General features: G+C 34.4%; 8 protein-coding genes, 1 non-coding gene and 1 pseudogene across 12 annotated transcripts; 5 read left to right on the top strand and 5 right to left on the bottom strand.

The window, feature by feature from the left end:
- Window positions 1–12,942: 12,942 nt before the first annotated feature.
- On the bottom strand, window positions 12,943–16,970 carry LOC142543537 (uncharacterized). Of its 4 annotated transcripts, none has more exons than XM_075650857.1 (6): window positions 16,702–16,970; window positions 16,450–16,544; window positions 15,362–15,458; window positions 14,260–15,172; window positions 13,408–14,045; window positions 12,943–13,329 (listed from the first exon to the last, which is right to left on the bottom strand). In XM_075650857.1, exons 3-6 carry the CDS (start codon window positions 15,424–15,426, stop codon window positions 13,221–13,223), a joined length of 1,725 nt encoding a protein of 574 aa, XP_075506972.1. In that variant the 5' UTR covers window positions 15,427–15,458; window positions 16,450–16,544; window positions 16,702–16,970; the 3' UTR covers window positions 12,943–13,220. The 4 variants fall into 4 exon arrangements, with proteins under 4 accessions (XP_075506972.1, XP_075506971.1, XP_075506970.1 ...); XM_075650856.1 differs by having other exon boundaries at window positions 16,450–16,504; XM_075650855.1 differs by lacking the exon at window positions 16,450–16,544.
- Window positions 16,971–23,973: 7,003 nt separating this feature from the next.
- LOC142542068 (uncharacterized) lies at window positions 23,974–24,902 on the top strand. The gene is made up of 3 exons (XM_075648513.1): window positions 23,974–24,157; window positions 24,200–24,276; window positions 24,372–24,902. Exons 1-3 carry the CDS (start codon window positions 23,974–23,976, stop codon window positions 24,900–24,902), a joined length of 792 nt encoding a protein of 263 aa, XP_075504628.1.
- Window positions 24,903–25,658: 756 nt separating this feature from the next.
- LOC142542067 (uncharacterized) lies at window positions 25,659–26,272 on the top strand. The gene is made up of 2 exons (XM_075648512.1): window positions 25,659–26,156; window positions 26,219–26,272. The coding sequence occupies exons 1-2, from the start codon at window positions 25,659–25,661 to the stop codon at window positions 26,270–26,272; spliced, it is 552 nt and encodes a 183-aa protein (XP_075504627.1).
- Window positions 26,273–29,835: 3,563 nt separating this feature from the next.
- TRNAV-UAC (transfer RNA valine (anticodon UAC)) lies at window positions 29,836–29,908 on the bottom strand. Its single transcript has one exon. It is a non-coding gene; the product is annotated as a tRNA-Val (tRNA).
- A 55-nt stretch (window positions 29,909–29,963) lies between these two features.
- On the top strand, window positions 29,964–32,968 carry LOC142543536 (uncharacterized). The gene is made up of 7 exons (XM_075650854.1): window positions 29,964–30,086; window positions 30,160–30,305; window positions 31,171–31,250; window positions 31,379–31,520; window positions 31,600–31,749; window positions 31,981–32,182; window positions 32,753–32,968. Exons 1-7 carry the CDS (start codon window positions 30,020–30,022, stop codon window positions 32,848–32,850), a joined length of 885 nt encoding a protein of 294 aa, XP_075506969.1. The 5' UTR covers window positions 29,964–30,019; the 3' UTR covers window positions 32,851–32,968.
- A 4,502-nt stretch (window positions 32,969–37,470) lies between these two features.
- Window positions 37,471–40,587, top strand: LOC142543535 (ACT domain-containing protein ACR4-like). The gene is made up of 8 exons (XM_075650853.1): window positions 37,471–37,701; window positions 38,294–38,367; window positions 38,470–38,515; window positions 38,599–38,713; window positions 38,808–38,875; window positions 38,961–39,557; window positions 39,663–39,767; window positions 40,048–40,587. Exons 2-8 carry the CDS (start codon window positions 38,321–38,323, stop codon window positions 40,387–40,389), a joined length of 1,320 nt encoding a protein of 439 aa, XP_075506968.1. The 5' UTR covers window positions 37,471–37,701; window positions 38,294–38,320; the 3' UTR covers window positions 40,390–40,587.
- Window positions 40,588–43,222: 2,635 nt separating this feature from the next.
- On the top strand, window positions 43,223–45,426 carry LOC142542066 (uncharacterized). The gene is made up of 2 exons (XM_075648511.1): window positions 43,223–44,048; window positions 44,831–45,426. Exons 1-2 carry the CDS (start codon window positions 43,223–43,225, stop codon window positions 45,424–45,426), a joined length of 1,422 nt encoding a protein of 473 aa, XP_075504626.1.
- Window positions 45,427–49,768: 4,342 nt separating this feature from the next.
- Window positions 49,769–52,215, bottom strand: LOC142542065 (uncharacterized; annotated as a pseudogene).
- A 2,651-nt stretch (window positions 52,216–54,866) lies between these two features.
- Window positions 54,867–66,115, bottom strand: LOC142543534 (agamous-like MADS-box protein AP1). The gene is made up of 8 exons (XM_075650852.1): window positions 65,719–66,115; window positions 62,439–62,520; window positions 62,235–62,299; window positions 62,030–62,129; window positions 61,727–61,768; window positions 61,400–61,441; window positions 60,894–61,018; window positions 54,867–55,188 (listed from the first exon to the last, which is right to left on the bottom strand). The coding sequence occupies exons 1-8, from the start codon at window positions 65,901–65,903 to the stop codon at window positions 55,089–55,091; spliced, it is 741 nt and encodes a 246-aa protein (XP_075506967.1). The 5' UTR covers window positions 65,904–66,115; the 3' UTR covers window positions 54,867–55,088.
- A 2,842-nt stretch (window positions 66,116–68,957) lies between these two features.
- LOC142541722 (uncharacterized) lies at window positions 68,958–69,948 on the bottom strand. The gene is made up of 2 exons (XM_075648185.1): window positions 69,643–69,948; window positions 68,958–69,557 (listed from the first exon to the last, which is right to left on the bottom strand). Exons 1-2 carry the CDS (start codon window positions 69,901–69,903, stop codon window positions 69,063–69,065), a joined length of 756 nt encoding a protein of 251 aa, XP_075504300.1. The 5' UTR covers window positions 69,904–69,948; the 3' UTR covers window positions 68,958–69,062.
- Window positions 69,949–71,104: the final 1,156 nt, after the last annotated feature.

Genomic DNA, 71,104 nt, shown 5'->3' with positions numbered 1-71,104 from the left:
GATGTCATCCACATATATTTGACACACAAGAATATCATGTTTCGATTTTTGAATAAAAAGGGTTTTATCAACCTCACCTCGTTTGAAGCCTAAGTCAAGCAGATATTCAGTAAGCCTACCATACCATGCTCGTGGAGCTTGTTTAAGTCCATAAAGTGCCTTCTTCAACTTGTAGACATGGTTCGGGTGGTTTGGATCTTCGAACCCTTTAGGTTGGCTTACATAAGTTTCTTCATTCAAAATGCCGTTCAAAAAGGCACTTTTCACATCCATTTGATATAGTTTTATGTCCATGTGACAAACGATAGCAAGTAAAAGTCGGACTGACTCAATCCGGGCAACAAGGGCAAATATCTCATCAAAATCAATTCCTTCAATTTGAGTATACCCTTGAGCAACTAACCTAGCTTTATTTCTCAAAACAATCCCAGATTCACCAGTTTTGTTTTTAAAAATCCATTTGGTTCCAATAACATTCACATTATCAGGTCTGGGAACCAAATCCCACACATCATTCCTAACAAATTGTTCAAGTTCCTCATGCATCGCATCAACCCAAAATTCATCTTTTAAGGCTTCATTTATATTTTTGGGTTCAATGAGCGAAACAAAACAAGAATGGCTTACTTGAGAGTATACGGAAGTCATGCATACTAGACCCATCATTTTCCGATAATCTACCTTCTCCTTTCTTCTAGTTTGCATTCCTCCAAATGCTTCTCCAATGATATGAGATGATGGATGATTTTTCTGAATCTTACTGGGAATATCAATCCCTTCATTGGTTACAACATCATCATTTTCAGTATATTCTTCTGGTTCATCATTTGATTCTGCCAGTGCAGGTGTTGTCTCAGGTGTTACAACTGTTTTTCCCGTTAGATATGCAAGATCGTCAAAAACAACGTTAATAGATTCCATAGTCGTTCTTGTTCTGAGATTATACACGCGATATGCACGACTATTGGATGAATAACCAAGAAATAAACACTTGTCACTTTTAGAGTCAAACTTTGCAAGATGGTCTCGGTCATTCAAAACATAACATACATACCCAAAAACATGAAAGTACTTCAGGTTTGGCCTCTTTCCCATGATGATTTCATAGGATGTCATAGTAGAACCACTCCTTAAGTACACACGGTTTGAAATATGACATGCTGTGTTTAAGGCCTCGGCCCAAAATTGTTTTGAAATATTCTTTGAACTCAACATGACCCTAGCCATTTCTTGCAGTGTCCTATTCTTCCTTTCGGCTATTCCATTTTGTTGAGGAGTCTTAGGGGCCGAAAATTCATGAGTTATCCCTCTCTTTTCACAGAATGATATAAAGTGTGAGTTTTCAAATTCTTTACCATGATCGGTCCTTATCTTACCAACCCTCAAGTCATGTAGATTAGTAATCTTAGCATGTAATTTCTTAAAAACAGCAAATGTGTCGGATTTTTCTCTAAGAAAACTTACCCATGTAAAGCGAGAGAAATCATCCACACAAACACATGAATACTTCTTACCTCCAAGGCTTTCCACTTCCATTGGACCCATAAGATCCATGTGCGAGAGTTCAAGACACCGTGTTGTCCCAAAGTGTTGTAACACTTGATGGGGAACACGTGTTTGCTTACTCTTTTGACATGCACCACAAACATAAGGAATTCCAGAGGATAAATTAGGCATACCTCTCACAGCATCGTACTTACCAAGGTTCTTTAATGTCTTGAAGTTTGCATGACCCAATTTTTGATGCCACAAGTTTAGTTCACTTACTTTTGAATGATTGCACACAGGGTCCTCTCCAAGTTGATAACAATTGTCAGCCGACCTTGTACCTGTCAAAATACATGTATCAGTATTATCAAAAACTGCACAATTGTCTTTATCAAACTTAACATGTAAACCATCATCACAAAGTTGACTTATGCTTATTAAGTTTGAGTTAAGTCCTTCGACATAAAGCACATTGTGTAGACTAGGCAGTTCATCAACATTCAAGGTCCCTTTGCCAGCTATTCTTCCTTTAGCACCTCCACCATATGTCACATGCACATTCCTTAGTTCAACATAGTCAGTCAAATAGTCTTTAGAACCTGTCATGTGGCGTGAACAGCCACTGTCAAAGTACCATATTCCTGCAATGTTAGTTTTTAACGAAGTATAAATAACAGAACATTGAATATTAGCCTTTGGCACCCAAACCCTTTTTACCGATGGTTTTCTATTGGCAGTGTTACGCCGGATGTTGTACAACACCTGTGGCAACACCTGTTCAGATTCCCATCTTTTGTAGTCATCTCTCAGTTTAAAATAGTAGGGTTTGATATGACCAGGTCTAAAGCAATAGTGGCAGATAAAGTGGCGTTTTCTGGACTTGGACTTCTTTGTAGATATTTGCCTCTTTGATGAAACACCTTTTTCAGTGTATGTAGCATTCGAGATTTCAGCACTTCCTTTGACAAAGACAGTTGGTTTTCTTTCAGTGTTGGAAGACTCTCCTATTTCAAATTGGTGATTCGTATAACCAAGTCCAGCTTTGTCATTCTTTCCAATCATCAAGAGTGAATCAAGTTTGGATGAACTTGAATTAAGCTTCGCAAGAATTTGAGTTGCTTCTCCAAGCTCTTCCTTGACTTTGCATAATTCCAGATCTTTCTTACTTAAGATTACTTCAAGTCGTGATACTTGTGACTTCAGCTCAGTGTTCTCTTTGGAGAGAATTGCATTCACTTTATTTCTTTTGATCCAGTCTTCATACAATTCTTCATACATTGTCTGCACACTTTCCAGAGTGACTTCATCATCATCTAATTCTTGGTTTTCAGACTGACTTGATTCACCAAGGGTTGTAGAATTAAGACACACTGAATTTGAAGAGATGTTGCGACCAGGTATTGCAACACCTGTGGCAACACCCAAAGGATTGATTTGCATTGAACGCTTCTCCTTGATCACAGCAGACAACGATGTGTGATTTTCAGATTCATTTGATCCTTGATCATCATCAGACTCTTCATCACTCAAAGTGATAGCCATGTCTTTGTTTCTCCGAAGTCGATTGGCACACTCATTGGCATAGTGTCCAAATCCAGGACACTCTATGCATTGTACTGAGTCCAAATTTCTGACATTTAATTGGATTTGCAATTCAGTTTTTGGTCGAAATTGTCCTTTCATAGGAGTAAAATTTTGAGCTTTTGCAGAAGTGGTGATATTGGGCAACACAGATTTTTGTCCAATTTTCTTCTTCTCTCTCATTTTCTTCAAGTAATCACCGAATTTTTTTGTAATTAGAGAGATAGAATCTTCACCTAAATCAGATTCATTCACTTCTTTAGATATTTGAAGGATTTCATCATAAGAGTCAGTTGAAACTTCAAAGGCGATTGTCTTCCCTTTATCCTTCTTTTGTAAATCAAGATTCATCTCAAAAGTTCTGAGGGAACTCATTAATTCATCCAGGTTGATTGTTGAAGTTTCTTTAGATTCTTCAATTGCACAAACTTTGACATTAAATTTCTCAGGTAGAGATCTTAAAACTTTGTTCACCAATCTTTCATTGGACATGGGATCTCCAAGACTGTGAGCTTCATTAGAAAGTTGTCTCAACCGGCTATCATACTCAAGAATAGACTCATTGTCCTCCATTCTCAGGCTTTCAAATTTTGATGCCACCATCCTTAGCCTAGTTTTACGCACACTCTCGGATCCTTCACAATGTTTCTGAAGTATATCCCAAGCTTCTTTGGCACAAACACAATTGGTGATTAAATTAAACATCCTTGTGTCAACAGACGAGAATATAGCATTGAGAGCCTTGGAATTAAAATTTGACGTTTGCACTTCATCGATTGTCCATGTACTTTCAGGTTTGAGCCGAGTGTCTCCATCAGCATCCTCAATCTTTGGTGGACTCCAACCATCAAGTACACGCTGTCAAGCTCTTTCTTCAATTGATTTAATAAAAACCCTCATCTTTACTTTCCAAAATGCATAGTTTGATCCATCCAATACGGGAGGTCTAAAAACAGTGTTTTTTGATGCTTCCATGATCCTTTTCCACCTGGAAAACAAAACAAAACAGGATCTCACTTAGTAGCGTCTAGTGGAAGCTCTGATACCACTTGTCAGTTTCGTTTCCACAGGGTGAATGAGATGAGGGTGAGTGTTGTGTGTATTAGAATATAAGTGTTGTGCGTAGGTGTTGTAACACCCACGACAACATGCAGCGGAAATTATAGTTTAACACATTAACACACAACTGGAATGACAATAATACGAGATACGAGAGATAAATTATGCACAAGTATAAAATACTTGTGCGGTGCCTCAGGGCAAAATAATTCACTAGAAAAACTTGTAAGTTTACAAAAATCAATACTAGTGAAAGAATAAAATAACTCCCTTATTAAGGCGAGTAACAAATTGCATCCTAAACCTCTAACAAATCGTATAACCAAAATACATAGGATGCATCAACTGAGAAGTGAAAAAGTCTTCAAAAATCAGCGCACTAATCAAGACAGTGATTAGGTGTTGTCTTCAGATGTTGTCAGCACTTCACAGCAACACTTTATCAACGACGCGAGATTGCTTCAATCAGAAAATATTTTCTTCGTATAAATGCATCTCTGTCTCTCCGAAAGTTATATGCTCTATATCGTCCTCCTCTCTGCGTTTCTTCTCCTTTGAGTCCTATTTAACATAGAAAAACCAACTTCATTCGGAAACAAACTCTTTTTAAAACAAGGATAATATCTTAAAGATATTGTGATATCATATCTTAAAGATATTATGAGTCATATCAAATATAGTCTTATATCACATATTGAATTTATACGAGATCATATCATCAATTTCGAGATTATCCACATGTCTAGAAAGGCAAAATATTAAAGATAAAAAAGGAAAATATATCAAGGAATAAAATTCCTTTCAAGTCTAATGTTTTGTACTCGTCCCATGTTTATGAGATATTTCTGTGCAACAATTCCAAGGGAAATATTTCTGTGCAACAATTCCAGTAACATTCCATTCTAATTCAACATGTTTAAAAAACAATCACACCAATAAAACCAACACGTAACAATCAATTGTGAGATTTTTTTTCCCTTGGTTAAGCTGAGTTGAATAATAAATTATTGAGATGATGCATGTATAATTTGACATGATAGGATAAAGTGACCATTATGGACACCTCAGATCTTGTGGAACACCAACATGATAAACGACACAGAGATGGCAGATTTGTCTTGCTATATATATCAGACTAACAACAGTCAGTTAGCTCGGTTATTAGTTAGTTATAGTTGGTTAGATAGTTAGTCAAAATTACTCAATTACTTACGCATGTATAAATATAGATGATGTACAGACTATCATTTTTTTCACCAATTCAATAATGAACGGAACTCTTCTTCCATTCAATACATGCTCGCCTCTGTAATATGGTATCAGAGCTTATCCGCACAATCCTTACACACGCCAATGGTGAGCAGATAATCAGGAAGAAGATTGAGATTCTCTCGTCGAGCTGGTGAGTTTTCTTTCTGTGCAAAACTCACAAATCGGTGCATTTCATTCTCCAATTTGTAATTGAAAGTTCTTAGCATCGACATCTGGATCTATGACAAACACAAATTCCACGGCGTGGAATATGCAAATGGGGCGATCTGCCGCTGATGACCAATCGAGCCCCTACTTTCTCCATCATTCTGATAATCCAGGGCAGCTCCTGGTTTCACAGCAACTCACTGGTGAAAATTTTCTGTCATGGAGTCGGGCAATGAAAATTGCACTCTCCGTTAAGAACAAGTTGGGGTTTATTGATGGATCTATTCACAAACCATCAGAAAGTGATCTCACCTTGACAAGTGCGTGGACTCGAAACAACAACATAGTCATTTCTTGGCTACTGAATTCTGTATCCAAGGAGATATCAGCGAGCATCTTGTTCGCGGAATCAGCAGAAGATATATGGAAGGATTTGCAAGATCGTTTTCAACAAAGTAATGCTCCAAGAATATTTCAACTACGTAGAGAATTGATCAATTTGCGCCAAGATCAAGATCCGATTGGTATCTACTTCACTAAGCTTAAGGCCATTTGGGAAGAATTGAATCAATTCCGTCCGGTTTGCAGTTGTGGTAAGTGCATTTGTAATGGGGTCAAGAACAGTGACAATTATGTTCAGATGGATTACGCCATGACTTTTCTCATGGGTCTCAATGACTCGTTTACCAATATTAGGAGTCAAGTGCTTCTGCTTGATCCTCTTCCGTCTATCAACAAAATTTTTGCTTTAGTCATACAAGAGGAGAGACAAAGGGCTATTGGGAAGCAATCTAATTTCAATACACCCACAAATGACTTGGCACTTGCGCTCCAAGGGGAGCACCATCAATCCCAGCATAATAGCAGAGCAAGAATTAAATTCCAGAAAGGCAGACCATATTGTACTTCTTGCAATGCTCCTGGACACACTGTCGATACATGTTACAAGATTCATGGCTATCCTCCAGGATACAAAACCAGAGGAAGATTTGTGAACAGAAATTCATCTGCTCCAGTGAATCAAGTATCAGGACATAGTGTTTCATCTGGCCTCCGAGATTCTCTTACTGATTCTTCTTCCAATATCTTACAGAAGTTTGATAAAAATCATATGGAACAACTGATGACCATGTTTGTTCAACACCTCTCAGATGTTGACAAGAAAACTGGTTGTTGACAAGAAAATTGGTCGGCAAGATGGTTCGAATGATCACTTTAATTCAGGTACTTGCTTATCAATATCTATTCCTAATTTGTTGCATTCACCTTCATGTTGGATCCTGGATTCGGGGGCATCTCGACATATTTGCTCGAATGTGAATTCTTTCACTTACCTTACATCAGTGGACAATTCACGTGTCATCCTGCCAAATCATGAATACATTGACGTCAAATTATGTGGTGAAGTTAGATTGGGATCCTTGGTTCTATCTGATGTTCTTTACATACCCGAGTTCAAATTTAACCTACTGTCCGTCAGCTCCTTTATCGCCAACACAGATGTTATGATCAACTTTTACCATGATTCATTTTTCATTCAGGAAATGACAACCAAGAAGACGATTGGCAAGGGTAATCGGATAGAAGGTCTGTATGTTCTGAAAGTCGAGAATCTGGAAAGCTACAACTCTTGCTCAAAGATCCATGTCAATCAAGTCACTTCACAAACTTGGCACTGTCGTCTGGGACACCCTTCAATGAAGATAGTACAGAATTTGAAAAACCATTTACAATACAAGGATACTGATATACCCAATATACCATATTCTATTTGTCCACTAGCAAAACAAAGAAAATTACCTTTTGTTTCTCATCACAATATGTCTTCAAAGCCTTTTGATCTTGTTCACTGTGACATTTGGGGGCCATATCATGCTCCTACATATAATAATCAACGATATTTCTTGACTCTAGTCGACGATTGCACAAGGTTTACATGGGTTTTTCTTTTGCAACACAAATCTGAAGAACTAAGTATAGTGTCTAGATTCTTTCAAATGGTTGAAACTCAATTCACCATAACAGTAAAGGCCTTCCGCACTGATAATGTTAAAGAGCTTGCGTTCACCGAGTTGTTACAGACCAAAGGAATCATACATCAGTTTTCATGTGTGCAAACCCCTCAACAGAATTCGGTAGTAGAAAGGAAACACCAACATTTGCTTAATGTTGCTCGTTCTTTGCTTTTTCAGTCCCATATGCCTATTCGTTTCTGGAGTTAATGTATTCTGACAGCAACTTACTTGATAAATCGTGTACCTTCCCCTTGGACACACAACCAATCTCCCTATGAGCTGTTGTATCAGAAAAATGTGGACTATTCACACTTTCGTGTATTTGGTTGCCTTGCATTTGCTTCCACTTTATCAGCTCATCGCGACAAGTTTCTTCCAAGAGCTCGTGCCTGTGTTTTTTTAGGATATCCTCCAAACATGAAAGCATACAAGTTATTGGACATTAAGAGCAAGGAAACATTTATATCACGGGATGTTATTTTCCATGAATCCATATTTTCTTTTCTTTCTATATCTCCAGAGGAAGAGATCATTGATCCATTTCCTGACTTGGTCCTTCCTACATCAGCACCCATTGACCCTACTGAATGCTTGGACAGCAATGTGCCATTAGCTGTTCCACACCAGGCATCAAGCTCAAATGCTTCTTCAGTTGCTGGTGCACACAATAATGTTCCAGAGATACCAAGTGCTCCAGAGATACCAGCTCATGTTGCTCCCACTCGCACTTCTTCAAGGGCGATCAAACAGCCATCATACTTAAGGCATTATCATTGTCAGATGTTGCAGCATAAACCAGACCCCTCACATTCAGCCCTGTATCCTTTGGAGGCATACGTATCATATCACTCACTTTCTCCATCATACAAACAATTTGTGCTTAATATTTCCACGCAAGTGGAACCTCAATTCTTTCATCAAGCCGTGAAGTCAAATGACTGGCAGGTTGCAATGCGTGAGGAACTCGATGCAATGGAAGCCAACAAGACTTGGTCTGTGGTTCCAATTCCTTCAAACAAACAAGCCATTGGCTGCCGTTGGGTATACAAGATCAAACATAAATCTGATGGCTCGATAGACAGGTATAAGGCTTGGTTAGTTGCGAAAGGGTACAATCAATGCGAAGGTGTTGATTTCTTTGAGACTTTCTCCCCAATTGCCAAGCTAGCCACTGTCAAAGTTTTGCTTGCACTTGCTGCTAGCCAAAATTGGCATCTTGCACAATTGGACATCAATAATGCATTTCTGAATGGAGATCTACTCGAAGATGTGTACATGGATCTTCCACTTGGATACACTCCCACAAAACAAATTGATCAAGTCACTCCCAAACTTGTGTGCAAATTACACAAATCTATATATGGCCTACGTCAAGCCTCTCGACAGTGGTACACAAAATTCTCCAATGCAGTATAGCTGATCATACCTTATTCACCAAAGGATCAGGATCTTCTTTCGTCGTCTTACTGGTATATGTAGACGACATCATCATTGCCGGACCTTCCCCTAGTTTCATTCATGACGTAAAATCTGTTCTCCAATCCAAATTCAAACTTAAGGATTTGGGCCCTTTAAAATATTTCCTCGGTCTTGAAATAGCAAGAACGACACAGGGCATATGCTTATCACAACGCAATTACACATTACACCTACTCGAAGACACTGGATTTCTTGCTTGCAAACCTGTGCACGTGCCTATGGAGCCCAGGGTTCAACTCAATCTCCACGATGGTGAATTACTTGAAGATGTCACTCAATATAGACGCCTCATTGGACGTCTATTATACATTACCTTGTCTAGACCAGACATCACATTTGCAGTCCACAAATTGAGTCAATTTGTGTCCCAACCTCGTACCTCACACCTGAAGGCTGTGCATCATATCATGAGATATCTCAAGTCCAATCCAGGCCAAGGAATCTTCTTCTCAGCCACCTCTCCCATACACTTGAGAGCGTTTTCAGATGCTGATTGGGCAGCTTGTGCTGACACCCGAAAGTCAGTAACAGGTTTTTGTGTTTTCTTGGGCGACGCCTTGATTTCATGGAAAACCAAAAAACAAGTGACCATTTCCAGATCATCTACAGAGGCTGAATACAGAGCACTTGCCACTACAACAAGCGAAGTCATATGGCTTACTCAGCTACTCAAAGACTTGCACATCACCATTCCAGCCCCTGCCACTATATTTTGTGACAACCAATCAACCATCCATCTGGCATACAATCCTATCTTTCATGAACGCACAAAACACATTGAGATAGATTGTCATTTTATTCGTGAGAAAATCAAGGAAGGAACAATTAAACTTCTGCCAATTCGAACTTAGTTGCAGCTTGCTGATATGTTCACAAAACCTCTTCCACGTGCAGCCCTATCTCATATGGTTTCCAAGATGTCTGTCAAAAACATCTACAGTCCATCTTGACAGAGGGATATCAGACTAACAACAATCAGTTAGCTCGGTTATTAGTTAGTTATAGTTGGTTAGATAGTTAGTCAAAATTACTCAATTACTTACGCATGTATAAATATAGATGATGTACAGACTATCATTTTTTTCACCAATTCAATAATGAAGAACGGAACTCTTCTTCCATTCAATACATGCTCGCCTCTGTAATAATATATATACAGTTTTTGATTTGGATCCTCTGCTATGGCTGAAAACATAGTATTTGGTACTGTCCACTTTTTACGCGAGATCATCATCGTTTACTCTAACAATTTTTCAATTTTATTTGACACTGTCATCAGGTGCTGTGTTTTCAGCCACAACAGAAATTCAAATCCATACATTCTTAGGGATTTGCCATCCTTGCCTAACTTCTTCCAAGATACATACATACATATATAATTGGTCAAAAGTGCAAATTTACGGCATGTTTTTTTTTTTTTATTACACACGTTCTGTTCTTTTCGTGCTATCATATGATTTCACAATAGGGAACGAACGAAAAGCAACAAAATTCAGGCTCTTGCCCGATAAGTACTGTCGGCCACATTCTAAAGCTAATTAAAAGGCGGACAAAATTCCTCATTTCATGCCCTATTAATCATACAATATTTAACTATATCTGCCACAAAATTGGTTACATAGAGTTGTATATGTATAGCAGAACAAAATACCCATGTTTTATGGGACAAATGGAACTTGCTTGTTATGAATGGGCCGTCGTTTTCTAACCCAAGGATAATCCATCGTAAAATATTCTGATTCCTTGGACCCTTCTCTCCATTCACCTTTCTCTTTTGCATGCATCGCATTTTCTTGTCTCTCGCGTGGAGTGAGATTGTTACCTGAATAAATGTCACGCAAGATACAATTTTACAAGAATCTAAAAAATGAAATGAATCATGTATTAAACATTATGCCAAAATTAATAAGGTGATATAGACTTCAAGTACATCGACTGAGGTATGAATCCAAAATTTTCGGAAAAAATGTGACTAAACGCGGGATTTTTTGCATTTACCTTCGCTATACTTAATGATCGAGAGCAAAAATGATAGGATGCTAGGTAAGTGTCAAAAACATTAAACATAGAGGAGATGGATGCAAAAAACCCGACTAAACGCATCTCAGGCTTTCTAAGAAGGTTATGGTTGATGGGAAATGAGGTGCCAATGAAACCATATCTGATGTGCACGAAGGGATACATATGAACAATAAACCCTAACCCTCCATTTCTAACGACTAAGGATTTTACGCCAAATGATATCCAACGAGGCCGGGAAATGGTAAAATTGATGAAAAAATAAGAAGATTTTTTCCTTACCCAAAGAAGCTTCAGTCTTCAAGTTCTTGTTGTTTGGGACAACATTTTTGTCAGCAAATCCTTTAACCAGTACCGCCTCTTCACTGAGTTTTAGTTTTCTTGGCAGTGAAGAAGCTGTACTGTACTCGGCACCATTTTGGCAAAGAACTTTGTGCAGATGTACTTCATCGGAGGCGCAGTGCACAAGCATGAAACAAAATACAGCCAAAAGGCTTAACAATTCCATAGTTCCCTATGATAAAAGGTTTTCTTAGACGAAAGCTTTTATAAAGCAATGGAAGCTAGCTAGCTTACAATCTTATATATATATATATAAAGAAGAAAGAAATGGAAGTAGTGGTATCTTTAGTAAGAAATGCAAGAGAACATACACAAAACACAAAATTCAGAGTCCCAAAATCAGTACACAAAAAACCCTTATTTTTATACTACACTTTTTAGGAACCATCAAAACTTTGAATTGACTTTGTGTGCCCAATCGGGAACTGGTGCTTATTTGTATCTTTATATTATATTATAATGGTAAACTTTATATTTTCGAGAAAATTTTGGTTAGGGTATGTTTAGTTGGGTTTATTAGATTTTGATGAGATTATATAGATAAATAATATTATATTTTTTAAAAATATATGAGTAGGATGTTGAATAGTATTGAATCAATAATTTTTTTAGCCGTCTGATTGCTTAAATTTGAGATAAAAATGATAAAATTATATTAATATCCTTTTCAATAATTATTAAAAATAAATAAATAAATAAAGATATCAAAGATAATATTTAAATTTTGTATTAAAGTATTTTAATAAATTTATCCATTTTGTATTAAATTATTTTAATAAATTTAGGATAAATAATAAGATAAATAATCGATACCTAAAATTGCAACTAAACATTTGATGGTATTGACGTCCAAGCAACCAAAAGTAACCTACGAAATTTACTATTCGGAAAGTCTTCGTTGTAAGCTAAGGGGAATTATGTTCGTATGTTGTTTCTAGTCAAAGGATGCAAGTCTAAGTTCACATGAGAATTTGTTTTCCAAACATAAATAATATAATAATATTGCATCAAATGGCGTATATAATAAAAAAATTTGCATGTGGGATAGTGATATTCCATTGAAATCTACAAGTAGCTACATTTGTCAATCAAGCTGAGATAGGAAAAGTAGGGCTGGTAGGACAGTTGATAGCTGTACTCGCTGTTCAATTCAAATATAAATACCAAGTTTTCACGTAACAGATGTGAGACGATCTCACGAATTTTTATCTGTGAAACGAGTCAACCCTATCGATATTCACAATAAAAAATGATACTCTTAGCATAAAAAATAATACTTATTATTTTCCATGTATGACTCAAATAATATATATGTCTCACAAAATACCATTTGTGAGAGACCGTCTCACACAAATTTTTGCTTTATTCAAAATGTCATTTCTGATCAACAACTTGCATTATTCCAAATAAAAAATGTGCATGTCACTATTAACTATGATGTACATAACTCCCTTTATAATAAATATTTTGTATGAAATTAAAAACCACGCACAGACAACCAGAATATACCAGTAATACTTCATTAGATTTCCAAACCAAAGAACCAAATAAAACTAATTTTGTTGATGCTGCACAAAATTTACAAGCTCTCTCTTGGAAATTGACATCAAACAATGTGATAATTGAAAAGAATAACAAAATTAGACATAAGAAACAGCTTCAAACTCACAAGTTCAGATCACATCATGAATTCAAGAAATAGCATTCAAGCAAACCGAGCCGGAGAAATATCGACACGTATAATTACAACGCTCGTATCTTTTAAAAGATCCCCGTTGTATAACTGCACCCTAATAACCTAATATGAAAAGAAGACCTCTAGAATCTACAGCAAAGAAGTCCTGATCTCCAACCTTTGTGTTTCCGAAAATGTCTCCTATCGGCTTTCGCCATTCTTACAGGACTGCTATTCCATTCAGATTGTAATCTGTAAGTGAAACAAATAAACCAACATAAGAAAAAATGTCAACAGAGGAGGAACTGGAGATCTCGAGAAGAATTTTACATTGGGAAAGCAAATGATCGGCCACTGGCAGCACTGCCATCAGATCGAAGGGAGAGGCTCCCAGAATATGCTATTGGCCCTGAAAAAGTAATAAGACCACCAGCAGCAGTGAAGCTTGATTCTCCCTCGTCATATCGAAGTTGGCTGATGATTGAAACCTCATCGGAATTCTTGCGCTCATGCTTGATAGAATGTTGCTCTATACCTTGGCCATCATGAGTCATTTTGTTTTTCACGTCCTCTCTGCTGACGTGCTGAACTAGGACAGCTTCAGAGGACCTATCAGAATCCTCATTCTTAACATCAATGGCTTGTTCTTGCGCATCTCTAGCGGCTTTATCATTAATGCTAGCACACTGAGCTAACGAACTATCCAATATATTGTCAGCATTTCCATCTCTATCAGCATGCACATTCCCTGATTCTGTTAACTGTTCCTTTAAGTTTTCAATTTGCTCACGTGTGATGTTTGAGACCACTTGTTCAGGGGAATTGAAATCGAAGGTAATGCTTCCTCCTATCTTACTGTCGTACAATTCAGTGTTTGATCCAATATCTTCCTTTGCTCCTGCTCCTGCTCCTGATTCTGCCTCTACTGCCGATTCTGGAATCTTAGAATCTTCTTCTCCCGAAAAAAACTGCAAGTAAATTGCATGAGCATGTCAGCATTATCGTGAGTTAATCGATCGGGTCCAAAACAGAATGCTGCATGCTATGGTAAAACACTACAAGTACAATTACAAATAGTTGCAATCTAATTGTCTAAAACAAATATTTCAGATTTCAGAGCTGTATATCAGACAACTAATAAAATAAGTAAATGCAGAACCAGTGCAAAGGTAGGGCACATACTTCATCATGCTGTTCCACAGCTTTATTCCCCTTATCATCCAAAGATTTTAGAAAAGAACGAAGGAAACTCCGCGTACCAAACTCTTGAATGGGAAGTTCACTATCGATATAAGATTCCTTTTTATTATCTCTACCAACACAGTTTGTTTCACCTACCTGTGTTGAGTCCTCTATTTCACAATTTTTAGCACTGTCATCAGCAGAAAAGTTTCCTGAGGGCGATTTCGACCTGCATTGAGCAAGTAATTCGTCATAGCTCACTCCAATTTTTCCACTTTCAGTCTCACCAACGCTACTGGTATTTCCTAAAGATACCGCCTCTAATCCATTTGATATAACAAACACATTGTTGATGTCTCCCTCTGCGCCAGGTTGATCATCTTTACAACTTTCGAACAAAATTTTGTCCTTTGCAGGCATCCTTTCATCAATGCATATGTCCTTCACGACGTGAAAATTAATCTCTCTGTTGCGTAAAGTCAACTCGGGTGATTCACATTCCAAGACGTTTTTGTCAGTAAAAAATTCCAAATCTTTCTCAATCAAGTCTGAACTAGTCATTTGTGGTGAGCTAAGATCGCTCGATTCACTTTTCCTATCGACATTGAATAGTTTAAGAGCGGGGCTGCTCTGCAACTTTTCTTCGTCATTTGCTGCAGAAGACTTTCTAAGAGAATCTAACCTTCCAAGTTCACAATTGTTTGAAAGATCATCAACAGCATTTATATTCCAATGCTTGCCTCCACCATTTACCTCAAATGCAATAGGATCATTTTTCCTTTTAGAACCATTTACTTGGCATACTTCTTTACCTTCAAAGGGCAGGGAATCTGCTTCCTTCCCAAAACTTTTAGAATCATAAAATGTTGTATTCCGATTTTCCTTCATGTTTTGCTCTTCTGCATCGAAGATACTGCCATTGCATTCAAATGGTTTAGAAAAAGCTTAGAAACAAAGAGGATGCAAAACAAACGCTTAAAATCTGCATTGCATATCACTTCTCACCCATTCAGAAGTTTGGAAAGGCATAAACGTACTCGTGTAGCTAGAAAATTAGCATGCGAAACTAATCGAGATTGAAATTTTAAAAAACGGGCGCTACCAAGTTTCAAGCTTCATTTCACTTGGCATTGTTTGGAGAACTCTCAGTGATTGTGAAGCAAGCATCCACTAGGCAGGCACATGCTACTCAAAACAATCTGCCAGTCAGAATGTTGGCAAAGTTAGAGCGGATGAAAAACAACAAAAAAATAAAGTCATAACAGATAACGTAATAACAACATATCATCGGTGATTAAACATAAAGGAAAAACAATTTGCCGCAAATAATAGCAAGCCACGAAGAGGAAACAACAGATAGAGCAGAGTCAGTCTCAGGTTAAATTGAAAGGGGGGAAAGAGAGAGAGAACTAAATGCATTCTACCGATTGCCAGTAACTTGAGGAAATGGTCCGCCCCGATTGAGTAAAATCAAAAGATAAACATAAGTAAGCATACATCACAAAAGCCCCATGATTCTATCAGTTCAGATTCTTGACTACAAGGGGTAAGTATAAAGATCCATATAAATATGGAAAACATAACTTCCAAACTGATTTCTTTAACTTTCGAGTGGAACAGTAAAAGTCCAGTTTAAAATTTTTTTCCGTGTAACTGGATATCCTAAAAATAATGTTCGAAACTTTTAAGATAAATAAAGAATAAGAAATTATCCTTTTTTCTCTTTTAACTTCCTTGACCAATACACCTGTTATTATTTGGAATCTACCCTTCGTCTAAAGTAAAGAAGAGGACAAGAAAAAGTCACCCATTCTTCAAACATCCCAGCAGCTAAAAGAATACATATACTCACATTTTAAACTTTTTTCGTTCAAAGTCAAAACCCCAATCCCCACATCATTTGTCCTCTACCTCCCAGATCTAAGCTAGACCCTAATTTTATATAACTTTTTTAATCTTTTAAGTTTTAACCATTCCATAATCTCACTTTTACAAGTTACAAAGAGACTAACGTAAATTATTTGCCCAAATCCTTGAAGTCTGACAGATTTTATTTTATCAAATCCCCAAAATTTTAAAATGCAAAAACACACCGCCCATGAAAAAAGAAAACCCAGAAAATCAAATTCAGAAGCAAAAGTGAATTAAAAAAAAAAAAAAAAGAGCCCGAACTAGAAGTGCCTGAATTACCTGTTCGATCAACGTGAAAAAAAACAGACTTTACCCTTTACGATTTCACAGAATTCTGAAAAAAATTTCACTTCAACGCTTCAGAAGTTGATCAGCTTAAGAAAATCCCAAATAAAAAACCATGAAAAAAAGAAAGATCAGTTCAAAATTGTATCACGAACGAGTGACTACCAGACGGAGATCTAAACATCAAGAATCAACAAAAACAGATCACAATTAAATTTAAATATGCATAAACACACAAATACAAACCTCAGCTGCGATTCAACTCTGTAAACAAAGAATTTGCACGTATCAAGCGAAACCTCAGCAACCTAAACGACACATCATCACGCCGTTTGATTTGCTCCCCGATAAAGAGATATATTAGATACACTCTTCCTACGCAGAGAGAGAGAGAGGGTGGAGAGATTAGTGAAATGGATTTGCGCTGTATAATACATGTTTTGTGTGCATAGACAGCGATCAAGTGATAATAGTCAACACCTCCTTCGTTCTCTCTCTAGAGTAGATACAGCATCCTGTATGTACAGCCGGATGATAAATAATAAATGGAGCAGTGTGGTGTCGGTTTAAATTGGCATTAAATGTCGGGAGGTTTTCATACTAAAATGTTATGTTATGTTACCATATTGAATAAGTAAGTTTGGCTATGTTTTGTTTGGGAAAAAAAAAATTTGGTTTTTTATCTTATTTAATCAAATTTTCTTTTTCACGTGGTCCTTTTGGGCAGCATTCAGAGTCCTAATTTAAGACGACATCTCAAATTCAATACAAATGCAAAACCTCAGTACTAATATTTGATATGCTTGTCGTCGGCCTCAAACATGTAGCATTAGCATTTAGCAATAATATTAATTGTAGAATCAAATATTTATCAATATAACGACAATTGTAATGAGTCACAATTAGTCGGTTCGCGAGTTTTTTGGAGTCGTCTCGATAAATATTTGATTTGTATTCGAACTTGAGTCGAACTTGAACATGTTCGAATTTATTTCGAGCCGACTCGAGCCAAAATTATTTTGTTCGATAGTTTACGAGTCGTTAACAAGCTTTAATAATTTTTAATATAATATTGTTATCTATTAAATATATATGCATTTTGAGTCTTTCGAATGTTTCGAGATTTCGAACCTTCAGTCTCGAACGTTAATATCTGAGCGATAATTCGAATAGCTCGTGAATAGGTTAGAACGTTTCGAGCCGAATGCGAACTTGAATTTCATTTTAAGTCGAACTCGAGCTAAAAAATTTAACATTTTAGATCTCCAAATCGAGCACAAACTCGAATATACTTAATTCGAACCGAATTTGAACCTTAAATTTTTACAAATATTCTATTTGATTAGGTTCGTTTACACCCTTAGTCACAATGCAAATTAGTTTTTCATGTTATAAAATGTTCAAATGCTTGGTTTTGGAGTGAATTCGGTCTGTTATGACGTCATTTAGTGCGAATGGTGAGACATCGGTTTGTTACATATATTTGTTTCATCTCATGTTTTGTTGAAGGTCCACAAAAGATTATTCAAGGTTCACAAAAGATTTTATTATTTTAAAACATTATAACCACATATATATGTATATATATTATAAATTCGTAAGCTTATTTTCGCACTCATTTTTCGAAACAAATGAGTATATATATATATATATATTATATATATAATATTTAATAGTTATCACTTGCACGTATATCCGGACAAATATGTTAATTGTGGGGAAAGTCTGACTTTGGAATTGGATGTGTCATAAAAAAATTCGATCAGATTTCTTTAAGTTTATCATTGTTAAGTATGTTGTAAGAAACTACAAGGCTTTGGGTTTTCATAGTATTATTTATGTCCATCCATAACAATTAAAAAATACTTAATTAGTCATGCAATCTCCCACACGATCTCTGGCTGTTTCTAATCACATTTCAAAGCTAAATGAGGAATTCTCCAATCTGAATATATTTTGGCATTAATGATTTCGAGTAGGTCTCTTGTGAGACGGTCTCACCAATCTTATTGTGAGACGTGTCAATCCTACCGATATTCACAATAAAAAATAATAATCTTAGCATAAAAAGTAATACTTTTCATGGATGACCCAAATAAGATATATGTCTCACAAAATATAATCCGTAAGATCGTCTTCACACAAGTTTTTGACAAGGATTTCATGCTAGCTGTATTTGGTCTCCGATGATATATAATTATATATATGTATAGTTGTGCTAACTTCACTTATCGGTAATTTATACAATTTTCCAAGTTAAGTTGGTGTTTTCATGGTTTGAAAATATGGGTATTTCATAACATAAAAATTCCTTTAGTAATTAATTACGGCCTGTTATTCGTAATTCTATTTAATTGGCGTTTTCAATGTTATTCGGTCAACTTATTGATTAATATATTTATTTATCACAATCGGTTACTTTCAAGAAAAATAAACACCAGAGAAATTCTAAATTATTGAAATTCATTTTATATTCTTTTAATTAAAAAAATCCAATATAATTATCTAGTGATTTGTTGGGTAAACTAAATTTTTTTTTTTAAAAAAAGTGAATTATTAAATTTCGCAACGGTCAAATGATTGAGCCTAGGGAATACAAGCTTGTTGACATCTTACTAAAAAATATTATTTATATTTATCAATGTGATGTTGGGTCACATATAGATGAGAGCAAGCTCTTTAATAAATTAAAAATGTAAAATTGAGTGTTTATCGTTTTTACTAAATGTTAGATAGAGTCAAAAAATTTAAAAGTTCATCTATACCACGAGACATTGTTTAAATATTAAATAATATTTATTTAAATTAAATTATTTGTTTAAGTAAAGATTTTTAACGATATTCTCGATATAGTCATGATTTTTCAGGTGGAATGGATTCCCAAAAAAGATTGTTGAGTTAAGCGTGCATGAATGAGTGTACCATTGGATGGATGACCTTCTGAGATGTTCTCGTACGTTAAGCTGATTATGTTGTGCAGTTTGATATAGTTTGACTAGATGTGCCGTAAAGGTAACATCAGATTTTAAAGGGTATTATTTTCTCTACAAAAGATAGGGACGACGGCAAAGAAAAGGTAAGACTAATCTCTAAGAGATATGAGACGGCACTAGCAGATAGACACACACCTCCCCAGACTCATAAGCCTAACAGTCCAACTCATCAGTACCCAAGTAGATACACTCTACGCTGCCACAAATATAAGTAAAAAAAGTTGTGCCTTGATTAACAACTGTAGATTTTGGTATAGTGATAAGCCCTCGATCCTAACAATTAGTATTTGTAACGCCCCGGATTAGATGATTGTCTTCATTGTACCAAGAGGAGTCTTTCCAGCGTACTTATGTCATCACTCACACGCGCCTTAGGAAACTTCCCAAGGGATCACTCATCCCAAAATTTTCCCAAGTCAAGCACGCTTAACTTTGGAGTTATTATGTGACGAGCTACCGAAAAGAAGGCGAAAAGAAGATGCACCTTCTTTTCGGTAGCTCATCACATAATAACTCCAAAATTAAGCATGCTTGACTTGGGGATTTTGGGATGGGTGACCCCCTGTGAATTTTCTCAGGGTGCGTGTGAGTTAGGACATAAGCACGCTGGAAAGATCCGTACAGTGAGTAGAGTCATCGAATCTGGGGCGTTACAGTATTATAGCGATGTTATAAGTTTAAGTCTCCCAATAAGCATATTTATATACTTCTTGGAGGTGAAAATGCTGGTTAAATGTGCGTGAGTAAAAGTAGTACTGAAATGGTGACCTTCTGGGAAGTTCTCGTGTGTCAAGCTCCTGACGTTGCGTCGCTTAATCTTGGGTCACCGTAGCATGTTGTCTCGTCGGATCGGATGACTACCAATGCCCAATGGCACGTTGAAACATTTATTTTTAAGAAAAAAAATTTGTTCGCCTAATACGTCCTGGAAAATCCAGCATAAATATTTTAAATGACCTTAGAAAATTTTTGATTTGATGGAAATTCCTCGGGCTGGCCATATACACAAACATTTAACGAAAATTTTAAAGATATATTTTCAATGACGTGTGACAAATTTATGACTGACTTCAAACTTTGGGCGTTGGCCTTTAGGTTGGTGTTGTTATGCCAAACCTACGGGCTTTGGGTGTTGGTCTTCTGATCGATGTTGCGTTGCCAAACCTAGATCTTAGTATGTTTGATCGAACGTCTATGACTGTTGACCGGAGGAAGTTACTTACCACACCTTATAAAATTAAATGTGCCTTTTATTAAAGGAATACTTTAAGGAAAAGTTGAATGTGAGTGATGATGCAACTCAAATATTTTAAAATATACATAAGTTCAACCTCTACTTCTTTATTGCTTAATTTCACTTTTTACAATCAATGAGAATTGAACTTGTGACATTGACTCTAATATTAATTTTAGAACCGAGTGTTTGCTGTTTTACCAAAAGTTATAACTTTGGTAACGTGCAACTAAAATATTTTAAATCGTACAACAACTTAAACACCACATTTCAATTGTTTTATCCAAGAAAGACAATTATTACACCAAAAATATAAAAACCGTTTTTTACGTCTTAAAAAATAAAATTAAATATGAATTTTTAAATTTTGATTCATGTTTTCCTATAAAATATATTGTATATATTTTCAAAATTACAACTAATCATTATATGTAATTCAATTTTAATCACTGTTCGAAAATATATTGTTGGGTATTTATAAGTTTTGATAATGTGACCTTAAGTCTCTTAAAATTCTGAGACATTAAAATTCAAAAAAAATGAATTTATTCAGTAGTCCGCGATCAATAGACCTTATGAGAAGAAGTAATTAACGTTGATCGAAATCAGACAGACAATATATGCTAAATGATCATGCTTTTCTATTGCCTACTGAATTGTACAAACAATATATCATTATCGTATGTGTTTCATTATCTGTGAAAATATTTTAGCAACAAATCTTCTTGTTTAGAGAATGTTCAAATAATACAAATAAAAAATATTTTGGTCATTAAATGTTGGTGTTGTAGACATTAATTGTTGCATACTTTATGTGGAATGCAATGAATGATATGTCGCATCCAGTGTTGTTTCTGTTATGACCTTTTTAGTCGTTCAAATCTGAACATTGGAAATCATTTACATACGCTCATCTCATTATTCAACAAACTCTCCATACGCTCAATCATTCAACTATTTGTTATATAGGAAATCAAAAGATTTGCTGAAAATATTCTAGCACGCACATAAAGATATATCAAATATTTTCAGAGATAATCTGTGCTAAACTTACACCGACATCTGTTTCAAAGTTTATATCATATATTTGTGTAACTGACAGAAAGTGTCTTTTTGATCATAAAACATTAGGAGTTTACGGTTAGAAGTTATTGTTAAGAGTTTCAGTATACATTGTGTAAGTTATATTGAAGTAGGTATTTACATAAAATGTAAAACCAAAATCACTTAGTAGATACTTTATGGAAACGTAAAAAAAAAAAGAGACGTATAAAGATTCATGCTTCGAACTTTCATAAACAATTCATTTTGTGTTTTTACTTTAGGTTATACTTAATTTTTATCGCTCTATTGCTCAAGGTTTACTCATTGTCATTTTGGTTCACAAAGTTCTATTGAACTCATTCCACACTTTTATTTTAGTTGTCTACTAAACTCTGAAAGCTAGGATACGATTTTAGTTGCTAACACCAATTGAGATAATTGTTATTAGATTCAAAGTTTGACGTTCGGGGCCAAAGAGAGTGGGGGTGTTATAGTTGATATCAGAGCCGACTTCTCTTAGTATGGTGTGATTTAAAAACAAACCAAGTGGAAGTTGGTAGGCATGTGATGCCCGAGGCCGAAAAGGACAGGGGGTGATCGTCGGTACCATGAGATTACAATGACAATAAGCGACTCCTGACGTGCTTCTAGGCAAAGAGAGCATTAATGAACCGATCCCACATCAGAATGAGAGATATTCCAAAACTGTTCACGTATGAGACTGTGCGGTTGATGAATGCTTAAAAATTTTGATATGTACTACTCATATCAAGAAGATGCATATTCTTTTCGGGTCCTCGTCACATGAGAACTTCAAAATTAAATTTACCTGGCTTGAGACAATTCTGAGATAGATGACTCTTGTGAAGTGTTATAGAGTGCGTGTGAGTGAGAACATAAACACGCTGTAAAGAATCATCTTAGTACAATAGGGACAGTCGTGAAATATGGAGTCTTACACCAAAAATAAGAATCATGACGTGTTTATTCACCCCATATAAACACTTCCACTTATACCAACAAACATTGGATTATTCCAAAGTATTAATTACAACACAATATTTAATTAGTATATTTAGAAATTTAAAATAAAGCAATCTTACTCTCGAATCTTTCATAGTTAATGTTAAAAAAATTAATGAAAGGATGTTGACAATTCGACTATTTTTAAAATATAATGATGATTATTGTGTATTTAATGCAATAATCAACTCCTCTCTGTGTACGAATGTTTATGTCATATGTGAATCAAATTAAAATGCAAATGGAATGTTATATGATTTTCAAAGATTGAGTTGTACAGCTAGTTCAAGTCATATAATTTCCTATAACATATATAATTGGTTCTGTGATTGGAATCTGAGATCATAATGATCATGCATTTGACTTCTAGTAATTTCTCCATTTTTAAAAATAATATTTTTTAATAAAAAATAGTAATTTTTATGGATTGTGTCTTATCTTAAATCTATCTCACAAAATCGACATATATTACATAAGTTTTTGTGTTAGAACATTAGACATCACAATAAAATTTTTTTGAACCTTTTATATTACATAATTGGAACCATTAAAATTTTATATAAAATTCATAAAATCAACTGGTAAATTATAATATAGGATACATTTTTGAATAGTCAAAGCAACGGTGTACAAAAAACCCTATCCTAGGATATAAATAAAAATTATCTGTCAGAAAACAGGTTGGGACAGAGATGGGCCCCACTTATGGTCCCCACGTGTACAATATGCTATTGTGTACCGGGGACGGGGCCCGCCGTTCTCAGTTGTCCCAATCGGACAGTTACTTGTAGCTGATGCCGACGTGAGGTCAGCAAATTAATTAAATACCTGATTACATACATGTCCCATATTTATTATAATTATTTGTATATATGAAATATTGACATGTTATTAATTTGAAAAAAAATATTAATTACATGTAATTTAATTTTTTTATTATTTTAATAAACGTTTTTTTAATTAATGTCAAAAGAGAGTTATGAATCAACCAAATAAAAATCCCACCGAATCCATTTCCACATATAAATAGTAAAATTTTGTTTTAAAATTTTTTTAATGATTGTACATGAGTATGTGTTTGCTACCATAAAACACATACAAAAAATAAACATATATTTTTTAATAATAACAAGGGAAACAACGTATTTTAATTTAATTTGGAGTGAAAAATCAAAATAAAAATTACTAATTTAAACATTTTAATGATTCACGTATCATTAAAATATGGATATCAGTAAAGCATATGATAAAGTCGATTGGGGATATCTAAAAGGTATTTTACTCAAAATGGGCTTCAACACCAGATGGGTACACCTCATTATGGAATGCGTAACTTCGGTCCGTTATTCTATCTTGCTAAGTGATCAAAGCATTGGCCCTGTTAAACCTCATCGTGGCCTCCGACAAGGTAATCCATTATTGCCCTATCTATTTATTTTATGTGCCGAAGGTCTTTCTGCACTAATTCGAAGAGCGGAAGCACAAGGGTTAATGCATGGGTATAAGATATGTCGAGGGGCACCCACTGTATCTCATCTATTATTTGCAGATATAGTTTCTTCTTCTTTAGATCCACAGCTTAAGAAGCTAGTATTATGAGGGATATTCTTCATATGTACCAGGAGGCATCAGGGCAAGCAATCAACTTTGGAAAATCGGGTATCCCCTATAGTGGTAATGTTCACCAGGATGTAAAAAACAATGTCTCATCAATTTTAGGGGTGAACTCTCCACTTGATACGGGTAAATATCTGGGCCTCCCATCCTTGATTGGGCGACGTAAAAAAATGGTTTTTAGCTACATTAAGGAGAGAATTTGGTCGCGAATACAATCCTGGAAAAACAAACCACTGTCAAAAGCGGGCCGTGAGATACTTATTAAGGCGGTGGCACAAGCTATACCATCATATTGCATGAGTGTTTTCCTATTACCGGTGTCTATAGCAAAAGAAATCCAGCGAATGTTAAACTCTTTTTGGTGGGGATCGAAGAAAGACAACCAACGCTGTATTCATTGGCTATCTTGGGACAGGTTGAGTGTTCGCAAGGAGAAAGGGGGTCTAGGATTTAAAGATCTCTATGGTTTCAATCTTGCAATTTTAGGGAGACAAGGCTGGTCCTTTATGGCCAATCCAGATACACTCGCAAGCTGAATTTTCAAAGCTAGATACTTCCCTAGAGGGGACTTCCTCACAGCCCAGTTGGGCCATAATCCAAGTTTTGTTTGGAAAAGTATCTGGAGCTCTCAATCATTGTTAAAAATTGGAAGCCGTTGGAAGATAGGAGATGGAACGAAAGTTAATATTTGGAATGAGCCTTGGCTACGAGAGGCAAACAAATTTCGGATTCAAACGCCAATGATCGCTGGAACGGAATCGGTGCTAGTGGCTGAATTGATGATCCCAGGATGCAAGCAATGGGATGTTGAGCTAATCAATGGATTGTTTAATGCAAGGGATAAGTGTGGAATTCTGAAAATACCTCTACAGGAAAATCCAGGGGTAGATACAAGAATATGGCATTACAACAAAAATGGAAAATATACCGTTAAATCAGGGTATTGGATGGTTTCTGAGATTATGTCCTCAAAAATGGAATTTACGACTTCAGGAGAATGGAAACATGTCTGGAAGATATAGATCCCACCAAAAGTCAAAACTTTTTTATGGCGAGCGATTAGAGACTGTCTACCAGTTAGAGCAACTCTCCAACGAAAAGGTATTCCGGTCCCCCTCACTTGTGTACACTGTAATGGTCATATTGAAAACATATGGCATGCATTCTTGCAATGCCCTTTTTCCCAAGACTGCTGGAATGAATCACATCTCTCCCAAGTTATAAACTCATGTGCAGCAAAGGTGGAAAGTTTTGCAGATATGATATTCTTGATGATGAATACATTAACGCATATGGAAGTTGGTAAGTCTATTATGATCATGTGGGGCTTATGGAAACAAAGAAATGATAAACTATGGAACAATAAGCATTGCACATCAGCGCAGCTGGTCCATGGAGCTTTACAGACATTATATGATTGGCTACAAGCAAAAGAAAGAGGACCTCCGTTCCACCCAACCGTGCAAAGGGCTGCCCCAACATGTAAAAGATGGCACAAACCTCCTCCACATTTCCTGAAATGCAACACGGACACAGCTATTTTTACAGACAATAATACATTCGGCCTTAGCAGCGTCTTGCGAGATGAAAATGGAGAATTTATGGCATGTCGAGTGCAACACAGCCCTGGAAATCCAACGGTGAAGGAATGTGAAGCTCTTGCTCTACTCAATGCTATAACCTGGATCAAAGAAATGAATCTGACAAACGTGATCTTTGAACTTGATGCAAAAAATGTTGTGGATGCTATCAAATTTCTCGACAATGATACTACGGAATTTGGATCTCTTGTGCACCAATGCAAGCATCTACTAAATCAAGGAACCTCACTCTCAGTTCAATTTGCTTTTAGACAAGCAAATGTGGCAGCAGATGCTTTGGCAAAAGCTGCTCATTTTTATGCTAGTCATTCGATTTATTTTGAAAGCCCGTCGTTTTTTTTTTTTGAATCAGAAAAAGGACTATGCATTAGATAAATCAAGAGAAGCTACATCCATCAACCAAGATGGGTAAACATCCTCACCCCAAGTAAATGGTGAAGGATAAGACAAAGCAAAATGCGCTAAACAGTGAGCGACTTTGTTCGAACATCTACTAACATTACGAATTCTCATAAAACACCCAGACTGGAGAAGCTCATGAATGTTCGAGATAAGAAAACCATCATGGTTTATAATTTCCGTAGTCTCTGTCAGTGCATTAACCGCTTGAACCGAATCTGAAAACACCCAAACATTGCGATAATTACTTTGCACCGCGAGCTTCAAACCAAAAAGAATAGCATTGAGCTCTGCAGCAACCACTGAACCCGGATGGCGAATACCCCGGCCTGAAGCCACACAAATAGAACCACGGTGGTCTCTCATAACTGCTCCCACACTAAAAATACCTTTCTGCTCATTGAAACCTGCATCAACATCTAGCCGGAAATGCCCCAAAGGAGGTTTAGTCCATTTCAACACTCTATCATGGTGATTAGCCACTGGAACTGGGATCCACAATCTCTTTGCCTTCTGAAATTCCTCAAGATAAGAAGGAATCCAGTTTACCTTAAGCGAGTAGTTAGATCTCACAAGATTATGTTTCCATATGCAAATTTCCTTCCAAATGGCCCATGATTGCATGACAAAAAGCTCGAAATCATATTTTGAAGAATGATCATAAAAATACAAGCTGCATAACCTAAATGACAGATGTTTGCAATTCTTTAACCATGGCCAAACTACAGAACATTTCCATACTTCTCTAACTTTAGGACAAAAAATAAGACAATGGCTAGTCGAACCCATCCACGCACCACAAAAGGAACAAATCCCATTACTATGGATACGACGCTTAAAAAGATTCAATTCAGTTGGTATAAAATCATTGCATGCTTTCCAAAAAAATATACGAACCTTTTGTGGAATGTGGAGAGACCATACCATTTTCCACCAAGATTCCATTGTGTTGGTCGATTGCGAGGTGGGACCATCAAAACAACCCATTTCAAGAAGATATCCAGATTTAACAGAATAATGCCCTTTACTTCCCCATTTCCAATACCGACTATTTTCCACATCATGCCTCCGTAATGAAATGTCGAGAATAATTCACATATCAAAAGAATGTTTTTTCAAGAGTTCATATATTTAAATAAAATTTATTTTAAAATTAAAAAATATTTTTAAATGTAGATTATTTCATAAATTTTAGAATCATCTTTAGTCGGATCACTAATCTAGCTTCTACAAATTAACCAGAAATCACATCCAAAACAAAATCCTAAAGTTTTTGAAATTTTAAGATCGAAATTTTATGCTAAAAGTATTACTTTTTATGTTAAAAGTATTATTTTTTATTGTGAATATCGGTAGGATAGACTCGTCTTACAGATAAAGATTCGTGAGACCTTCTCACAAAATATCTCCTTAATTTTTAAAATATATATTTTTTAAAAAAAAATAGGAAGAAAAGAAAATAAAGATTCGAGTCAACAAAAAGGTCAAAATCGGGAGGGAAAAAGTGCAATCCATATTAAAAGGTTTTAACAGAAAAAGCCAGCCTTTTGTCATAAAAGCGTAAGAAGCCAATAAATGAGAACACAAACCTGAGTTATGACAAATGGACAAGATTTGAGCTAAGTGGACAATTTCGTGTTCTCGTTTTTGTTTTGTGCCCAAAACTCGACCATTTTTGGAAAAATTTTTGGACAAATTGAAATCCCAAAAAATCATACAACGAAAGGGACATGGGTCGGCAAAATGTTTGGATTTGTATATTATTTTTTGTTGTTTGATATCCGAATATTAATTAATATTATTTTAATCCATCGAGCTAATTATAACAATGTCAATCTCAAACTACGGTTCTTGTTCTAATTCATGCTTTATCCGACATTTCATGCGGAAATTTTGGCAATAATTTTCTTGTCAAAGTTGGAGTTTTCTTCTTGTCCCTAGCCAATATAGCCATAGGCTTGAACACAAATTTCGAAGCGTAATAATTATCTTAGCTAAGAAAGTAATCGACGCGTGATACTTGAGCTATTGATTATACGGATAAAACAGTAAACGATATAATAACATAATTATCTCATAAAAACAATTGAAAAAAAGCCACAAAGTTAGCTAGATCGACTTCAAATGCATTTATGAAAGAAGAAAAATGGACAACGATATATATAGTTAATTTGTTAAAAAAAAATTCCCAAAAAATGAAACTTTTACATATTCTAGCAAATATTTTAGAACAAAATAAAATCCTAAAAAGATCCATTCATTACACCATAAATTGGCTTTTATCAGTTAGAGTAGATCTCTTGTGAAACGATCTTACGAATCTTTATCTGTGAGACGGATCAACTCTACCGATATTAACAATAAAAAGTAATACTCCTAGCATAAAAAATAATATTTTTTCATGGATGGCCCAAATAAGAGATCTGTCTCACAGAATACGATCCGTGAGACCATCTTACACAAATTTTTGCCTATTAATTATTAAAGCTTCTTAATGCAGTTTACCTGATAACATAATTTGCAAATTACTGCGTTTACCTTTAAATTTATTCGCAACACACCAAAGGTAAACGACTATATATATATACGCACACATGCGCGGGGGTGACATTATTTATGGAAAGGTTGGTCGGGTGAACAATAAGTGCTATGCTATGAATGAAACTCAACAACCGCTAGGACTCGTGCAATCAAGACATTCAAAAAAATGTATGTCAATTCATAATTATAAAACTTTTTATGTCCGTTCATAAATTTAAAGCTTACACACAGAGGAGAGTAACCAAGATTTCAGAATCAGACGGACGAAAACTTATATAATTTTTTTTGTACGCAAAATATAATATTTTTAATGTTTTCAAAAAATATTTTTAATAGTAAAAACATTATACCATTTCAAAAATATTCTGCCAAGGATAAAAACTTAAATAGTATTTGTCATTGGACAAAATATAATATTTTCATTAGAATAAAGTTTGTTCATTAATTTTAAAAACAAAAATCAACATTATATGGTTGTTTAGTTCGTATCAACGAATATTGAAAGTTAGTTGAAAAATTACCGTTGGTCGATAATATTGCGTAAAGAGTTGGAGTAACAGTGTCGCAAAAGTTACGGCATCGTCGTTCTTGGCATCGACTAGGGGAGTGTTTGCAAACTCTTAAAAAAAAAGATTATTCACTTAAAAAGATTAGTTTTTTTGTGTTTCTTGACCTCAAATTCTGATCACCTTAATCCAAATCCAAAAACTGATAACATGTTAATCCTGATCATTCGAGAATGATTCTGATATTTTGATAAATAAATAATTTTTTTTGAGATTAATTCGTAAAGAATTTGATCTCTCTCTGTTGGGAAAAAATTAGGGTTGAATATAAACAGGCCAAAACAATTAGTGGGTAATTAGCCTATTTGGGCTTTGATCCGAAAACCCAGTTCGGCCCAGTCAGCTGATAGAAAAACAAAGAGTGTTGCTGCCCAGGATCGAACTGGGGACCTTCAGTGTGTAAGACTGACGTGATAACCACTACACCACAGCAACTTTCGTTGTCGTAGTCTAAAATTAACTATTAATAAATCTTTAAAGATTTAGTTGCAAATATAAAATGCAGGACGACTCTGCAGAGCGCGTGGTGTTGGTTTGGGGTAACAGATGTACAAGTCCTGGGCTATCAGGCTGCCTCTCATGTCGTCCAGTAAACCTCACAGAATTCCTCCATGTAAATTCTACCCATTCAATCTCTTACTGTAACACATTTTGATTTTGATTTGTTGATGCATTTCATCGAACAGTTGCAGGGACTGCACTGCAAGGTGCTGTAGCCAAGAGACCGAGAGGTCCGAGGCATATAGCAACTGCTGCCTTAAGCGCTGCTGACACTGAACCTAATCCATTGAAAGAAGCTTTTTCCGGATATACGAGTTACCTCAACGACCTTGTAAGTTTTCTGTGGTATGTTTTGATAGAAACGTTTCGTGGAATCCTAGTGATGTCTCTGTCGTGGTTGAATTTTGTGCCAGCGCATCGAGTAGTTTTCGGGTTTCTAGTAATTTAGATTCGCATAACCTCTTTGTTGCTGTCTCGGAAGAATGACTTGAATGTTCTGCTGCAGTTCGATCTCCAGATATAAATTTCTGATTGCAAGTTGATTTTGAATGTCAATTCACCTGGATCATAATGCACTTAGCTTGCATGGAAATTAATAGAAGGGCATTGATTTAATGTAAACTGACGGACACTGGGGCGAACCTTATAATTCGTGGAGAAATTACACCTTTATTTTCATTTTAAGGGATGGCAACCACTACTTTGTGGTTCTGCAAATGTCGGTATTGACACCTACGTAAGGTTCTATTGCAACTGGGAGGTAGTGGATGTGTGACGCCGGTAGGATGTCAAACTAGCTGCCCAAGATTGATGCAGGATCATGACATATCCTCTACGCTTGTCAATGGTTCTAACCAAATATTTTAAAATTGCCTTTCAAGGTTAATTTTTCGGTGACTATGCATAAATAATTCAGGGGATTGTTCCAGACCTTTAATTGTTCCTTTTCTACTGTCTTTGAGATATTTTATCATGTATTATGACAGTCCCTGTTTAATTGGGATATGATTAATGCTAGAAACTTGCTTCAAGTTAGTGAAGTTTGTTATATGACTTTAAGCAAGAAGCAGCAACTTATGCTATTTATAGTCGATGCATGGTTTCTCTAAAAATTTGCACAAATATTTCAAGTCGTCGTCTACGTTTTTGTGGCAATTTTTTTCATGCACATGGACGCACTGGCTGCTGATTTTCAGAATGATAAGCGAGAAAGAGTGGTGAAGGCTAGTCGTGATATAACAATGAATAGCAAAAAGGTCATTTTCCAGGTGCACAGGTAAATGAAAGTTTTTCATTTTGCATTATATTTTCTCATAAATGTTGCATACAAAATTCCGTTTTCCAGTGAAAAAGGGTTACTTCTACCATTTAATCGGAAAATCCCATGAACCCTTCCACTGGCAGAATTAGTAAACACAACAAAGATGAAGTATTAGAACAGGCAGAAAAAGATTTAGCTATGGTTGTGAATCAATATATATCTCGTCTGGTAAAAGAGCTCCAAGGAACAGATTTTTGGAAGCTTAGACATGCTTATTCTCCTGGGGTATGTGTATGATGTCTTCTTATCTTGCAATACTGGAAGATTATTCACAAACTTACTCATGTTTTACTTTGATTTAAAGGTTCAAGAATATGTTGAAGCTGCAACATTCTGTACTTTTTGCAAGACTGGTGGTCTTTTAGATCTGAATGAAATCAATGCCTCCTTAATGTCACTAAGCGATCCGTCCGTCGAGCCTCTAAAGATTAATGTACTTGATTATTTATTGGGGGTAATTTTCTGAAATTATTTTTATTTAGAAGATTTTGTTTAGACACACAACATAGTAAACAACAGTATGATGAGAAGTAGCTGCCATGTTAAGCTCAATTATCAGTATGATGAGTTTTAGCTGCCATGTTAAGTTCAAATTGTGAGTACCTTTCAAACCTAGATCATATGCAATGCTGCAATTTATTCACAACTATGTCGCTAATGCCAATTTTTTATTGTTCATGTTTAGGTTGCGGACTTAACCGGGGAGTTGATGAGGCTAGCGATAGGTCGAATATCCGATGGTGAACTGGATTTTGCGAAAAAAATCTGTATGTTTGTCCGTGAAATCTATAGAGAGCTCACACTTATTGCCCCAAAAATGGCTGAATCATTGGACATGAGAACAAAGATGGATACCATGCTTCAAAGTGTGATGAAAGTTGAAAATGGTATTATCTTGACTACCTTTTATATATGTATATATATATATGGTTGTTTTATTTGGTGATAGCCACTAAAACACATCACTCCCGAGAGAATTTACTTAAAGAAGCTTGTGAAATAAACGAAATGATTTACCAATCACTCATCCTTAGTTTTGTGTTGCTCGTTCATTTCTCAATAGAGTTGGCTAGTTGCTATATGTCATTGTTGTTAAAAGCATATCTGAGAAGATATCTATGGTTACCTAGTATGGGTAATTTTCTGATAAGGGGCAATAAAATCATTAACGAAACAGTTTCCTATATCAAATTTCAGACCTTTGGCGAAGTTATTTTTCTTTTATAGCTTTGTTTGACACTAAGAAGTTCAGTTAAAGAAACAAGCAATAGATTTTTTAAACTGTGTTCTAGATTAGTTGTTGCTGTCTACGTACAATTATGACTAATAGAAAAAAAGGATCTTTTATGTTATGATGCTTTCTAAATCTAACCCTATATTTTCGGTTTTTATTTTTGATTGTTAGCATGTTAAAGAATATTCCAATTCTTCCTCTCTCATACTTGCGAATTCTACAGCTTGCTTTAGTGTTCATGTGAGAGGTTCGGAGTATATTCCGCTCTGCGACCCTGAAGACGCTACCTTTTCTTCGTTGGGGGTGCCTAATTTCGATTGATGGCTTACCGAGGATCATCATTTGTTCAAAATTTTCTTACCCACCTGTTTATCTCACTGGGAAATGAACAACAAAATATCGATGTGCTAATACTTTGAAAGGCTACAATTGTCTGCTGGATCCCCTTGAGTCGCTTTTTGTTCCTTACGACTAAAAGATGCCTACGGCCACCAGCCAACTGGACATCCACTAACTTTCGGAAGTACTTACATATTTTAACTTTCTTATGTTGCAACAAACTGCTGGGATAGTGATGACAGAATTTAATGGCAGTAATCTAATGGATTTGGGTACTTGACATTAGTGGAAATATAATGGTTTTGCCGTCAATTTGTTTGTTGGTAGTTTGGTTGGTGACATTGGTATATTTGTTTGTCATCTAGTATGAAGGATGGGAATCATTTTTCAATGGAACTACTTTCAGCACATTTTGACCATCAAATTCGTTTCTCTTTTCTATTCTTTTTTGGCCTTGCATTATTATGTTCATGCATCATCCTGGTTTGGCTCTATCATATGATTTTGTTAGCTTGCGGACTCAGTTGAATAGCTGATAAACCGACTGATAGATCGAATATCGGGTGTTGAACTTGATTTTGCTGGAGAATTATGCATTATTGTATGTGAAATCTATGGAAATATAGTTGTGAAGAAGGGCATACTTGTTAAGTACTATAATTTATGTGCTATAATGCACGTGAATGGTTGTGGTGGTCCTAACATAATTGGAGAGCTCGTCAACGTGGTCGACCGACACCGACTCTCAGAGAATCGGAAGAGCCGGCAAAATTATGGCATGAGATTGTTTGAGCCCCACCGCCGGCTGCTGATTCTGAATGTTGATATCTAATAAAGTGCGATAGCTAAGTCCGATATAGCTAAGCCCGATACTTCAAACAAGTGGGCAGTGTCATGTATGAGAGAGAGAATTTTTATGCATATCGAAATTAAAATTTTCTATTGAATTTTTATGTAATAAAAATATTATTTTTTTTAGTACATTATAGTAACAGTTGGTTGTATATTGAGCAGTCTAACTAGGTATTGAATCAGAAGGAAAGATGAAAATGAACCCGGCCTTGTATTAAACTCGTCTCATTCGGAACAGATTAGACCCGATGAAACGGGTTCACAAGTGGGTCTGGACGAATTTCCGGTTTAGGTAGACCGGTCTCGAACCTGCCTGTCATTATAGGCCCATATATATATAAAATTTATTTTATAATATTCAATATTGAAATAATTTTATTCTATTATAATATGTTTTATGAAAATATATAATTATAATTTTTTTCTTATTAATTATTAATTAATAAGAGTTTGATATATTTTAAATTCTAATATTTTTTTAAAAATTATTAATATAAAGCTAGAATTTTTTTAAATAATTTATTATTTTAAAAAGTTTTAAATTTTGTATTTAATAAAATATATTTTAAATTTTGTATTTAATAAAATATAAATAATTTTGACGATTCCAACATGTCCAACCCAAATCGAATCCGTCGAGCTTACGAGACAAGTCTAAAGTGAAGTAAGATGGATCTTGAGTTTGGTCAAACCCTCGACCCATCTCATTGTCGTCCCTAGCTTTCTAGTAATAGAGATTTAAATTAAATTGGGGTTTGGGAATAATAATCTTGTAAATTTTGTCCTGGTATAGACATGATTAATTTAATGTTACTCCAAAGCTAATGTTGTATGTTAATATATATTATCTATAGTACCATGAATAGATCAAAATTTATGTGGGAAAGCTCGAGAACAAAAAGACATTATTTTATAAAAGAGAATTATTATTATTATATATGAAATTTTTATATACTAAACCCATCATCTTTAATTATTTTTTAAAAAATATTTCGTAGGAATAACATATTATAAAGGGCGAGATGAATAACGATTGAAAATGGAGATGTGAATTTCATGTCATCAATTTCGGATGATGAGGATACAATTTTTTTTAATGCAATTTTATAAAATTAAGAGAACAATCGACAAAAACCCATGTTTTTAGGGTGAGCCTAGACAATTTTCCATGACTTAGGTATCGTGCCTTCGCTAATTTGACGTCCCATTTTATAAATTTTTAAAACTACGCCACGTATATATTTGTCCAACACCTTTAATTCGAATAAATTTAAGCATTTCATCCTATAGCACGAGAATGCAAGGATCGTGTTATCAGGCTTTAAATTGAACATTTATTTTTATAGAAAAATCAGATAATTTTGATTTATGAAGCATAAATATATAGTTTCTTGGATTAACGCTTGTCGTTTTATCAAAAGTTATAATCCGTGGTAATCGTAATAGTACAACAACTCAAATATTCCATTTTGATCGCTCTCTCAGCATGAATAATTAATTATTGCACTCCAACAAAGTTTTAACTCAACCTTTACATACATAAATATTATATATAACACAAAAATTCATATGAGAGTTTCACGGGTCAATTTTGTGAGATGTGTTTCCTATCTGACCCTATCCATTTAAAAATATTATTTTTTATGTCAAAAATATTACTTTTGACTTCAAATATGGATCCCATCGATCCGTCCGTCTCACAAAATATCTACTCATAAATATATACAATGAATGACGTAATGTTTTTGCATTAAAATTATATGATAAAAATATAAATGGATAATAATATAGCACGGAACACAGATTGTTAATCTTATCTAATAGATATTTTTTTAAAAAAAAATAGTGATAAAAGATGTAGATCGAATATTGGAAGAAATGACTTAGTCTATTACACGTACTAAATTAATTTACGTCCCACAAATTCAGACCAATTTACAAGGAAAAAGTATATTACATATCCAACTCAAATTTATTGTCCAAGGTTGACTAGTGGCGGCTGGTCAATAATTAGGGTTGATGATTTTAGAGTATCAAAGGTTCAAAGAATTTTCTTTTGTCAATTCTCGTGTGAAAGGTATCATCAATCATCTGGTGTAAATTTACATTTAAGAGTTCAATACTCGTACTTATGTTTTATTTAAGGCGAAGAAATTGAAAAATTTCGGTTAAATCGAAATAATTAAATTATATCATAATATTTTACTTTATTAATTTAGTTTTGGTTATCATTTGTGAAAATTGATGGGGGTATGACCCTTACTTGATCCATTAGAACTAGTAAATTATGCACACATCTTCTTTAAATAAAATTATAATCATAATTATATAAGATTTTTTTATTTTATTAAATATTTAATTTTATGTTTAATTTAATAATAATTGATAGAAATTAGTGAGAGTCATTGTGAGTAATATTGAAGATAAGTTGTGGTAATTTTAAGAAAAAAATTGGTGTAAAGGTAATTTGAAAAATAAAATATGATGTTCTCTAGTGTAAGATTCTTTATATAATAATAATATAGATAAATTTGATTATTATTTAATTATGGGAATCCACCACTAGGCCACTAAATTAGATTAAGCCCTTTTAGGGACCAAACCCACAAGCTTTTTTTTTAATAGGAATTGTTGGAGTATTAGTCGATTAATCGGATTGACCTACTATCCGAATCGACATCCTCCTACACGTCTAGTGCTTGTTTATTTCAAATGTGGAGGACTGAAGTCTATGTAAAAAATCAATGACCTCACATGTAAAAATAAACGTGGATTGTTAGATACATATTTTGAACAATATCTTAAGGCTCCGTTTGGTACGTGTGATAGGATAAGTAAATGATTAATAATTAGAGTGATTAAAAAATGAGATATATGTATTAATAATATGGTGAGATAAATAACATGGTGTTTGGTATGATTTTAAAATGATGAATTAATTTTGTAAATTTTTTTGTAATGACCAAAATGCCCAAATGCTAATTAAATATATATTCTTAAAATAATTGGATAGATAATTAAATATTAATAATTATAATTTACATTTATTAAAATTAATTTAAATATATTTATTAGAAATAAATTTGTAAATATGTATTTACTTTAATAATTAAAATAACAATAATATTTTGAATGTTAATGTTAAATAAATTTTTAGTAATAATTACAATATTATTGTTTTTTCTTAAAATAATTTGATAGATAATTAAATACTTATAATGAATAATTAAAATAGTAATAATATTTTGAATATTAATTTTAATGTTAAATAAAGTTTAGTGATATTATAATATTATTGTGTTTTTAAATAATTATTAATATTTTTAAAATAATTAAATAGATAATTAAATATTTATAATTATAATTTATGTTTATTAAAATTAATTTAAATATATTTATTAAAAATATATTTGAAAATATGAGGATAATCATTAAACACAATAACCATCATCAACGGCCACTTTTCCCACCAGTTAAAAAAAAAAAACCAACAGTTAAAACCGTTACAAAAGCTAAAACATGTCCCAGCACCAAGACTCAATTTTTTTTACCCGAAACATGTGGGCCAGCTACCAACGTACGCCAAGTAGATCGTAGGTTCAAATGCCCCTCCACCTTCTTGGGTTTTGTGGTCTTTTTCATGGTAAATGTATGCATAGAGACTCCGACCTGAAATTTCCATGAGATGCTGAAATCAGAACTTACCCGACACCAACCTGCTATAAATACATACACACAACACACACATATCCACGCATACTAGATGTGAAAAAGTGAGAGCCTATTTCGTATAATCTGAGAAAGCATCGTGGTGTCCATAGATTTCCACTTCCTTGATTCACACTCTGTTTATGTTTATGTTCTGTGTTATATTTGCGGAAGCCAGACTCACATGTATTGAGGCTTGATTTTTCATCCTGTTTAGTTAACTTCAAGGTTGTGTTATTTTAGAGAATCAAGAATCCTCAAGAATTCTAGAGGGTATGCTTCATTTTTAGCTGTCTATTTATTGCGATCCCCTGCTCTTCATTTGGTCTATTTTTAGGCTTCTTAGTTTCCTATCTTCGATTTATTTACTTTGAATTTTCTTGAGTTGTGTTGTTTTAATTGAGTTCTACGTTGTTCCTTGTTCAGTTTCTTGTGACTTCACGTTCCCCGATATTTTATTGTTATTGCAATTTAATTTTGTAAACTGCTCGTGACTGTATTAGTTAAGCTGTTTATTTTAATCTCTTTTTTGGGTCCTTGTATTTGGTGGTGGGTTTCTGGTTTTGTCGGAATTTGGAGGCGGAGGTTGAACTGTGTTTTCTTGATTTAGTTGTGTCTAGCCTGCGATTGCTCGTTTTTTCACACCTACATGTGTGTGAGTTCTGTGCTTTAAAGATCCGTTTTTTGGGCAATCATGTGTTTGATGGGCTATGCCTCTATAAAAGCAGAGACCCCACGAATAGATTTTCAGGGGCTTGTATTTAGTTACTCTTGACATTTCAGAATCATTCTTCGATCATTTTTTGGCATGTTCTTGGAGACAAAATCCAATCTTGCTGTATCTAAAGTTTGATTATTTTCCCAGACTATTCAGCGAGTGAATACTCGAAACATGGACGATGAATATGAGAAGTTTATCAGGAGAATGAACCCTCCAAGGTATTATCTCTCTGCTATTCAATTTCGTATGAGTTAGCTTAGTTCAGTTCCTCCTTTTCCTATGTTTTAACACTTAATATCACTCTCCTTACCTCTTGCCAGAGTTGTGATAGATAACGAATCCTGCAAAAACGCAACGATCATTCAGGTATGCATCTGTTTGATCCTTTTTTTTGCCTTTCATGCTGGTTTTTTAAGAGATTTTCTGCTAATTTTTATCTTTCAATGAAGGTGGATAGTGCTAACAAATATAGAATTCTTCTTGAAGTCGTACAAGTTCTTACTGATCTCAATCTTACTATTACCAAAGCTTATATATGCTCCGATGGTGGATGGTTCATGGATGGTAACAATAGTTTGTTTATTTGATATCGAAAACTTAATTTACGTTTTCTGGATGGCGTTGAGATGTAATCTTGAGCAGTTTTACCCCCCTTCAGTTTTCAATGTCACTGACCAAGATGGAAACAAGATAACTGATGAAGGGACTCTAAATTATATTGAAAAGGTTAGATTTGTGTTAATTTTGGAAATTTTCGAAACTTCCTTTGTGTATTTTTACCAATCCATATGGACTTTTCATGTTGTTTCAGTCACTCGGCCCCGATTCCTGCTTCGCGACATCTAGAAGAACGTCAGTCGACATGAAAACAGGGATGGAACACACGTCCATCGAGTTAATAGGAAGTGATAGACCAGGGCTGCTTTCTGAAGTTAGTGCAATTCTCACCCAACTCAAATGTAACGTGGTTAATGCCGAGGTGTGGACGCATAACTCTCGTGCAGCCGCCGTTATGCATGTAACAGACGAAAAAACCGGGGGTGCGGTAACAGATCCCGACAGGCTAACCATGGTTAAGCGCCGTTTATGTCCTTTGCTAAAGGGTGGTAACAGCTATAGGAAAGCTATAACTGTGGTCTCCAATGGTGTCACTCACACGGCTAGAAGGCTTCACCAAATGCTGTTCGATGACAGAGATTACGAACAGATGCGCGATGATTATTCGCTGAATGACAAAGAAATCCCACATGTTAATGTCGTAAACTGGCACGATAAAGACTACTCTGTGGTGACAATCCAGTGCAAGGATAGGCCGAAGCTTCTTTTTGATGTAGTGTTTACTCTGACAGATATGCAATATGTGGTTTTCCATGGAAATGTCGAGGCCATGGGAACCGAAGCTCATCAGGTATACTATTTATGATACTATTTATGACCCATACGATTGGCACCCACTACCCACAAATGTTTTCACAATATGTCTAAAAAATGTTTTTGTTTCTTGCATTTGAAGGAATATTGCATAAGGCATATAGATGGATCCCCGGTGAAATCGGATGCCGAAAGGCAAAGGGTGATTCAGTGTCTTGAAGCAGCAATACAAAGAAGAGTATCTGAAGTAAGAACAGACAATGTTTTTGCTGAACTTTTCGGCAGTTGCTGTCGTATATTGCAGCTTATCGTTTCACTGCGATAAAGGCTAGCCGACACTGTCAAGTTATTGAAGAAAATTTTGGATTACATATGCCATCATATTCTGTTTGATTCTTGTTTAGAGTTCACATTTTAACCCAAAACTATTTCCACAAGTTCGCATGTTTCTTATCATATCGCTTCATAGGAAACAATTATGTTTTCTTGCATTAATTTAACCCGTTTTGTGTTATGTTCATCACCAGGGATTGAAGCTAGAACTACGCACGACAGATAGAGTTGGCCTATTGGCCGATGTAACCCGTATTCTCCGTGAGAATAGCTTATCAGTAACTCGAGCAGAAGTGACAACAAGAGCAGGCAAAGCAATCAACTCGTTCTATGTTCGTTGCACGTCGGGGTACCCGGTCGACCCCAAGATCATAGATTCCATCCGGAAAACGATAGGGCAAACTAAAGTTAGAGTGAAAGGATGCCCCGATGAGTCAAATCCATCCCCTCAGGAATCTTCCACCAGATTCTTGTTTGGTGGTCTTTTCAAATCAAGATCTCTCTGTAATTTCGGTTTGGTTAGGTCCTATGCTTGAAAGATGACATACACAGTTGAGTTCATACATACATACATATATATATATATATGTGTGTGTCTGCGCGCGCTTTGATTGGTTTTGAATAACATGTTAGACTGTAAATTTGAGGCTGACACTCTTGTTCATACGCCAACCTCGAATCATTTGTACAGAACAATTCCTTATGTAATGTAATTGATTTAAAAAGTTGATGCATGCTTGTATGTTTTAGATTAATTTCACAATAAAAAGCAATATTCTTAGCATAAAAAGTAATAATTTTTCATTGATAACCCAAATAAGAGATCCGTCTCACAAAATACGACCGTGATATTTGGCATGAGTTAATAATTTGTTGAATAATCCATATTTATCTTATCTACCACGTCAAACAATACTTTAGTATAAAGCATATAGTGCTGGCAGGGTGCGAGCTGAACAGACCTATCACAATCTTAATTATACACACCAAACACATGATAAGTTAATAATTAAAAATCAATGATATCTTATGATGTACACCAAACAATCCCTAAGCATACTAGAATGTTCAAAAATTGAGGGAGTACTATTTCTCTATAAAAAAATTTAAATATCTAAATTTCCAAGAGAAAATCAATATTAAGTATGTAATGGAATCATGTACTTTGGATGTTTTAATTGTGATTAATTAATATTGGAATTGAAGCATGACCAAACCAACCTTTTACCTTTATATTTGAACTGTCTGAAAATGACAAGTAATTGATTAAATTTTAAATGACCAATGAATCATAATTTAATTACTATTTAAATATTTGATTACTTCGTGCTTTCGTTGGTGTATTGCATTGCCTGATCACATTTGGATATACTTGAGCAAACATGGTAAATTGCTTAGAAACTTCCTAATTCGTGACATCCTCCACTCCCTTGGTTATTATTTGATCTATTTATTATTATTATATTATTATATATAATATAGCTTTGATATTTTGTCTACTTAACGTGTCCACCCATGTGAGCGCCGTTGAAGCGACACCACCTAATAGATGTATAATTTTGATATAGTTCATCATATCGAATAGTTGAGTGTTACCTCAATTATGCTCACATAAGTAGGCACAATGAATGAACATCGTATCTAAATTATATCTTATCTTTATTGTTATTTTATAAAGCTTCGTCACCTTATAAAAACTGTTGATTTAACTTGATTACACCAATATTAAATTAAATATATAAGCAAAAAAATAATATTTGCTTCTACTATCTCATGGCCAAAAAATTCAAGAGTAACTTTTTTTTTTATAAAAAAAACCATCTCCGTTTCCTTAAACCTTATCATCTGAATTTCTAAAAACCACAAAATTATTGTTCGCTAAATTTATCACCTATCATCACGGTACGATAATTGATTTCGAAAATGCATATACGATTGTGATTTGTATTGTATCAATAGAAATAATTATTAATATTTTTGTTTACAACACATAGGTTTTGATTGGAGCCATACGTATAAAATGTTAGAAAAATGAGTTTCCACTCATTTAGAATCGATAAAATAATTTGAAAGAGTTACGTAGCGAACAGAATTATTTCTCGATTACCAATTAGTGTGAATGAGAAATTAATTGAAATTCAAATTTTATCGAGTGAAAAGATTGAATCGAAAAAATTATATATATATATTATTATATTGTAATATTATATAATATATAATGTACATTATTTTAAAAAAAAATTGAAATGGCGCCTCTCTCTTTGGATTTCATTCAATTATGAAGTGATGTTATGAAATGGTGCATCACTTCATGAATGTTTTTCATCTATTACAAATAGGACATCCCTCATTTGTATTCATTGCACATTTATCTTCTTCTTCTCCTTTATCTCTCATTTAGTTCTATATGCGAATTTTTAAGTACTAGCGCTTAAAGTTCAAATTTTCAAGATATAAAATCTTGAGTTTGGATTTTTTAAGCTTTTACGCTTAAATTCGAAATTTGGAATTAAATTCGAGAGTTATCTTCTATTTTTGAGTTTTTAAAGCATTTGCGCTTAAATCCAAGTTTTGCAAGATATAAACTCTTGGAATTGGAATTTTAAGTTTGACGCTTAAAGTTCTAAATTAGAAAGTTTGCATACTATTTTGATATCGTTCTAAACATCTCAAGTTCGTGTGGCTTTAAAATTTGTAGTGCTACTATTTTAAAGCCGTAGTCATTATATCTTGGGAAACGAATTGCCAACAACCGTGAGCATCGGGGCAGGGCAATATCGTTTTAAGGAAAAAGAGTCAAACTCTTGCCTCGATTATTTTCTCCTAGCCATTTGGTTCACCCATTTATATCCCTTGATTTCCCAAGACAAAAAAATATCATACCAACAATCTTAAAACGATATTGCAACCAAAATGGCCTCAACAAGTACGACGACTCCAACTGTCCATCATGGAGAAAAACCTGAAAAGTTCCATGGCACTGATTTCAAGCGGTGGCAACAAAAAATGCTCTTCTACTTGACCACCTTAGCTTTGGCGAAATTCCTCAAAGAAGATCCATCAACTGTTGATGAGGGAGAACAAGATACTCAAAAGATGGCAGCCATTGATGCATGGAATCATAGCGACTTCCTATGCAAAAACTATATCTTGAATGGACTAGACAATGCACTATATAACGTGTATTGTCAAGTGAAAACGACAAAAGAATTATGGGAGTCACTTGACAAAAAGTATAGATCCGAGGATGCCGGCTTGAAGAAATTCATTGTCGGACGATTCTTGGATTTCAAGATAATTGATTCCAAACTGATTATGGCCCAAGTATAAGAGTTACAAGTAATTATGCAAGAAATACATTCGGAAGGAATGCACCTTAGTGATTCATTCCAAGTGACGGCCATGATTGAAAAATTGCCTCTTATGTGGAAAGATTTTAAGAATTATCTCAAGCATAAATGCAAAGAGATGAATCTTGAAGACTTGATTGTGCGCCTAAGAATTGAGGATAACAACAGGGCATCCAAAAGGAAGGCCAGAAAGAGCAATTTTGAGGCGAGAACAAATTTGGTGGAACAAAACTCTAGTAAGAAGAGAAAAAACCAAGGAAATGGTCCAAAGAAAGGAAATGTCAAAAAGTTTAAAGGAAATTGCTATAATTGTGGCAAGCCTAACCATTTGGCACGAGATTGCCGAGGTAATCAAAAGAAGTCAAGGGACCAAGTGAACATCACCGAAGATGAGAAATTGTCAAATGACATGAAAGATCTCATGCTTTCTGTTGTTGTGATTGAATCCAATCTAGTGGACAATCCAAAAGAATGGTTCATCGATACAGGAGCAACAAGGCATGTTTGCGCCGAAAAAGAAATGTTCTCTACCTATACCCCGATTAGTAGACGACAACTCTTTATGGGTAACTCTACTACGTCAAAAATCGCGGGACTTGAAAATGTGGTGCTCAAGATGACATCCGACAAGGAACTAACTCTTATTGATGTGCTACATGTTCCGGACATTCGAAAGAATCTTGTGTCGGGATCACCACTTGTCAAGGCTGGATTTAGACTAGTGTTTCATTCTAGCAAATTTGTACTATCTAAGAATGATATGTTTGTAGGAAAAGGCTATCTAGAAATGAGCATTTTCAAACTGAATGCGATGAATGTACTTCGTAACATTGAAAGCAATAAAAGTACCAATTTTATTTACTTGGTTGAGTCGTGTGATTTATGGCATGATCGTTTGGATCATGTAAGTTATAATTCATTACGTAAGATAGTAAATTTAAATTTATTGCCTTCAATTGACGTAAACAAAAAACACAAATGTGAGATTTGTGTTGTGGCAAAATTTAGAAAGGCCTCGTTTCCATCCGTGGAAAGAAATACAACTCCTCTAGAGTTAATTCACACTGATTTATGTGATTTGAAGTTTGTGCAAACTAGAGGAGGAAAAAAATATTTCATTACTTTCATTGATGATTGCACAAGGTATTGTTATGTTTATTTGCTACGTAGCAAAGATGAGGCTCTCGAAGTGTTTAAACATTATAAGAATGAGGTTGAAAATCAATTGACTAAACGAATAAAAATTATTCACAGTATTAGAGGTGGCAATCAAATGGTATTGCTGAAAGGAAAAATCGCACTCTTAAAGAAATGATGAACACAATATTATTGAGTTCAAGATTATCCCAAAACTTGTGGGGGGAAGCAATCCTTTCAGCCAACTACATTCTTAATAAAATACCACACAAAGTTAAGGACGAAACTCCTTACGAATTATGGAAAGGCCACAAGCCTTCCTACAAATATTTAAAAGTGTGGAGGTGTTTGGCAAAAGTTGAAGTGTCAAAACCAAAACAAGTAAAAATTGGACCTAAGACAATAGATTGCATATTTATTGGATATGCAAATAATAGTAGTGCATATCGATTTTTGGTAAATAAATCTGAAATAAGCGATGTGCATGAAGGAAAAATTATTGAATCAAGGAATGCTGTCTTCTTTGAAACAACATTTCCTTGTAAAGAAAATAAAGAAATAAGTTATCAAAAAAGGACTTATGAAACTACGAGCAGTGGAGTTCAAGAAGAACAACAAGAACCACGACGTAATAAGAGGGCTAAAACAGCAATGACCTTTGGCCCTGATTTTCTAACTTATATGTTGGAAAATGAACCAAGGACAGCTAGTGAAGCACTATCAAGTCCTGAAGCCCCCTTTTGGAAGGAGACAATGAACAATGAGATAGAATCTATCTTGCAAAATCATACATGGGAATTGGTTGACCTCTCTCCGGGAAATAAACCATTAGGATGCAAGTGGATTCTTAAAAGGAAATACAAGACTGATGGATCTATTGAAAAATATAAGGCTAAATTAGTAGCTAAAGGATATAGACAAATGGAAGGTCTTGACTATTTTGATACATACTCGCCAGTGACGAGAATAATATCTATTCGAGTATTGATAGCAATTACAACATTACACAATCTAGAAATACATCAAATAGATGTGAAAACGGCATTCCTCAATGGGGAACTTGAGGAAGAAATATATATGGAATAACCCGAATGGTATATGATTCCTGGACAAGAGAAAAAAGTGTGTAGACTCGTTAAGTCATTATATGGGCTCAAACAAGCGCCAAAACAATGGCATGAAAAATTCGACAAAATTATGTTGTCAAATGGCTTCAAAATTAACGAGTGTGATAAATGTATTATATCAAAGGCACACCTGAAGCATATGTGATGGTATGCTCGTACGTCGATGATATGTTAATTGTGAGAAGAAATATTAATATCATCAAAACTACTAAGAAGATGTTAACAAAAAAACTTCGATATGAAAAATATGGGAGAAGTAGATGTCATTTTGGGAATAAAAGTCACCAAAACATCGGAAGGACGTGTTTTGTCGCAATCTCACTATGTTAGAAAATTTTGGAAAAATTTAATGCGAATGATATGTCCTTGATCAAAACACCTGTAGATCCAAGTTTGCATCTTTCCAAAAATAAAGGTGAACCCATTTCTCAATTAGAGTATTCGAAGATCATAGGCAGTCTGATGTATCTCATGAACTGCACTCGTCCAGATATTGCTTATGCTGTAAACAAAATCAGCAGATTTACAAGTAATCCTGGCAATGATCATTGGAAGACATTAATAAGGGTACTTGAAAATTTAAGATACACTTTAAATTATGGATTACAATATACGAGATATCCCGCGGTCCTAGAAGGTTATAGTGACGCAAATTGGATTCTGACACAAATGATTCAAAATCCATAAGTGGTTACGTATTTACCATTGGTGGTGGGGCTATATCATGGAAATCTTCTAAGCAAACTTGCATTGCTCGATCCACAATGGAATCAGAATTTATAGCTTTAAACAAAGCTAGAGAAGAAGCCAAGTGGCTTCGAAATTTCTTAGAAGAAATCCCTTGTTGGAATAAGCCAGTGTCCTCAATAATAATTCATTGTGATAGTCAATCAGCAATTGGAAGGGCACAAAACACTATATATAATGGTAAGTCTAGCCACATCCGTCATAGACATAATACTATACGACAATTGATCTCTAATGGCATTATCTCCATTGATTATGTAAAATCAAAGGAGAATCTAGCGGATCCACTTACAAAAGGTATACTGAGAGATCAAATGAATTTTCTATCAAGAGGAATGAGATTAAAACCCCAAAATTAAATCTTGTAGTGGATACCCAACCTAGTTGACTGGAGATCCCAAGATTTAGGCTCAAAAGTGACAACTAAATTACAAGATTGGTAGAAAAACATCGGAGAAATCTCCTACCTATTCCTATGATAAGTGGTGTTGCCCACAAAGGGATATGATGCTAAGATATACTAATACGTATGTTGGAGTATAGTGGGATACTCTCCTAGGAGATCACCGGCGTAAGTGCGAAGTGTGGCCGCTTCAAATATGAAAAAAGCACTCGCAAAACCAAGCGGTGTCCATGGCCGAAATGGACCCAACAGTGAGAACATAATGAAATGTTAGAAATGTTATTATGTGAATATAATTGTATTGATTTACACAAAACGACGAATAGTTCAAGGCATCACGTCCACTAATTGCCAAGTAAATCCGATTATATCTTACTAAAAAAGGTTCAAAGCCAAAATCTACCTATCCTGATGCAATAATATTTTGCTAGAACGCTATTTGTCGAGTCAGCATAGTCACATGCATCATTTTTCATTCATGTGGGGATAAAACACAGGTGACCTAATTTTTTAAAATTATATATATATATATTAATTTTAGATAATTTTATATTAGTTCGGGTGACTAGATTTAAAAAATTAAAAGATTTCACAGTTTAAAATCATAATGCGGGTAGATTAATAATCCCGACTCAGTCATTGTGTGCCACTCCAGGGATGTTCGCATTCAGAAAATGTTTGTAATTACGTTGATGTGTGACAGCGGCTACTATTAAACATGAGAGAGTGTAAAAAAAAAAAAATAGTACATCTTTTTCCAACTCAAGTTAATTTAATTATTGTGAGAATACAAAATTTAAAATGACATAAATAATTATTTAATCAAAACTTAAATCTTAATTTTAACTAATTTCTTTTTTCTCACCCAATACGAAATAATACGATATTGTGTCGACATCAAAAGGTGAAGAACTCGGCCATTGGATGTATTTTTCAACCAAGAAGCAGTAGTTCAAAATATAAATTATCTTTATCCGACGGGAACATTACTCTACTAGTTTACTTCTACATTGTAGCACATTATATATTGTAAGTTAATGCAGTATAATGGGCCAATAATATATTTTGAAAAATAAAAGTGATTATATAAAAACTTACGTGAGGAAGAGATTAAAATTACCAAAAATTAAAAGATACAGAATAAAAATTAAAATTTGACAATATAAATAACTAAAATCGTTCTACATAAATACTTGCTTTAACTTTGTTGTTTTCCTAGCTAGGTAGCAAGGCCAGACAAAAATTATTCTAATTCTAATTATCTAATAAGTTATGTTACTTAAATATAATGTACTATAAATATAATTATTTGAGTACTAATTGTTTCATATATGATACAAAAGATACTATATTAATATCAGTATTTGTTATACTTGTTTGAGTACTCAACTAACGTATTAGTACTATATTTGAAAAAAATGATACTGAAATATAGTATATCAGTACCATTTTTATAAAGTTTTATGCTGATTTTCGTCCGAAAAAATATTGTTTTGCATCGATTTTCATCTGAGAAAAGAAGTTTTATTAATATTAATAATTGTTATACATATTTGGGTACTAAAAATCATATATTATTGTCAGATCTGCTATTCAAATATCATATAATCGTACGAAATTTTCAATATTTTGTATCGAATTTCATCGTAAAAAATAAGTACATATAAATCCAAGGAGGAGTATAAAGACATTATTTTTAATAAGATATTTTTTGAATTTTTTGTTGTTGAATAGTAACTTAATACAGATTTATTGATAATGAATTTAAATTTCATTGCGTATGGGTACGCGTATATCGAAGCTGAAAGCTCGCAACCGAGATTCGCATTAAGAAAATATTAAAAGTCGAAATAAATTCTGAAAATTAAAATTCATTAGCATTGCTTGAAAACAAATGTCCAATCCCGAGGTCCCCCAAGTCCTTTCAAGTTCTCTCCCGATTCTTTCCATCTTCACTGTCATTACCAGCGAATCCCATCGGAAATCACATCAACTGGAGAAAATTTTATGTCTGCTTCTCTCAGTTTAATTTACATCTTAAATTTGGTTGAATGTTGGTTTTGATTCTTATATGATATTTTTGTCGGTAGATGAAAATTTTTTTTTGACACTATTAATTATCTCCGATATTATCATTTGCAATTCACAATACAAGATTGAATCCAATCTTTTGGTGAACATATTTCATGGTATTTTTTTAATTGTATTCTTCCGACTCTTTACGTTCCAAATCCAGTTTTCTAAATATCACATCTCATTGAAAATTGTATAATATAAAACCTTTCACGGGGTCGACTGTTCCAATTCAAAATTTCCATGTATCAAAATTTGAATATCACAATAGCGGATCATATACATTATTGAATTTCACAAGATTAAATGTAGAAAATTGTTGAAACTTCGTGCCATAATACCTGCTTGTATAATATATGTAATGTAAAATGTGAATATTAATAGTGAATAACTTCAATATTACATTGAATAACTTTGAATTGACTGAAGTTCTTAGGTAGAAATTAGGCTAAATAATCAGAAATTCCGCAAATTGTAAAACAATGAAATCAATACTTTGCCAGGTCTTTTCAACTTCTCTCCGACTCTTTACATTCCAATCTACTTAATACCATTAATTGGAAATTGCTCCAAGTTTCAAAAGAATCCCATCCGATCTGCGCCTATATAATAAATCCTTCCAAGTTCCATCCTCAGTTCGATCCTCAAATAGTCAAGAATCGGTTCAGCAGAAAGACGATGAAAGCGCCAGGGAGGGATTACAGGATGTTTAGGGACGATTTTGAGCGTGATCCCGCTGATCATTTTCGCCGTCTTCGGGAATGATAACTGAAGTTGCATGCAAAATCTTATGTTTGATTTCTGCATGGATGATAATATTCGGTACTATTTCAAGTATTTAGTTCCTGGTTGATTATTTTAGTTTGATGTTAAGTTGTATGAGTTTGGTGTGATGTTTCAACTGTTAGTAAATTCAGTCCTTATTTTAATGCTATGAACTTTATTTTAGTAACTTGTTTTTTATGATATTTTAACAATTTAGTTTCGTTAGATAATTTATTTATCGTTTAAATTAATTTGTGTGTAAATAATTTTAAAATTAAATATTTGTGTTGCTATAATCGAAAAAAAGAAGGCTGACCCTGCGTGTAAAAGGACTTCATTATCATATAGAGAACAGTTTCCAGACAAGAACATCGTAGGTTGGATACGCTACGATGAATGTAAAAATGTCACCAAAACCCATGCATAAAAGTGGAGCCATCATTTTAATATTTCATTCTTCTGATATTAACAATGATAAATAGAGCTGAAATAAAATTGGAGCTTGGTTCAAGAAATATGCATATCATACACGTATGTAGAGTCATGAAGAATTTAACAACCTGAAAATATCCGAAGTATAATACGGGGAATCATCACGCAAGTCCATTAACATGAACTCCAAGGAATTGATCTCTTCACCCCGACCTTGCAGTCGGAGAAAGGGTTTTAGTGCTTTAACTTCCATGAGACGGCAACTGTGTTGTAACAATATTGTCAAACATTGATTTCTTCCCCTAAGAACACAAATTGCGAGCCGGCAACCGCTCTACAAATTGTTCCATTGGTAAATGCCAGAAATTACTGAAAGCAAACCTCTGAATCTTGACATACATGTTTATTATTAAGAGCTGTCATTAGCATAGTTTCGATGAACAAAATTGCCACGGGGCAGAACTTTTGGGATTGTCTGCTGATCTGCAAAACAGTTATTCCAAGTATATATACAGTCATGATTAGGAAGAGAAAGCTAGGAGAAGTCTGGAATATAAAATAGTTTTCATGTAAAGGAACTGGTATCCAACCCACAGCAGCAAGATCAATAGTGCAATTGAAAAGTTACTTGTCTGCCGTGACTGAGATTCTTCAAATGGTACAGATTTAATACAGCATATCCACATAAATCAAACAAGGGTAAAACAAACTCCAATAGGTATACTCACATAAAGTAACATAGAGCATAAGAAGGATCCAATTGCAACATCCCAGCCAGAGATTATTGGACACCGCAAGAGATATTCAGACATCAACAAGATTGCTGGGGTCACAACCGCACGACGGAAACCGGAGCATGGGAAAATCATGGACCATAACCTCAAGAGAAAGAGTGTCTTCAGAGAAGGCCAACAACTTTTCCCTGTCATGGATGAAGATTGAGGCATATGTAAGGGATAAAAATAATAAACCACAGGCCGATAAATCAGTAGTAGATATCCACGAAAAAACAAAAATTTTAAAGTTCGAAGTTGTGGAGGTTTAAAAAAATCATAGCATTTTGATTCATACTGTAACTAACTTGTATTCTTAACATCCTCACAGAATTGAGTACGAGCACGAAGCAATCGCTCACGAGCACATATATATGGCTGCAAAATATGGGGTCTCCGAACTCATTTCAATTAGCAGCTTGACAAGCATAGCAAGCAATTTGAAGTTCAATGATTTTTTATTAGCCAAAACAGCAAAATATTGCAACAAAACACCATAGAACACCTGGAAATTTAATTCCTATATCTATAAATATTACTTGATCACTTGTCAACCACAAAAACACAGACAATCCAAATATATTAAATTCATACTTGCATTTTCTTTCGATTCTCTGCAGCAACAGTGATTGCATTGAATGTTCGAATTCGCCAGATGGCTTACACAATTTGTTCATCCGGACGATTCTCCAATAATGCAGAGTTCTTCAAAAAAATTCGGAGATTCAATTGTATAAGGAAGCTCCACTTGCTGATGCAAATCCTCTTTCAAACTTGCTATCACTTCACGAGTACTTGAGCCAATGTTTTGTTTGCCCTTGCTTTCTGAAGACTTCTTCTGCTCTACGATATCCACCAGTTTGACACTACCATCTTTTCCTGCTTCTTCATCTTCTTCCTTGTTATCATAATCTTCCGATGCTTCTTGTTCATCATCCTAAAAATTCATGTCGATATTTTCATCATCACTTTGTTCCCAGTCTTTGAGAGATTGACACTGCTCATCTTTGTCATGACTGTTGTCCTTCTTCGCTTCCCTCATCGTCATCTTCAAATATTATAAATGTTTCGGTCGCTTAGCAGATTCTTCATCATCCTCAGAAGTATCTCTATCTTCATCACTGGGGTTGTCGGCACCAGCCATCCTCTTCCGACGCTCTTCCTAGCATATCAGGGTTTCATTTAATGAACTATATTTCAAGAAAAATCAAGAAAATAAATTTCAAGGAAACGATTAAACTTTTTCATCGGCAAATGTGACATTATCCCAGAGAAAACATGCACACACACGAGCATTAGCAACCCAGATAAATCAGCACAGAACACAACCACACACTCCAAATACAAATATATATGCTAATGGAAAGCATGAAAGACATAAATGAATTACAAAAAAAAAAAAAAACGAAACCTTTAGCACGGAGAGAGAACGAGAGAGCCCAACGCGCCGTCGTTCCTCATCCTTTCGTTTTTTTCCCCAATATATTGAATTTTCGACGCGACCATCTGCTCTCAAACGGGTTATCTTTCTGAACTTTGCTTTTCTTCGCTGATGATTTTAAAACAAGCAAGCTGCTCTTGTTTTTCTTCTTTTTTGCGCTTCCTGAGCTGGATTATTTCGCCATTTTTGTCGATTTCCGGGATCGTAATATCCCTTTTAAGTTCAAATTCGATGAAAATCAAATCAAATTGGATTGAAAAAAATTATGAAAACGAGGGTTTTAGCAGAAATCGAAGCTTGCTGAATTCCAGTCAACTATGGCTTTAGGCACTCTGCAGAAGACGATGACTTAATGAGCTTTATTTGCGGGCTTTTTAAATGGGCCTGGGTCCTTATGTCTGATTCTAATTTTGTGGATTTTGGAGAACGATCCAAAATATCCAGAGTCAAATTTTATTATATTTTATCTCAAGACTCTCAACAAATATATTAGATAAATTAAAAACTATATTTTTTGAGAGATTAATCGAATCTATTTTTAAATAAGTAAATTAATTTAAATATGTTTTCATTGTATTATTGAATTAACCAAATATATACAATGTTAATTGTTCATCATACAATGAAAAATAAATTATTTTTTTCTTTCAACCAACAATTATTCGGCAAAAACTTGTGTGAGACAGTCTCACGAGTCATATTTTGTGAGACATATATCTTATTTGGGTCATCCATGAAAAAATATTACTTTTTTATGCTAAGCGTATTACTTTTTATTGTGAATATTGGTAGGATTAACACACCTCACAGATAAATATTCGTGAGACCATCACAAGAGACTTACTCCAACTATTAATATTAAAATTAGAAGAAAATTAAAATTTTAGTGTTGTAAGTTGTCATGTTTTTTGTTTTAATCCAATAAATTGTAAATATTTGGTTTTTTTTATCTAATAACTTGGATTATTCTGGTCATTTTCTCATCCTAAGCCACTGTATTGCTTATTTGACATTAATTATATCTTACATAACTCTTATAACGAGAATAAAACATATAGTATACAATTAGGTATGTCAATGGGTCCGGGTTTTACCCACACCCGCAATGGACCCGTGTGTATGGTGTGGGTTTGGGCATACTAAAAGGTCATGGGGCGGGTCCCAGGTTCAATTTTTCAGACCCGTCCGGATATGGGGCGTGTCATGAGTCTTATAATATCCGCCCCATATATGTGGATATAAATATTCTAGGGTTTTAATTTTATTAATTTTTATTTTTTTAGTAGCTCACCTCAACCATAACGATCTTAGCTATTCCTATGTCAACTGTTGCACTTGAATCTGCTTTTAGCAATAGTCGAAGAATAGTTGATCCTCATCTTAGTAGACTTAATCCAACAACTTCGGAGGCATTGATATGCTCGCGAAGATGGTTGTGGGGTGATGTGAAAGGTAAATAAATCACAGTTTTATTTTGTTATTGTACATTCATTTTAATTTTTTTACTGTACTTTCTCTCTTTGAATTAATTTTTTTACAATTTGAAATTACAGTTTTATTTTTTCAATGTACTTTCTCTATTTAATTTTGTAGTTAATTCTTCAAGTAGTTTACCAACTTGTCCCACCATTCTTGATGAAGAGGAAAATGATCCCGAAGAATGTGTCTGAAATATTTCCTTCTCGCTGATTTTATATTGATCTGTTTAAATTATGTTATGACTTATTTTTGGAGATGTCAAGATTTTTTTGGAGAGCTAGTAACTCTTTTTTTTTTTTTGTAAGTCTTTATGTCATGAAAATACTTTGTTTGTTATTATTAAATGTGGTCGAAAACATGAATTAATTTTTCAGAATGTTGTATTTAGAGGTTTGTCTGTTTTATAATTCAATCATGTGAGAAGAAATATTACTTTTTTATTTTAAAAAAATTCGGGTCTCACGGGTCTCATGGGTCTACCCGACCCGGTTTCGTATTCGAGATGGGGTGGGTCCGAAGAATATTTAACCAGGGTGGGACGAGTAATGAGTCAAAGTTTTTTTCATGGGGAGGGTTTTGGGTTTAGCCAAACCCGCCCCATACCCGTCCCATTGACATCTCTGTATACAATTAAAATCTATCTAATCAAAGATAAAGGGAAAGTACAAGTTTTTTTAATGTGGTTTAGTAATATTAGGCATATTTTGTTTTATTAATTTCGCCTTTATTTATTTTTATATTTATTTTAATAAGTGTAATATGTGTTTATATTATAGCAACAAGAGTTATGTACGAGAATATATATCATTACCAAATAAATAAATACTCTATGGATTGATGACTTCTGATAAAGAAAGTACCAGAGCAAAAAAAATCGAGTTATTGGATGAAAACCAAACATTAACAAGTTATATGATTAAAACACCTAAAACATCAACTTACATGATTAAAATTATAATTTTTTTCTTAAAATTAATTTAACTAAAATCTCATCAAATTGGAGTTCAGTAGATAAATTTGTCATAAAAATCATAAGGCCTTTCATTTTTCTCTCTTGAGAAGTGTGAAAATTGGTTTTTAGGGGAAAAAGGGAAAAAAATAAATAAATAAAAGAATAGTTCTTTTTTGTTTTAAAAATTCGGAAATTGCTTTCTAAATATGAAAACAAAGATAACATCAATAATTATGTGGGATTTTTGTAACGAAACTGTAGAATGAATTTCATAGGAAAAAAATAAAAGTTTTTCTTGTTTTATATTTTAGTGAAACAAGTTTAGATAATTTTTCATTAATATACAAATATAATTTGAAAATTTATATTATTATTTACACAAGAAACCACACACATATTAGTTCTTAGCCGAAACATTTAATTTCAAAGCAGACATCATAAAGACACTCGTGAATTTCTCATGCAGCTGGTACATGGATGTTACCAAAGATTACACACTCAAATACACACACACACACACACACTGCGATCCAACGCCATGGAAGCGGAGTCGTTTTCAGGCAGCGAAGCATCCAAGATGACAAGAATAGAGTGAATCAAGTGTGAGATCAAGCTCATTCCTTCTAGCTTCCGCATCTTCTGTCTCGTACATATCACTACAATGCCATAAAAGGCACGTACATTTTAAAAGCCAAATTAAAAGTATAAGTAGAATAATGCTAAAGGTACAACCAAAATATCGTACAACGATATTACAACAATTAAATCGTGAGATTTTGTTATTATATCGTGAGATTTTGCATTGAATTTTTCATGAGATGTTGATAAATAGAAATTTGTATTGAATTTTTTTGTGTTGTAAAAATTGTTGTACATGTAGCATTATTCTTATAAGTAATCACATCTCAGGTACGTACATACATGACGAGTATGCAAATTATATTGTCACCTGATCAATATGTCGGCAGTGTGCAATTAAATGGTCAATATAGATGGGTGAGAATTTGTCAACATAGGTGGGTGAGCATTTCGTGATGAAATTGTTCAACAATTTTTTGTTCACACATAGCCATGCACCTATAAATAGGTGCTCATTTTGAAATTCATAAGCATCCCATTCACAAGCTTCTTATTGTGATTTCTTATTTCTCCTATTAGTTCTATAATATTTGAGAGGTGTTTGTTATCCTGTATTAAGAGAGTATGTGTTCTCTTTGGAAACAGTGAGTGAGTTGTACACCGCAAATTATTATAGTGAAATTCTTTTCATCTTGCCCGTGGTTTTTACCATAATAATTTTTAGGGGTTTTTCACGTAAATCTCGGTGTCCAGTTTATACTTTATTTTCGGGTTTTATTATCTCAAATTTCGCACGTGGGACCAACAAGTGATATCAGAGCCTTGGTTTAAAATTTTTTAAAATTCTGAGTATGCTCTATGGTTGCAGCTTAGACTGATCTTCCACTTCAGAAAATTTTTTTTGAGATTTTTTATTTAAGGCGAGATTATTTTTTTCAGTCTATTAAAATTGTTGTAGACATAATGGCGGGAAGATACGAGATAGCAAAGTTCAACGGAAGCAATTTTATGTTGTGGAAAATAAAGATACAAGCAGTTTTAAGAAAGGAGAATTGCTTGGCAGCTATTGGAGATAGACCGGTGGAGATTAAGGATGATGTAAAGTGGAATGAGATGAATGATAACGCTGTTGCCAATTTACACTTGGCTATAGCAGACGAAGTTTTGTCAAGTATCTCTGAGATAAAAACAGCCAAAGCTATCTGGGATACTCTGACAAAGATGTACGAGGTCAAGTCACTACACAACATGATTTTCCTAAAGAGAAGGCTTTATACTCTTCGGATGGCGGAATCCTCATCGATGACCGACCATATCAACACACTAAATACTTTATTTGCCCAAATCACTTCCATGGGGCATAAAATAGGGGAAAATGAACGTGCAGAGCTTCTACTTCAAAGTCTACCAGATTCATATGATCAACTTATCATCAACATAACCAACAATATTCTTATGGGCTTTCTAAGATTCGACGATGTCTTAACTGCGGTTCTTGGAGAAGAAAGCCGGCGCAAGAATAAGGAAGATAGGTTGGTAACTTCGAAGCAAGCAGAGGCGTTACCGATGATAAGAGAAAGATTTATGGACCGTGATTTCAGTGGGAGTCAAAGACGAGGTAGATCAAAGTCGAGAAATAAGAAGAAAAATATTTACTGCTTTAAATGTAGCGGTAAAGGGCACTTTAAGAAAGAGTGTACGAGTATCGAGAAGAATTCTCAAGGAAATATGGCCAGTACTTCAGGCAGTGGTGATATATTATTCAGCGAAGCGGCAACTGTTGCAGAAGGCAGGCACAAATTTTGTGACACATGGATTATGGATTCAGGAGTGACGTGGCACATGACGTCTCGGAGAGAATGGTTTGATCATTATGAACCAGTCTCAGGAGGATCTATATTCATGGGAAATGATCATGCCTTGAAAATCGCTGGGGTCGGTACTATCAAAATTAAAATGTTTGATGACACCATTCGCACCATTCAGGAGGTACGACATGTGAAAGGACTGACGAAAAATCTTTTGTCCTTGGGACAATTGGATGACATCGGGTGCAAAACTCGTATCGAGAACGAGATCATGAAAATTGTGAAGGGCGCGCTTGTGGTTATGAAGGCGGAAAAAGTTGCTGCAAATCTGTATGTACTATTGGGGGAAACACATAAAGAGGCAGAACTAGCTGTTGCATCAATTGGTTCAGGAGAAGAATTAACAGTGTTATGGCATAGAAAGCTTGGGTATATGTCAGAACGGGGGTTGAAAATTCTCTCAGAACGGAAGCTGCTGCCGGGACTTGCAAAAGTGTCATTACCCTTTTGTGAGCATTGTGTTACCAGTAAACAACACATATTAAAGTTTGGCACTTCTACTGCCAGGAGCAAAAGCATATTGGAGCTGATTCATTCGGATGTTTGGCAAGCACCGGTTGTATCCCTAGGAGGAGCGAAATACTTTGTCTCGTTCATTGACGATTTCTCTAGGAGATGTTGGGTATATCCAATCAAGAAAAAATCAGATGTTTTCCAGATCTTCAAAGATTTTAAAGCGTGAGTTGAACTTGATTCAGAAAAGAAAATCAAGTGTCTGAGGACTGACAATGGAGGAGAATATACCAGTGACGAATTTGATGCATATTGTCAATGTGAGGGCATCAAAAGACAGTTTACGACGGCTTACACACCTCAACAGAATGGAGTGGCGGAGTGGATGAACAGAACCTTGTTGGACAGAACAAGAGCTATGTTGAGGACTGCAGGTCTAGAAAAGTCATTTTGGGCAGAAGCAGTCAAAACCGCTTGTTATATTATCAATCGTTCTCCTTCAGTGACGATTGATCTGAAGACTCCGATGGAGATGTGGACTGGAAAGCCGACATATTATTCTCATTTGCATACATTTGGAAGTCCGGCGTACGTTCTGTACATTGAGCAAGAAAGATCAAAGTTGGATTCGAAATCCAGAAAATGTATCTTCTTGGGATATGCTGATGGAGTAAAGGGGTTTCGCTTGTGGGATCCTACTGTTCACAAGCTTGTCATCAGCAGGGATGTTATCTTCGAGGAAGATAAAATAAAGGGAGACAAAGTCACACCGAATTCAGAAACTACTATTTTTCAGGTGAAAAATAAGACAGACAAAGATCAAGTTTCTTGTAAAGCAGTACTAGAGCACGAAGAACAAGAACATGTTGAGTTTGAGGTTTCCAATGTGAGGCAGTCAACTCGAGATAGAAGACCACCAGGTTGGCTTTTAGATTATGTCACTGAAAGCATTATTGCATATTGTCTATTATCAGAGGATGGTGAGCCATCGAGTTTCCACGAGGCTAGTCAAAGTTCGGATGTATCCTTATGGATGATAGCAATGCAAGAAGAATTGGAGGCATTAGACAGGAATAAAACTTGGGATCTTGTTACACTACCACGAGGGAGGAAAGCCATTAGAAACAGATGGGTCTATAAGATCAAGCGTGATGACAATAACCAAGTAGAGCGGTATCGTGCTAGATTGGTGGTAAAAGGGTATGCTTAGAAAGAAGACATTGACTTTAATGAGATATTTTCTCCTGTGGTTCGGCTTACAACAGTCAGAGTAGTGTTGGCATTGTGTGTGGTGTTTGACCTACATCTAGAACAGCTAGATGTGAAAACATTTCTTCATGGAGATCTTGAAGAAGAAATCTATATGCTCCAGCCAGAAGGTTTTGCGGAAAAATACAAAGAGAACTTGGTTTGCAGGTTGAACAAATCTCTGTGCGGTCTCAAACAGGCGCCGAGGTATTGGTACAAGAGATTTGATACCTATATCATGAGCCTTGGATACAACAGACTGAGTGCAGACCTTTGTACGTATTTCAAGAAGTCTGGTGATGATTATATCATTTTGCTGTTGTATGTGGACGACATGTTGGTAGCAGGCCCCAACAAAGATCAGGTCCAAGGATTGAAGACACAGTTTGATAGGGAATTTGATATGAAGGACTTGGGACCAGCAAACAAGATTCTATGGATGCAAGTTCACCGAGATAGAAGTAACAGAAAGATTTGGCTTTCACAGAGAAGTTATTTGAAGAAAGTCTTGCAACGCTTCAACATGCAAGATAGTAAGCCAATCTCGACCCCTCTTCCTGTTAACTTCAAGTTATCCTCCGAGATGTGTCCTAGCAATGAAGCAGAGAGGATAGAGATGTCTCGAGTACCATATGCATCAGCAGTTGGAAGTTTGATGTTCGCCATGATCTGTACAAGACCAGACATTGCTCAAGCAGTGAGAGTAGTTAGTCGGTATATGGAGAATCCTGGATGAGAGCATTGAAGCACTGTTAAGAGGATCCTTCGATACATTAAGGGTACCTCGAATGCTACATTATGTTATGGAGGATCGGATTTTACACTCAGGGGCTATGTCGATTCAGATTATGCAGGTGATCCTGATAAGAGGAAATCTACTACTGGTTATGTGTTTACGTTTGCAGGGGGAACAGTAAGCTGGGTTTCAAAACTGCAGACAGTTGTTGCGTTATCTACAACAGAAGCAGAATATATGGCAGCTACTCAAGCTTGCAAGGAGGAAATATGGATTAAAAGGTTATTGGAGGAGATCGGGCACAAACAAGAGAATGTTTCCTTGTTTTGTGACAGTCAGAGTGCCTTGCACATCGCAAGGAATCTAGCTTTTCATTCCAGGACGAAGCACATTAGAGTTCAATTTCATTTTGTGCGGGAAGTAGTAGAAGAAGGAAGTGTGGATATGCAGAAAATTCATACAAATGATAACATAGCTGATTTTCTGATCAAGCCAGTGAACACTGATAAGTTTGAATGGTGTAGATCCTCAAGTGGCCTAGCGGAAACGTAAGCAGCAGGAAATGGCAAGATTGAAAGGATGTGTGGAGATGTGTTTGATTCTCAATCAAATCTCCAAGTGGGAGAAATGTCGGTAGTGTGCAATTAAATGGTCAACACAGATGGGTGAGAATTTGTCAACATAGGTGGGTGAGCATTTCGTGATTAAATTGTTCAACAATTTTTCGTTCACACATAGCCATGCACCTATAAATAGATGCTCATTTTGCAATTCATAAGCATCCCATTCACAAGCTTCTTATTGTGATTTCTTATTTCTCCTATTAGTTCTATAATATTTGTGAAGTGTTTGTTCTCCTGTATTATGAGAGTATGTGTTCTCTTTGGAAACACAGTGAGTGAGTTGTAAACCACAAAATATTATAGTGTAATTCTTTTCATCTTGCCCGTGGTTTTTACCCTAATAATTTTTAGGGGTTTTCCACGTAAATCTCGGTGTCCAGTTTATTCTTTATTTTCGGTTTTATTATCTCAAATTCCGCACGTGGGACCAACACAATAAATAAAAATTTGGTGGACATATCCCGATATCGTTCTATCTTGAATTCTTATTACGAATCCGGGTTATTTAGTTTTTTTTTCCTGAAACTAATTAACAGTAAGTTGAGAATAACATACTCTGCGAATTTAAATTTATAATTTTCCTAGTTTATTTTATCTATACAAACTCTAATGATTTCTAGCTTAGTATATATATTACGGATAACATCAAGAATTTGGTGTTGAAACTAATATTGCTAGCTAGGGGTCATCCCAACTTAAATAATTGTTTGGATGTCTTGCTAAATTGCGGTTTATTTTTTTTATTCGAACCTTCGTCTCTCCCACAACGGATGGAGATATGATTATGCCAAATTGTGATTTGTTTCAAGTAAAATTGTAGATGGGAGAAGAGACATATATTTATATATTGTTACCCTATGTTTAAACGAGGAAGTTGAGGAGCCATCACGAATGGAGGTGGCATTGGTCCAATATTAGGGATCTGATTTTGCAGCTCCCGTGGTGGCTGCTGCTCGTTTTCCTTCTCCTTTTCTTTGATCTGTTTGAATTCACGAAACAATAAATTTTTTAAATTTAAAAGGTTCTCGTAACAAGTAATATCAACATTGATTATTTGCAAGAATAATGTTTAATGTCCTACATCGACTGAATTAAGTCTTTAAAAGTTATATATATGGACTTGGACAATATCTCATTGAGATAGTTTTTGAGGTTGAGTTAGGGTGAAATTTCTCTCTTAATAAATAGACCAGTACAAGTATTTTTACAAAAAAAATTGTACAGGTCTATTTATGCAAATCATCTCGATATCACAGTTGGGCACAAGGGAACAATTGAGAAAAGAAATTCTTAAAAGTGGGGGTGAAATGTAACATGTAAGAAATGAAGGGTAAGTAAAAAATTCCAGTTAGTTAATTACCTTCTTTGCGAGCATGCTATTTTGCTCTTGTATTGCTTTCTCCTGTCCAATTAAACATATGAAATCTTGATTCAAGAAGATCTTATATTCGGATTAAACATATTAACTTGCACGTTTTTCATCGTTAGTCGAACTACGCGACGACATACTAATACTATAATCTTTTCTCAGTGCGAAAATTTCATTTTTCATGCCTAACATATTTCATTATCTTTATACTTGTAATGAAATTATCATTTAATTGAGTAATTAACAAAAAGCCCTAACAGGTTACATTCCCCAGGATTAACTTCGTAAGTTTTTGCTGCTTAAAATGAAACGACTAACCTTTCGCTGCAGTTCAGATATTGAATCGTACAAGAGTTGATTCTGTAAGGGAAATATAATGCAATTCATATCTTCGTTGGAAAAGTCTCTCCAGAAATTAGTTTATAGAGTCATTAAGTACTTCCATGCATTTTGAAAACTTAAAAATCTGACAAGGTTTGATAGTTCAATTTTTTTTTTTAAATAATTTAAAAAGTGAGGGTGATTCTTCGGTAATTTAATAGATGTATTCAGAGCGGACACGTCGAGTATCGAAATATCAGAGCATAAGATGTAACGAAGATACTAATAAACGAATCATACTTTTCTATTCCGAATGCTCTTAAGCGCGGTGTCAAGCTGTTGCTCCAAGTTCTGGAGATCTTTCTGTTTCATGGAATCAATATCTTCTCCCATATAGTTCCTGCATATGAAAATCGTAAGGCAACAAGAAATGCATCGTGCATCGATATCTTCTTTATATATATACTAATATTGAATCTTCTGTCCAACTCTATCGATTAATTACCTGTGATTTCTTTCTAAGAGCTCGATTCTAGCCTTGAGTCTGTTGTATTCTACGCTCCAATCGGCCTACGTACAGAAGTAGAACGCAACGGCGTTACCATTATTTTCTAGAAGCTATGCATATATGCATACATGCTATTAGAATACAAAGAAAATCATTAGCCAAGCTAGATGCTGCTGTACATTCATTTCAGCATGCACTTACTGGAGACTCAGGTTCATTTGCAACTTGTAATTGTCGTTCTGCAAACGAATATCTTTCGTACCTCTCAAGGATTTTGTCCATGCTGCAATGCAACACCCAAAAAAAAAAAATTCTCCCCTCTGTTAATTATTGGCAGAATTATAAAAACAATGGCCGAAACATATGTTGTAACATATTAATTTTTATTTTAGATTTGTGTAAAACGAGGTCACATAGTTATCCCGTTGGAAAAATTTTGTGAGCTTACATGATTTTAATTGTACATGGACAAACATCTAATAAAGGATCTAATATGTTGATCTAATTAATTATCTGTTTTCAAAGTATTAAATAAATTGGAATGATTTATCTTATGTGTGGAAACTCGGCTCAATTAAGTCTTTTATGATGATTCAAATATTGAAAAGATCATATAAGGTTATGGTCACCGAGGCACAAAGAATAGCACAAAGAATAACACAAAATATGTAGAGTATACATGTTCTATATCTCTCTCTTTCTCTCATCCGAGACAAGAATAATGTGTTCGATTCTCTGTTACCTTAGAAGATCCGTAACTACAACGTTAGATTAATCAATGGATTTTGGTTCGCGTTTACTATTATTTATAATTTCTTATAATTCGACATGAATTCTTGACATATTATATGAATTCGATCACATGATTTATAAATTTAATTTTGTTAAATCTCCAACAATCCCTCCTTGTAGGACATGCTCCGAACACACCAGGCCAAACTTTTCACATTATAACAAATTTATAAAAGTTGACTCGTATCAGTATTTCTAATTAGTAGGAGTTGCATATAAAGGTTATGGTATATACAAATTGTTATGACTTCTAGTGTAATCAGATTGCATACACTAAAATATAGATGAAATATGGTTTGTGCACACCATACATACAACAATTCTTATTTTAAACTTGAAAATTTGAATTTTCTAAATTAGTTTTGAGTCAGTTGGAAATACATTCGAAAATCAATTAATATTAATTAAGTCGTAATATGCTGTATTATTTTGAAGGCATAATATATACTTGTTAAATTATTTGTATAGTATTTGGTACAAATCACTTCAATTAACCTTTTTGAAACGACCTTTCTTCGATGATAAATTAGCTAAAGACTTGAAGAAATATGGATAATGTATTGGGTTGTTTGAGTAGGTCTCTTGTGAGACGGTCTCACGATAAGGTCAACCCTACCGATATTCACAATAAAAAGTAATATTTTTTTCATGGATGACCCAAATAAGAGATCCGTCTCACAAAATACGACTCGTGAAACCGTCTCACACAAGTTTTTGCCCGGTTGTTTTTAACTTCAAATCCAAATATATTCATTTAGTCTAGCTACCTATTTTACCATAGCAAGACCACTTAGTTTAAAATTTGATAAAGTGCACTTTTCTCCCTCCCAAATAAGCTACAAATCTTTGATAAAAACACGCAAGCCATTGTGCCAATCGATATGATTCCCTTCTAATCAAGAAACCATTGTCGTTCTGACGTTTTTTAGTTCCGAGGATTCTCTTAGGATACCCCCAAATTCCAGACACAAACTGGGTAATAATCCATTTCTTCTTCTGAAACCAGAAAATGACAAACTTTTTTGTTCCAAGTTTTAGTACGTACTAATTGCTATTTCCAACAAAGAATCTACAGGTGACCAAGGTTTAGAGATTGTTAGGATCCGATTTAACCCATAATGAGACTTTGGTCATAAAACCAGTTAACCGGTTCAACGTTTTCTCTAACATAGTCATCTCGCCGTCGTTAGACCGGTGGTTCATTCTTTTAGTTCAGATTTAGATGGTTATCAAGAAGATGGGAAGTTAAGTTTTTGTTCTTTTAAATTTTTGTAATTAATTATAAATTAGCAATTTTATTTCAAATTCAAGTTCCATTAAATCTTTCATAGTTAAGTAGAAAATCTTAATTTTTGAAATATTCTTTTAGTATTTAAATTTTGGAGGTTTAAATTCGGTTAAATTTTTTAATCAATAATTCAAAAAATTAAAATCTAAGATCGCACCGAAACCAAACCCATAAAGGCTATTGTAGCATGGACCGCTGGTTTTAAGAACTGGTCTAGCCGGTTATGGTTAAGTGTGGGAAATATCCTAACCCTGGAACCCGAGTCGGAACCGACGGTTCCTGCTCGTGTTTTGGTAAAAAACAACCTATGAATACACCGTGTCAAAACATAGTGTGTAGTGTGTGTATACACATATCGACGGTACGTATGTGTGTGTGTATATATATGTATTCACAGGATAAAAGGCCAGTAATATCTTTGTAAGTTTTCACATTTAAAATGGAATATTTTTTAAAACAAGATCAAATATTCTCTCTACTTCAGATAAAATTATACAAATTAAATATTTAGCTGTAAAAAGGTGGAAATACACTAAAACAACAAGGTAAAAACTTGTGTGAGACGGTTTTACGGGTCGTATTTTGTGAGACGGATATCTTATTTGGGTTATCCATGAAAAAGTATTATTTTTTATGCTAAGAATATTACTTTTTATTGTGAATATCGATAAGATTGATCTGTCTAACAGATAAAGATTCGTGAAACTGTCTCACAAAAGATCTACTCAAACAATGTCTCACAAAAGATCTACTCAAACAACAAATGGGTTTTTTCCTTTTCCAGCAGAAACATATATAGCTTAAATTATATGTTATAATGTTTACTTCGGAAGAACAGTGATGCATATATAAGTAATACAACATAAAACCTAGTTGTATACTTCGATCGCCATTAATAAATTTCAACCATAAGAACTAAAAGTTTACCTGGACTCGATACTAAAATCTTTTATACATAATAAATAAACCTAAATAAAAAAGGCGAAATCTTAAGTTTTAAGTTGAAAATTCAATGAAGGTGTGAAAACTAAAAAGATTTTAGAAGCGACACGCAAAACATATATGAAACATGAAAATAATACCAGAAAAAAGAAAACCCTACTTCTACTGTTCATTATTTCACCAAAAACCACAGATCTTATGCTAAAAATTGAACAGTTTTCACGTATTGATTAGTTAAGTGAAGTTCAGAAAAAGACACAGAAATTAAGAAAAGGGTTAGCTGATAATTATTACCAAGAATCATCAGCTGCAGCAAAGAAAGAAAACCTATTTTTTTAGCTCATAATTCCACAGAAAATTAAGCCATAGATCTTAGACCCAAAAAAAGGTATTTTTTTAGAAATCAGTTAAATAAAACATTCAGAAAATAATCAAAAGAAAAGGGAAGTTGATGATTACCAAGAATCGGTAGCATACTCAAACAGCTTCCCTTTATGGGAAAAAACAATCAAAGCAACCTCTGCATCACAGAGCACAGAGATCTCATTGGCCTTCTTCAACAAACCACCTCTCCTCTTTGAGAATGTCACCTGCCTGTTAATCTTGTTCTCGATCCTCTTCATTTCCACTTTCCCTCTCCCCATTTTTTTTGTTGAAAAACCGAACAAACCACACTTATCAGAAGCAAAAATTACCTAAAAAGAGAAACCCCGTAGCTTAAAATGTGAGTTCCCTCTTTGTTCAAAAAAGCATCAGGATTTCATTATTTCATCATTCAACTCTTTCTTGCAAGTGTTGTCTCCGTTCAGTGGAAAACTTTATGGGTTACATTAATAGATGGGGCAAATTCAGCATTTTGATACAGAAGAACCGTGGGATTAAAAAAACCTGAAACCATGTTGGAAAAACCAGGTGGTTTTTTTAAGGATGTGCTGTCGAGTTGTGATTGGAGAATAAGGGTGCGGGATCGTTGTTGTCTGGTGGATTATGGGGCTCACAGTTCTTGAGAGGGTACGATGAGTAGGGAATGTGGACTATGGGGCTCACAGTTCTTGAGAGGGTCCGATGAGCAGGGGAAGAAAAATATTGAAATTATCGTATTGAAAAATATCGTATTTATAATTTATTTGGTACGATATGGTAATGATACCAAATTTTTTGGTAATGTAACGGGTATGAAATTTGAAAATTTCGATACATATCGGAATTTTGAAATACCGAAACAAAATATAAAAGTTAAAAATATATAATATTTTTAAACAATAAATATATATATAAATAAATTATAATGTTCGAAATTTCGGCATATCGTAAAATTTCGGTATAATCGGTATGTTAGTTATATGTATCAAAAATTTTGGTACGATATCGGAATTAAATTTTTTATACCGTAATTTTCGGTATGGTATATGATAAACAATATTCGCGACAGTACCATATACCACTTCTAACGATCAGTCCAGCTTTTCAAGATGCACTGAGTTGGGATATGTGTCCACATCTGTGTTTTACTATTTTTCTCGTAACTGTTTGGGTTGTGAAATCTCGGTGATTCTATGCTCTCCGATTGTATTCGAACAAGATATTTATACGAACATCTATTTTTAAAATAAAAAGAATAGATGAGTTTTATATTTTTGTTTTAAATTAAGTTATTCGTGTAAACATCTTGTATGAAAAATACATCGGGAATTCTTCTCTCGATATAACATAAAATCATCCTTGAAATCCGAGTTATAACCTTTCATGAGTAATTATATTATATTTTAAACAAAGTTCACATCATATACGAATATTCAAATGTTAAAATTCACTCATATCACATGGGGAAACACTCCAAGTACTATAACATAGAAAATCTCAGTCATACCCTCAATTTGAATATTTTAATGTATGAAAATTTATTTTTTTCATCTTTTGTATTTATTTCTTTTTTTATTTTGGTCAACTATGTTACCATTTTTGTGTTTAAATCACATTCCTTTTATTTTTTTGGCAATTATGGTCATTTGTTCTGTATTTTTTGACTTTTTTCTCGTAAGTATAACGCTACGTTAAAAAAGAATTAAAACTACAAAAATTAAGATCATGAACCTAAGAGTAAATTTGATAGCATAAATGACCGAAACAAATTTTTTTATCATATTATAAGTATATTACTTTTTAAAAATATTAATCATTTGTTTAAGTTAAAATTTTATACAATCACAAATTATTTGCTTTTGTCAAATTTGAATCAGCCGTTTAAAATTGGAAACTAGCATACCATTTAACATTGCAACATCTTTTGAGTTTAAGGATTCTGTTCCTATGTTTCTGAAAACTCTTAAAATAACATTCATAAGACAATACAATTTTTTTTTTTTCAAACTTGTTATTGTGCCAAAAAATACATGCAGATGCTCGATTAAGAATGAACTTGCCAATATTAGGAAAAATGGAATTATTTTTACTCGAGTTAAAATATTGTCCATTGACCGGGAAGGGAAATAGCAATTTTAGTCTCCTAACTTTTACAAATCTCATTTCTGGTATTATTATCGATAAATTCACGATTTTAGTCGATTAATTTGTATTTTTCTCATTTTTATTCTTTTTTCAACAGAGTACATGCGTGCATATGAACATAATGCCACGTTAAGTCAACATTTTTCGATATATATCACATAATCATTTTCTGGTATCACATAAATATCAATATGGTGAATTGACCAAAAACATGTAAAACAAATGTACAAGTTGCATAACAGAAATTATTGTCCAGAATAACTTGAATCCTGACACTTTCAATTGTTCACATCTTGTGATGATAATCCAATGGAAATTTAAATTCCTCTGCCACATATCAAATATTTGAAAATTTCATCATTTATGAAGTGTTAATATATGCTGGCGAGAGTAATAATTGACACATCACACTTTCCGTCTGAAAAAAATAAATTCAAATGGATTTGCATAATCATATAATAACTTAATTTTGATAGTAAATAGGACCACACCAAATATAATTAACAAAAACTTGTGTGAGACGGTCTCACGGATCATATTTTGTGAGACGGATCTCTTATTTGGGTCATCTATGAAAAAATATTACTTTTTATGCTAAGAGTATTATTTTTTATTATGAATATCGGTAGGGTTGACCCGTCTCACACATAAAGATTCGTGAGACTGTCTCACACATAAAGATTCGTGAGACTGTCTCACAAGAGACCTACTCAATATAATTTCATTGATATTGTTTGTTATTTTTATCTTCAATATAAAAATTAATATTAAATCTGCAATCTTAACTCCAACCACGAGAGTTATTAAAATGACCAATTTCATAATCAAATTGTTCGAAATTAACAAATCACACGAATTTATTGGGAAAAGGTAACTTAGTCCCGTAAGTAGTATCAATTAAAATTTGTTATCTAATTTTACTCTAACTTGGCTTCTTTTGTATTTTTTACACTTTGTCACCAGAAAATCGATATGATATCAGATAATGCTGACATGAAAATTAAGACCATTGAAACGGATTAATGGGACGGGTCAGCTCGTAACTTACCATGCCGGGTTGAACTACATGAATATTTAAGCCCATCTAATCAAACATCATACTAATATTATTTACAATTAAGAAAACATGATACCGCACAAATTTCCAGTAAAATTATGCATACATCCTTGGATGCATCAAATATGTCGGATTACCATTTAGCAAGTACTCGAAAAACCACCAAATTGAGCAGAAACAAGATGAATTTCAGTTTCCTATAAAGGACACATCTTTTATGGAGTAGTACACCAACTCTTTATTTTGTTTCAAACCAAATTAAATTTGTATTGGAGTAGTCGCAATTAATGGAGGGTGCTTTTTCTGTAAGTGGGGTTCTATTTTTGTTTGATGAGAGTGATGATTGTTGTCGGTTGTCTTGCTTCAGATCAATGGCTTCGAAATATCTGCATAGTTTTCCATGTCGATCTCTAGAATCAGTGCACGACTTCTTCTTCCCATTTTCTTGGGATAAAAATGGATCATATTTCGAAAGCTTCCGGCTAGCATCCTCACTTGTTTTCTTGATTGAGCATGTTTCTTTGATGTTGGTCGCATTACGGGGATTCACATGAGCAGCCTTTAATTTTTTAGTGTTTCTCTTAAGCTTTTCACAAGTTGAACTTGCCAGTGTATCGGTACGCGAACAGCGAAACTCATGTGCTTTGGCATCGAATGGAGTTCCTAGCATTTCAACTTTTCGAGGAGTATTGCTTCTTGTTTTTGGCTCTCCAAGAGAAATGAGAGGTGTTTTCTGCACTCCAGAGTCGAATTACAAGGCAGAGAATGCAAGAAATGTGTAAGAAACAAGAAAACATGGTATCTATATGCATGTTAACCTCGTCGAAAAAGCCAAATTTCGGGGATGGAGGACGAATCCCAGACGGTCTGAACTGTGCAGCAGAGAAGAATATGTCCCGAGTTTCTTGAAGAGAATTTGGTGCTTCTTTGGCATCATTATAGTCCATAATTATTGGCTCTTTATCGTATCCTGTTTTCGAACGGAAACCAGTTGAGAGAGACGGCGAATTTGGTACCAATTTGGTTCTTTCTGAACATCTCCAGATTCTAGACATTTCATTATTTCTTGCCTGTGCCATTCTTTTCAAATGACTAGGACATGATCGAGGGCTTGAGTACGAAAATCTCGCTGCCAAAAATAAAAAAAACAGAAAAAAGATTCAAAATAATATAGTATATGTTAGACAAAAGAATAAATACAAGATCATATATATATATATATATATATATATATATAAGCTAAGTATGTATGTTCAACTTCAACCTCAGTTACCAGAATTAGGTGTTGTGTGTGTATTTTCCATTTTGGCATCATTTTTTCCCACTAAATCCTTTTTGTTTGGCTTCATATTCAAACTGTTTCTCAAGCTGCATAACGCCTTGGCTGGGTTTGGAGAAAATACAGGGCCTTCTTTTCTGCTACTTTTCTTCAAAGTATTAAAAAATTATTAATTAGCCAACATATATAGTTGCAAACTGTACAATTTATATCAATTTCAGTAAAAAAGTTAAAACTATAAGTAAACATGCAATGCAACAATTCAGAACATGCATATTCCAAGTTTTCACTGTCATAGAATTGAGCAATTGTTGCCAAAGCAAGGTGATCACAAAACTTTATAATGGTAATTAAATCATCTCTATCTGTACTACATTGATGGAAGACCCTAGCTCCAAAAACAAAACAAAAAAAATATTTTAGATTCAAATGTAATTAATTCATGAGTTGCGATTCCATCAGAAAAAAAAATTCAGGGCTCGGATTCGATAATTTGTTCGATCCTTAATCTAAACCCAAATGAATTATAATCCCATGCAATAATCAGTCAGTAGCACACACCTTATTTGATCCGGAGGAACAGTCAACTTTCTTGTGTGCTGCAAAATGAAATTATATAAGACACATGCAAAAAAAAAAACAGATTATAAAGTGTTTGTCTGTCAAAAGAGAAATGAATGTATTAACTTAATGGATCAAAAACTTACTACTCGATGTCGATTCCTGATTTTTGAATCCTTGATTTATGATTGATAGTTCATGTTGATCAAGAAAACCTATATATATAGATGATCAACAAAGTTGAATATGTACAAACAAAAATATATTTCAAATATATATACATGAATGTATGTAGATGTTGCATGCATTAGCACATGAGATAATGCATCACCTGAACTATTGCAAAATGCAGCATCCCAGGCTAAACTTGGTCTGCTTGATTCCACGCCCAAAGGTGGTAGTCTCAATTGTCCATAATCTTTTTCTACATTATCTGGGAA

Source organism: Primulina tabacum, chromosome 4 (assembly GCF_025594145.1).
Source record: "Primulina tabacum isolate GXHZ01 chromosome 4, ASM2559414v2, whole genome shotgun sequence".
In the NCBI taxonomy this organism is placed as follows: Eukaryota; Viridiplantae; Streptophyta; class Magnoliopsida; order Lamiales; family Gesneriaceae; genus Primulina; species Primulina tabacum.
Note: the sequence above shows the minus strand (reverse complement) of the source record. Positions and strands in the feature narration are given on the sequence as shown.

Bases quoted from the DNA above. Each gene is read 5' to 3' on its own strand.
- LOC142543535 (XM_075650853.1), top strand. From the start codon at position 38,321: ATGGACGATGAATATGAGAAGTTTATCAGGAGAATGAACCCTCCAAG. The intron at 38,368-38,469 runs GTATTATCTCTC...ACCTCTTGCCAG, and splicing joins AGGAGAATGAACCCTCCAAG to AGTTGTGATAGATAACGAAT. The intron at 38,714-38,807 runs GTAACAATAGTT...ACCCCCCTTCAG, and splicing joins TGGTGGATGGTTCATGGATG to TTTTCAATGTCACTGACCAA.
- LOC142542068 (XM_075648513.1), top strand. From the start codon at position 23,974: ATGGATATCAGTAAAGCATATGATAAAGTCGATTGGGGATATCTAAAA. The intron at 24,158-24,199 runs GTAATCCATTAT...TATGTGCCGAAG, and splicing joins TCATCGTGGCCTCCGACAAG to GTCTTTCTGCACTAATTCGA. The intron at 24,277-24,371 runs GTATCTCATCTA...CATATGTACCAG, and splicing joins TATGTCGAGGGGCACCCACT to GAGGCATCAGGGCAAGCAAT.
- LOC142542067 (XM_075648512.1), top strand. From the start codon at position 25,659: ATGGAAGTTGGTAAGTCTATTATGATCATGTGGGGCTTATGGAAACAA. The intron at 26,157-26,218 runs GTGCACCAATGC...ATTTGCTTTTAG, and splicing joins CTACGGAATTTGGATCTCTT to ACAAGCAAATGTGGCAGCAG.
- LOC142543534 (XM_075650852.1), bottom strand. From the start codon at position 65,903: ATGGGGAGAGGGAAAGTGGAAATGAAGAGGATCGAGAACAAGATTAAC. The intron at 61,442-61,726 runs GTTAGTCGTTTC...TTAATTGGACAG, and splicing joins TATCTGAACTGCAGCGAAAG to GAGAAAGCAATACAAGAGCA. The intron at 61,019-61,399 runs GTAATTAACTAA...GAATTCAAACAG, and splicing joins ATAGCATGCTCGCAAAGAAG to ATCAAAGAAAAGGAGAAGGA.
- LOC142542066 (XM_075648511.1), top strand. From the start codon at position 43,223: ATGCACCTTAGTGATTCATTCCAAGTGACGGCCATGATTGAAAAATTG. The intron at 44,049-44,830 runs GTACCAATTTTA...ATGTGCATGAAG, and splicing joins TAACATTGAAAGCAATAAAA to GAAAAATTATTGAATCAAGG.
- LOC142543537 (XM_075650857.1), bottom strand. From the start codon at position 15,426: ATGCTTGCTTCACAATCACTGAGAGTTCTCCAAACAATGCCAAGTGAA. The intron at 15,173-15,361 runs GTAGCGCCCGTT...ATGCAATGGCAG, and splicing joins GAAATGAAGCTTGAAACTTG to TATCTTCGATGCAGAAGAGC. The intron at 13,330-13,407 runs GTAAAATTCTTC...TTTCACTTACAG, and splicing joins CGATCATTTGCTTTCCCAAT to ATTACAATCTGAATGGAATA.
- LOC142543536 (XM_075650854.1), top strand. From the start codon at position 30,020: ATGTACAAGTCCTGGGCTATCAGGCTGCCTCTCATGTCGTCCAGTAAA. The intron at 30,306-31,170 runs GTAAGTTTTCTG...GCTGATTTTCAG, and splicing joins CGAGTTACCTCAACGACCTT to AATGATAAGCGAGAAAGAGT. The intron at 31,521-31,599 runs GTATGTGTATGA...TTTGATTTAAAG, and splicing joins GACATGCTTATTCTCCTGGG to GTTCAAGAATATGTTGAAGC.
- LOC142541722 (XM_075648185.1), bottom strand. From the start codon at position 69,903: ATGGCACAGGCAAGAAATAATGAAATGTCTAGAATCTGGAGATGTTCA. The intron at 69,558-69,642 runs GTTAACATGCAT...TCTGGAGTGCAG, and splicing joins AATTTGGCTTTTTCGACGAG to AAAACACCTCTCATTTCTCT.